Genomic DNA, 70,001 nt, shown 5'->3' with positions numbered 1-70,001 from the left:
CCAAAATGGATAGCAAGAGACCTAAAATCAGTCTCTAACAGAGTACCTGTACGGAAGATCTATTTTGGATTGTCTGAGAGGCACAATTCAAATATGGGCATCCTCTCTCCTAGAAACCATTTATAGAAAGGATTCTCTTTTGGGTCTTGTTGTTGGAGAAGATACCGAATAGGTATCGAACCTTTTGAGTGTAGCGCTATCAAAGAACGAATGAGTCTTTTTTATTTTGGTGTTGTTGTTGGAGATAGTGTAGGGCCTTTCCCTCCTAACCCCAAAACAAACCCTTGTTTCTGCCCTTGTCTCTTATATATAGACCCCACACCACCCTCCCTCTTCTTCCTCCTCCCCCCATTATCTCTCTCTAGCTCATTCTACCATTTCTCTCTCTTCTAGTAGTCTAGAAAAAAGAAAGAAGAAGAAAAGAAAGGAAGCAGCTAGGCAGAGGCAGCTGCACGCACGGCCGCACGCACGTCGCCCGCCCGGCCATGGGGTTCCCGTCGGTGTGCTACTGCGTGATCCTGCCGCAGCCGCTGATCCTGGTGCTGCAGCTGCTGGACTTCCTCCGGCACGCCGTGCTGCTCTGCCTGTCCTCGCTGGGCCTCGCGGCGCCGCCGGCCGCCGACGACCACCCGGCCTACGCGGCCCCGCAGCCGGCGGATCTCTGGGCGCTGCAGCCGTCGTCGTCGTCGTCCCTGCTGCTGCAGGCGGCGCCGCCCACGCCTGCCGCCATCAAGGCCCGCCTCCCCGCCGTCCGGTACGCCGACCTCGTCAGGTCCCGCCGCACCGCGTCCCCGGCCGTCTGCGCGGTGTGCCTGGGCGCGCTCGAGGCGCGGCACCGCGTCCGCGAGCTCGGCAACTGCGCGCACGCCTTCCACAAGGCCTGCATCGACAAGTGGGTCGACAAGGGCCAGGCCACCTGCCCGCTCTGCCGCGCCCTCCTCCTCCCCGACCCCAGCAGCGCCGGCGACGGCGAGCTCGCCTCCTCCCCCTTCTCCTTCTGAACCCGCGCCCGCTCAAACCAACCAAGCAAGTGAAGGCACACGGCCGGGCCGGCGGCCGATTGGGAGGCAGAGCAAGGTCAGTAACTAGCTACCTACCTACAGTACCTGCTAGCTGATGAGATGAGCCCCGTCGTACGGCCGGCCCGGTCCAGTGGTCCATCCATCCAAGCTATTAATTTGTTTCTTGGAAGCAATGAAACGGAGGAGGAGGAGAGAGCGGAGGGAGCCAGGGAGGTGTCAGTGAGCGCGAGGTGGTGCAGTATAATTGGTAGGTGAGGCACTAATTATGAGGAGGACAGGGATGGCTACCTGCATTGGATCTGGTGAATGAACGTCCACCCATCCAGGCCTCGTTTAGATCGTGAAAAGATTTCAACCCGATGAATAGTAGCACTTTCGTCTTATTTGATAAATATTGTCCAATTGTGGACCAACTAAGCTCAAAAGATTCATCTCGTGATTTCCAACTAAACTGTGCAATTAGTTATTTTTTTTACCTACATTTAATGCTCCATACAAACGGCTAAAAATTGATGTGATGGAGAGAGAGTGAAAAAACTTGGAATTTTGAGTGTATCTAAACAAGGCCCCACTCCACTCCACCCTTTTTCTCCTGCAACTCCAATTCGCTCTCTCGGTCTCTCTCTGTCACTCCCTTTTGTTTATTATTATTAGTTTATTTTTCCTTTTTCTTTTATTTTCCCATGGTTCCTCTTATATTATTATTAACTTAATTTGTGAGGGGAACCAAAGAGAGATGTACATTGTACATAGCAGCTAGCAGCTGCCTCCACTTCGACAATATTATTGGAACGGAACAAATAATTTGTCTCTCACATGCATGACTATCCAATTGCCAACAACAAAAGTAATCTCTGTGTGTGTACATATGTGCTTGAGCTGTGCTCCCCTGTTGTGTGATGCCATTAGCATAATGCAATTTGGCTTCTTGTGTGTGTGGCATGATGTATGCTTGGGTGTATCTCTAATTGGGGTTCCCAACGGATATGCCCCTCTCATGTTCGGTGATTAGGGGCCTCTCTGGTCTCTCAAGAGCTGTGTTACGGTGTAGGGGGGACAATCAGGATATGAGCCTTGCTTAACGCAAGGTGCAAGTGCCTAGGTAGTCGCCTCGCCACTAGCCTCCTAGCCTGGGGGTATACGTAGGCATGATGTTACCATAAAAGTGACTCTTGTCTCGCTTGGCAATTGGCATGCATATGAAAACTCACAAAAGGAGAATGGCTCGCTCGCTTAATAAATGGAATGGATTGGGTCATGAATTCATGACATGGTAGTGGGTCATCGTCAAGTTTTTACAATTTGACCTTGGGAAAACCATATATCTCTGCAAATGATCCCTTTTGCATAGCACCGTGCCATTGATATGTGACGTGGTGGTACTGTACCTGGCACGTGCGATCTTGCATGTTAGGACTTTACGACGCGTCCACCGTGCAATACTGCAATGCAGGAGTTCAAATTTTCTTTTTCTTTCTTTTTTTATTCAAAGAGTGGCAATCACGAATTGTGTCTCTACCAGGGGTCGGGTTTTCTAAGAAAACAGAAAGGGTAATTAGTGAAAATGTAAAAGATCCACTTGAGGCGGGACGATCGATTGTACAGTCATCAATGTGTTGGGCCCCGGCCCACCCGGGCCCGTCCACGGACGCCGGGCAATTAACATCTGCATTCTGCAGTCCGGCCGTAGCGCCGCGCGCGCTGCCGTCTCATCAGAACTAGACCGGAGACGCGATGAGACTGTTCGTTTCGCTTATAAGCCGTACTTTTTCTATCTCAGCAAAAGTGAACATGGCAAGTGCTACTAGTGCGGGCTGCTGGCTCGTCGAGATGATGAAGATGAACTGGACCCTGCCTGTTCTGTTCTTTTGCTTGCGCGCGTTGCGTGGTTATTTGCTGCCTGCCTGCTTTTTGCTCGTCATGGTTGTAAAGTCAGGCGAGATGAAACGCTGAGGCGAAAGGCGATGGGAGCCTTTGCATGCAGTGACGCAGGAATACTGGTGTTTTATTTTTGAATTCGAACCTGTGACAAGTGCCTGCCCAACCTTACTGCATCGGTGAAATCCCCCTGAAATTACTGGGTTGAAATCCGACGGTGTTAGAGTGGATTCAGTATTCATGCTGATGATGATAAAATCGCAGTCAAACAATAGAGTGGTCAGACTCCAGTAGTCCAAAGGCAGTGAAGACCTGCACTGCACAGTGGGACAGAGCCTTGCGTTCGCTCCCTTTTGGTAGCACAATGCATGTGCGTGTTCTCGGGCTGGCCTGGCCTGGCCTAGTGGCCTGCCTCTGCCCGCAAGCGGAAAACGAAGCAGGGTGACAGGCCCATCTAGACTTTTGGCCCTCTCTTTTCCGGCAGCAATTCAATACTGGAGTACGTACCTCCTCGAGTCCTCGTACCATCAGTGCATGTTCAGAACTGGATGATGCACAGCGACCACTTGCTAGAGCTTTTGCTGAAACCAGCGAATGCAACCCAGCAGCAGCAGCAGCAGGGGTTTGCAAGACGTTTCTCAACATAATAACAGATCATTCTCTCTCTCTCTCTTTTTTTGGAATTTTTCGACGTCCCTCCGCTCAACTTGATTTCAGTATCTCGCAGATCCTTCCATGAGCAGATAAAGGGGGTGGATGAGGGAGGGGTAAAAAGATGAAGTTGATTTGGACCATCAGTTCCGGATCGCAACAAAATTTGATTTACACAAAATCTAATCCTCTTAAGTTACCTAATATATGGAGATATGCACTATACTTTTAGTATAACAATTTTTTTCTTCAATTCCTCATTAATGATGAAAAGGCAAAAATAAATTAAAATGCCTATATGAGAAGTGTAAAAGACACCTCAAAAGGAGAAACAAAGGAAACAAAAGCTAAGTGTAAAAGACTCAGGGAATATAATCCCACCAAGTAGCGTCTTTGCCACTTTTTGTTGTTAAAATAAAAACAGAAGTGTTAACACTCAACCGAGTGTTTTACCCAGCTTCAACACGTGATTTTTTGCCGCTGCAGCATGCGCCTGCGCCCGACGCCTCCCCCACCCCTCCCTCACTCTCTGTCCCCGACGCTCCTCCCTCTCTATCTCTCTCTCTCCGGCGCCAGCAAGCTCCTCCCGCGCGACCTCCTCCCGGTGAACCCCACCCGCACTCCCGCGACATCCTCCAGGCAAGCACCACCCGCGCGCGTGCTCGCTGGCTATGGCGGATCCGTCGAGGTAGGCCTTCTCCTCCTCCTCCTTCTCTAGATCTGCCTGTTAGGGTTTCGACAAGCTCTCCCCCTCTTTTTTCTCCAACTCCGACGCTATAGAAGGGGCAGGCCAGGGGGAGGCAGGCAGGCCAGATGCTGGGGATGGTGGGCGGGCGGTTTAGGGGGCTAGCGGTGGTAGGGGCGGTCGGACTAGGTCGGGGTGGGGGAGGCTCGTTGGAGTTGGAGAAGATGGTGGCGGACGAGCTTGCCGGAGCCGGAGAAGATGGCGGTAGGCGAGGAGAGGAGAGGAGGGAAAGAGGGCGGCCGCCACAGCCGGATGTGCCAACACCAGTTGTTTGATAGACAACAATTAAAACCCACCACACACATGCAACACATCTCAAGCCGTCGTCACCACTCTTTTATCTGTCCTGCAAGAGGTCATTTTCCTATTAACTTTTATTACATCCCAAATCCCAAAGTACACTAATGCAAATAAATAAATAAATGCTACAAAATCTGAATTGATATCCAAACCCGGGCAAAATTCAGCCAAATTCATTCAAACCTGGACAAAAAAGCCAGGCAGAATCACAGGCTCTCGTGAAATTCCCATCGCCCCTTGCTTCCTCCTGCTCCTCGCCCAATCGCCGAGACGCCGACTACCTCGCGCTCCCGCACGCCGCCGTGTAGATCTGGACATCTGGTAGAATAGGTGCCGGTGGCCTCGGACGCGCAGTGGTAGAGGCTTTTGCGGTGGCGGCGACGGAGGAGGAGACGGGGTAGCGAGCAGTGGCCACGGGCGCGGGGTCTGTGTGCTGGGGCTCGGGTTCCAGGAAACCCTAGCCGCAGCGCGATGGCGTCGTACAGGCCATACGCGCCGCCGCAGCAGCATCCGCCGCCGCCGCCACCACAGGGCGGCTACCCGCCGCAGATGAATCCGTACGCGCCGCCGCCGCAGCAGGCGCCGTACAACAGGATGCCGGCGCCGCCTTACCACGCGGGGCCCCCGCCACCGCCGCCACCCGGGCCGCCACCACCTCACCAACCGCAGTTCAATTTCGGCCCCCGGCCTCCGCAGCAGCCCCCGCCCCCGCCGCAGATGTACTACCAGCCGCCGCCACCGCCCTACGGCGGGACCAGCAACCCGCCTCCTCCTCCCCCTTCGGCTCCACCCCCGCCTCCGTCCCCACCCCCTGCGGCCCCGCCCCCGCCCCCTCCGCCTCCGGCCCAGCCACCGTCTGCCCAGGCCCCGCCGCCCCCAAAGCAGCAGCAGCAGCCTAAGGCAACGCTGCCGAGAGCGGAGACGGAGGAGGAGCGTCGCGCACGGAAGAAGCGCGAGTTCGAGAAGCAGCGGGTGGAGGACCGCAAGCAGCATCAGATGATGCGCCAGACACAGGCCGCCATTCTGCAGAAGACGCAGCAGCGCGCTGCTCAGCAGCAGCCGCAGAGCCGCCACCACCACCAGCAGCCTCCGGGTGTCTCTCGGGCAGCGGCAACTGGCTCTCGGGCAGTGGCAACTGGGTCTCGCCCGACATCAGCGCCTAATGCTGAGAGGTTTGAGAACCGGCTAAAAAAGCCAACAACGTTCCTCTGCAAGCACAAGTAAGTCCAGCCAAGTTTTGGCCCTTTCGGTTGCGTTCGCACCAAAATTTAAATTCCCAGCTTGTGGTTGGGTAACATTTTGATTGATCATACACGTCTTAGGGGTGTAAACCTTGGCAACATATGCTATCCTTAGTTAGAGAGTGACGTAGGCTGCTTACTAGTTTTTTTTTACGTTGTTGTTGAAATGTAAGGGCACCCTATGGAAAGGATCATTGTTTTCTGAATTTGCTTTATAGCTTCTTTAAATTTTGTGCTTCTCTATGTGCTTAGAAAGATTAGTACTTCCGCTTAGTTCTGGAAAACTATTGAGAATATAGTGCTTAATAAAAGGTGCATGAGGTGGTCTACCAACCAATTTCTTTGTTATGAACCTATAAAGGGACCCCTTTCTTGTAACAGGGCAGACACATCAAAACTTAGTAACGGTTTGGAAAACGTTAATCTGCTATTATGAAATGGCAATTTTCTGTTGCCTGTATATTTAAAATAAGTTTCTGGATGTGTACCGTTTTTATGGAGCCTTAATCAGCTACTGATTTGTACCAAGTATTTAGATCTTGGTGATCTATGTCTATTTTTGTAATTATACACTTGAATGATCCTGTTTTGCCTTTTCTTTTTGGTTGACACAGATTTAGGAATGAACTCCCGGATCCAAGTGCTCAGCTGAAATGGCTGCCCCTGAATAAGTATAAGGACCGGTATGCATCACTAGCTGTCTACTCCCCACCCCCTTTGTTTTTTATTTAAGATGGCATCTTTGGAGTAGTACAAGCCATACTTCAGTATTGCTCATCTACTAAGAATGGTCATTTTACTTATAGATCATTTGAACTTACTTATGCTTTTTTTTTAATTTGAAGATCTTTTCTACGATGACAGGAATCCATTGTTTTTGCTTTCTGCTGGCTTCCAATTTATGCCTTGCTTTTGCTGTTGTATAGATAATTTTTTTTGGTAATTTTATACATTATATGTTATGGGTAAAGAACACATTTTGATCGCTGTTGCATTGATGCCTAATCTAATTTTCTGTGGGGGTTATGGTTAGATTGATGTCAAGACTCAGGCCTGGTTTCACTGGGCTAACATGGGTAAGGCATCAGACGGTTGGAGGTTATTTCAGTGTACTGTTAGGACTGATCATTTCACCTTTAACCAAAATTTCAAGTCAGGCCTGTTTGGCTGCAGCGCTGCAAACTAGTGCAGCTGAACAGGCCCATGGTTTCATTATTCCTGCTACTTATGCATAGATTTGATATCATTAGCTTGCTTTGGAGGAGATTAAATAGATTGATATTTTGTAGCTTACATAAAGTCATAAATATATCATAACTGGGTGTCCTGTTCAACTGCCATAATTCCATTCGTTTTGCACTAAAGCAATTCTGTGCTACTCTGCTTTGATACTGTAGAGTTTGTCCATCGCCTTCTGCTCTCTTTTTTCTGCTACCTACAGTATGCTGAACTTAATGTGTCTTGACTCATTATGTTGCTCTCAATTGTGTTTGGCTCTGGCATTTTAAAACCTTCTATATTTTGGAGGCAGCTATGCTTACTATGTTTTGCTGTCTTTTCAGATATACCAAATACAGGATAACTTCATTGGAGAAAAACTACATTCCTAAGATGATTGTCCCTGAGGATCTTGGGATACCTCTTGACCTACTTGACATGAGTGTATACAAGTAAGGATCTGAACCATATGTCTTCATGAGTTTGATTTCTCTGTCTGAGTATTTATTCTAGTGTCCTTAACTCATCTACCAAACATGTCCCAGCCCCCCAGATGTTCAGCTGCGCATGGCTCCTGAAGATGAAGAGCTATTGCGTGATGATGAGGTCCTCACCCCTATTAAACAAGAAGGTATAAGGAAAAGGGAGAGGCCCACTGACAAAGGTGTTTCTTGGCTGGTCAAAACACAATACATATCTCCACTAAGTACTGATGCAGCCAAAATGGTAATTCATACTGAGTTTTGTGTGAATTTAGTTACACAATAATTACTTAATGATATATACTGAATAAAGTTGCTTGGCTTTGCAGTCCCTTACTGAGAAGCAAGCAAAGGAAAGGCGAGAATCAAGGGAGGGTCGCAATGCTTTCCTAGACAATCTTAATGATAGGTTTGGTTCTTCTTTTATTCACACTTGTTGGTCTGTAAAGGTTATCTGTTGCGACTTGCAAAACCTGGTGCAGTCACTGACACCATCTTCATGTTCATGTGTATACCAGAGAGAAACAGATCAAAGCCATTGAAGAATCCTTCAGAGCAGCCAAGTCAAGGCCTGTTCACCAGACTAAACGTGGGATGCAAGCTGAGTGGGTTATGCCTTTGCTACCTGATTTTGATAGGTATTTACTTCTCAGATGTTGCTTTTATGTGCTACAAGTATTCATCCTTGATACCAGATGCTTGCCGTTACTTTACTGAGCTATGCCTTCTTGCCTGTACATTTTCATATCTATAAAACAAAATGCTCTTGATTTATGGTTGAAAAGTTCTCTTCTTTATCAGTAATTTGTGAAATTTCTCCTATTTCAACATTACTTTTTGAGGGGTATAACTGCACAAAAGTCTGCCTTTTGAAGCATATAGGAGGTTTCTAATTTATTCCTCTTATTGACCTTTTATGTTCACCTAAACAGGTACGAGGAGCCGTTTGTTATGGCGAATTTTGATGGCGATCCAACTGCTGATTCTGAGCAGTATAACAAACTTGAGAGATCTGTACGTGATGAATGTGAATCCCGGGTGAGTTCTGTTTCCTCTGCCTTAGGCTTTCTTACTTAATGGCAATGCATGCCCACTGTCTTGTGAATTCTAGATGGAGATCAGCGTTACAGGGACTTGCACCCACTCAACCCCCCCCCCCCTTTTTTATTTTGCCGCAATGTCTTGTATCGCCAGACACGGTGAGACTTATATAGTTATATTGGACACCTCGGAGCAGCATCAAATGCAAAAACTGAAGGTTCAAAGAGATAGGGGAGGGCCAGGGAGTGAGAGAAGAGTGCGAGATAGAGAAGGGAAGGGGAAGGCGGCCAGTCGCCTGGTCCAGGAGGCAAAGAGAACCGTAGCCATTGACAGGGCTATGTGCAGGGCCAGTCAAATCCATTGAGATTCCTCTGGCAAAACTGAGCATTGGACACACAAGGAGAATAAGGGGCATCGATTCTATTTGGGTAGTCTTCATTGTGAGGATGGCAGTGAGGAATTTAGGCTGGCACCAGCACTGTTGCGGAAGAAGAGAGAAGTAGCACAGGGGGATTTGGGTGTGTGTGTGTGTGTAGAAATATGATAGCTGCTGGTTGCATGAGGGTTTAGCGCAAATCATGGTTAGAGGTGGGCTAGTGGGCCAGGAAATGACAGCCCCATAATGAATATCTTCATCTATTCTCAGTTTTTTTTTCTTTCCCTTTTAAAACCTGCGGTGCATCATGTATGTCTGGATTCATCCATTGCATATTTATCAGCCAGGACTCAGGCTCGTGACATGACAGTAAATGTTTGTAGAAATAAAATTGATTCTCTAATTAAATTTATTTAAAATGAAAACTAGATGAATCCCTGAATCCTTTTTTCTAGAGTTTGATGAATAGGACACCTGCACCCTACTTGGACTCTGATGATATTACACCTAGATAATGCCTTTGCTTGTATTTGTAACCATTTCATGTTTTCATGGCAGGCTGTGATGAAAAGTTTTAGTGTCAGTGGTTCAGACCCTGCAAAACAAGAGAAGTTTTTGGCATACATGGCCCCAGCACCTCATGAGGTATGAATTCATCTCTGGTACATTTCTATTAAAAAAAGTGACCTATTACATCAATCTGATGGTGACTATTGTGATTTCATCAGCTTACCAGAGACTTGGATGATGACGATGATATCCAGTATTCCTGGCTAAGAGAATATCACTGGGATGTATGCGTATTTTCCTAATTATTCTCTAATTGTGTCTATGAGCTGGTGGCATCATACTCATCCATTGTACATACACACTTGTTTCATGATTCAGGTAAGAGGAGATGATAAAGATGATCCTACAACATACCTTGTCACATTTGATAAGGAGGGTGCAAAATATTTGGTAATTGGTTTTGTGCATTCTGTATTACATTTGGTTTCTGAGAATGATTTACATTTGGTTTCTGAGAATGATTCATTTGACACTAGTGTAACATATGCCATTAGTCTTTTTGTTTTTCAGCCTCTTCCTACTAAGCTAGTTTTGCAGAAGAAGAAAGCAAAGGAGGGGAGGTCTGGGGATGAAATTGAGCATTTTCCTGTGCCTTCCCGTATTACTGTGAGCAAAACAGCTCATGGTGGTACCATGGAGCGCGGAGAATCTTCTGGCTTGCATGTATGGCTCAGTCTTCCTTATTATTCATTATAAAATCTTTCTTTTAGTTAAAAATTAAACTAAACCAGCTAAGTATTTATGTAAGCATTCTATCTTCTCTCCAAACCTTAGGTCTGCTTGCTTGACTTCTTGCTACTAATTAACATTGTTGCTTTTACAATCACTCGCTTTCTGTGATCACTATGCCCTGTTCGCTTGGCTTATAAGCCGTACTTTTTCAGCCAACGAACAGTATTTTTCTCTCACAACAAATCAGCCTAACAGTACTTTCAGCCATGGCTTATCAGCCAAACGAACAGGGCAATATATTAGGACATTTCATGCTTTCTATTTGTTTTTTGTCATGTTTTTACACGAGAGCACACTACTAAGAAAAACACCTGAACGACCATACACCCCTATTGAATATTGCTCTCTTGCTTCCTCATTAAAATTTGTGTAATAAACTATTCATTGTTAAATAGTGACCTCTGAACAAAGGGTTGGATTCTTAATGTAACACACATTGAATGAGATGGGGCACTTTATGCAAATGTACTTTTGCCTCTCCACAAAATCCTACAATGCCGATAAAAATAGAATGCATTACCACTCAACACATGAAATGAAAAGGAATGAAAACAGTTGTTTTTGCATTACCTGTACCCTTTAACTCAAGGTTTTCTTCCTTGTAGGTGAATTCAAAGCCAAGAAGATCTCATGTTGATGATGATCTTGATGAGCATCCAAAGCGTTCTCGAGTAGAAGATATTGACCAATATAGTGGAGAAGAATTTTCTGAGTGATGAACTGATAAATCATAATTATCTTGCACCAACGAATTTGATCAGTACATGTGAAGCCTTAAAAGGTTTCATGCAATAGGCACAAGTGGTTTTATGGTGCATGGTCATGCAGTGAAAGAAAATGGCTGACAGCGTGAGGACCTCGGGGCTTGGCCAGTTTCTTCAGGGCAGAGTATATGAAGCAAAGCTGAGTGTAACCGGACTTCAAGACTTTGATCTCTGTTGTGATGATAGAAAGTATCACATTGTTGTAAAGAAGTTTTGTCTTTAAAGTCTTGGAGCAGTTCTCAACTGTTTGTTTTGATAATATATAGACCCCCGATTTTGCACCTTTTCCCTCACTTCTCTTCTCCCCAATTGACTGCAAGTACAACAATTTGTTTATATTATTAGGATGGACAGGTCATATTATGCTAGCCACCTCTATTCTGGCAGCCCTGAGGATCTGCTAATCGAAGGTCATATATTTATGCACATGAACATCCAGTGAAAATTAGAGCAGCATGGCGAGGAGCTTCTAGCTGGTCCACATGTTCCAGGATAGTGAAATTATATTCATGGTCGCCTGATAAAATCTGGAATTATATTCATTTTCAGCATGAATTGTTTTATTGACATTCCTTTTTGCCTAAATAATGCAGAAATATATGAGATGATAGAAGGGTAATCATGAAACAGTTCTTTGTTCTCCCGACGTTGCAATTTTATTCCAGCACAAAGTGGCAAATGATATGATGACTATATTGGTCTGGTATTATTAGCTGTGGTAACAGCAAAATACTTAAGTCTTAAACTGACATGCAGGAGATTACACTTCGTTTCCATTGCTGTGTGACTGTATTTGCCTTAGCTTTGACACTTAAATATTACATAGGTTACTGGTGTCAACTTATGTAGCCTGAAGGACCATTTTCTCTGCTGGCAGCCAGGTATTCTTTTATCCACAATCCATTTCCTATTGTATCATCTAGTAGTTTTAATGTCTGATAGTTTTCATCTGCTGTTAGGTTTGGCTGAGTTCTATGGATGCTAAGATATGGTTCCCCTCAAATGACAAGCATTGCATTGTGGTATGTCTGACATCTTGTACACTAATGCCATCAGAAATAATTTGGGGCTTCATGTCCGATGTGTGTTGTTTACATCATAACTCCTGGACTGTTGCAAGGAATAATTTCTTGTTTTGGTTTACATAGGATGTAAGGTGCACGGATGTAAGTCACAAATTTCTTGTTTTGTTTTACATAGGATGTCCATATGCTCTTTAAGAGACTGTTACCAGTTGTTCACTACAGGATTCTTGCAATCTCTGCATTATGCAGTCTTTTGTGATACATGTTGCATCCTGTGTAGTTCTTTAATTTCTTATGGTTTATAGAATATTACAATTTTAGATTCTTAAAGTACTGTTCGTTTGATTTATACTTTACTTGTGGATTTTTTAGAGTCATCCGATATTTTTGTAAACATTCATATTTTTTAACTACCGGTTAGCAGGTCCAACTTATTAAGCAGTTTAATTGTCTGCTGATAGTTATGGCATAGCCAAAGTTGGCAGGCTGCTAACAACATAACTCCAATTTTCATTCTTTTTAGTACTGGCTGATCTATGTTGCATATACTTCTAGTCTTCTATTTCCATTTTGGATTTCATATAGGATTTTTTCAATGCAACTGTCTCACTAGTGCTTATTGACCTTTCTGTTGTTTGATGGAGCTTGTCGCCTATTTCTTAATTTGTATCTGTGACAGGACCCCTGTGAAGCGATATACAGGAGTTTCAAGTCGATCATTGAAAAGATGCAAATGCTATTTTTTTATGTTTTTAAACTGTATCTGGGTTCGCCAAGTTGCGTGTACAAACAACGAGAGTGCACCTTCATTTTAGAGAAGACATCATGATTTTCTATTGTATCACGCGCTTGGTTTGAAGAACGTTCCGTTGTATGAGGAATATTTGTGTAACACCGAACGGTGCCAATTGCTGGAACGAATTCGGGTAAGGTGAGTAGTCACACAACATTTATCATGTGGTTCTATGTTCATCAAGATTTAAGAACATAACAGGAACGGCTGGAAGGTGACGTAGTGAGCTGCTGTCTGTAGTGTGTGGACAACTGCGCTACCATGGTCCATAGGCAGTGACAAGCTCCTACCTACATTTCTTAAGCATACAACCGAAGGAAGATAGATACAACCTAACAAGATGCAGATAAGCTGCCAGCTTTCTCCACTACAAATTATTGATCAAGCATGTTTCATAAATGTCCAATGTTTTCGACGTTAGGGTGTCGCCATTGACAAGCCACGAGATGCGATGATGATGTTGATGATGAGGGGTGGTCACTTATACACTCATCTTGTTGCAATTACCTCCTGCCTTTCGTCCCCATATGGAGCTGATAGACATGCCATCCTGGTTTGCTCGTGTCTACACAGGGAACTATTTAGTGGATTGGGTCAGGGTTGAACTTGAGAGACTCCCTCCAGACGAGCTCCTTGATATCTTCTTCGGTGAGCGATGGCTGCTCGAAGTCGAAGCTGAAAGGCGCTGGGCAGACGGGTTCGTCGTTTATCTCATGAAGGGATGCCAGGTATGGGTGGCATAGAGCCTCATCAACTGCAATTCCACCAAAAGAAAAGCAACAAAAGGTTAGTATATTTCAAGAGATTGGCCCTTTTGCCCTCAGAATGCAAGAATGATAGTTGCATGAAAATAATCTTCAGTTTCAACAATTCATTTGAGGGTCATCATATAGTTCATATGGGACTGAAAGTGCAGAATTTCAAACGATGGGTGGTTCATTCTTTCCCTATATCCCAGCAAAATCAACCGCATCCAGACAGGCATGTCACACATTTTATATGATAATTAATGCAGCAAGTTCATGCAAGGCTGCAAGATTACCAGTAATCCTCTTGCTCGGATCAAACACGAGCATCCTCTCAAGCAAATCCATGGCACCGCTAGACATAGTGGGGAACCGCACACGAAATTGTTGCTTGGGGTGTTGAGGAAGGGACCTCACGTATCTGCGGGCGTGATCGCTTCGGAGGAACCCAAGGCTCGTGTCATCAGGTGACCCTACCAGCTTTTAAATCATAAAGAATGAAGAGGAAGAAGTTATATAAGTAAAGAACAAACAAGACTTGTGAGACATTACCATTCAGGTGTTAGCTTGAGAAACCAAGATAATTATATGCTTCATGTTTTGACCAAATGTTAGCTTTTAAAAACATGTCAAATGAGCAAATTCCAAACTTCACTTAAACCAATTTATAAGACCTTGTTATTTTCACCTGTCTAGACATTATTAATCTGAAATTAGGTTGTCCTTCAGCAAAATGGATCAGGAGATTGCCCGAAGAGTGAGGAGAATGAAAACAAAATCTTGGACTGTGAACTGGCAACTATACCTCAGTTATTAGCAAAAGCTGATGAACATAATCCTTTCCAGGAAACAAAGGCTCTCTTGTGACCATTTCACCGAAGATGCAGCCTACCGACCACATATCGATAGCCTGAGTATATTCTGAGCAGTTGAGCAGGAGCTCAGGCGCTCTGTACCACCGTGTAACGACGTACTCCATCATGAAGTCAGTTTCAGTTGTGGTCCTTGCCAGCCCAAAGTCCCCAATCTTCAGGTCACATTTGGCATTCAGCAGCAGGTTGCTCGGCCTGAGGTCTCTGTGCAAGACGTTTGCTGAGTGTACATACTTGAGTCCTCTGAGCAGCTGGTAGACGAAATACTGCATGAGGGAAGATTAACAGTCAGATTAATTACCATATTCAACTTACATACAGGATTCTGATGTAAAAAATGGAAACAGAAAACAGACGACACAACATTGTACCTGACAATGATCATCAGTTAGTGGCTGGTTTGATCGTAGAAGGTGATGAAGATCAGTGTCCATCAACTCGTAAACGATATAAACATCGTTGAAGTTCTCCCTCCTAGGTGGGCGTATGATGTCCTTTATTGAAATAACCTGCAGAAAAAGGGGTAGATGTGGTGTTGTTACAAGCCGATCATCAGAAGTGGTTTAAGTCTATTGGCTGATGATGCATCAAACCCGAGCGAGTGGCACGAGAAGAACTATATCAAATTGAATATCCATAGGAAAAGGGATATATCATCTAGCTACAAAGATAGTTGTTTTATACGTAGCTAACATTCACAACGATTGAAAATAATTCCTGCCTAGACGAATTAAGGAGAATGGTTTTGCATCGAGAGAGAATCACCAGAAATTTTGGCAGATCTCCTCTGGACGTACGGCTTACCTTTGCAATGAGCTAATGAGCTACAGAGTTATTAGCCATATATATAGTTAAATACATACATTGACAAAAAGTAATTAGTATATATGGAGTATCTTTATCTGAAGATTCACGACCACAGAGATCGTCACGTGGCTAAGGATGAAAACGGTCGAAAAACTCCTAAATTATTTTCTACTTTTACTTTTGAAATACGAAAACGAAAGCAAAAATGGTAAAACCGGACACGAAAACGAACGCGAACTTACGAATTATCGAGAATTTCGAAAACGAACCAATTCGAGCGGATTTATGTCGAACACGGTCGATATACGAAAACTCAATACGGAATACCGACCCGTAGACCAAGTGCATGACTAAGTGCATACATGATCAAGTTCAAGTGCATATAATAATTAACAAGTGCATATTATAGAAACATGAACTCGAACTGAGTCAGAATAATTTTATTAATCTTTTTAGAATAGATGTAGTATTTTATTTTAAAGATTTATTCAGATTTTTCTTTTGAGTAACACAGATTTATTCGGCTGATGCAAAAACTATCAAATGATTGACTTTGCAGGTGGGGGTTAAACCGATGAGCTTGATGGGCTATGGCCCAGGTGGGCTTTCGTGTAGATGATACTGGTTTCCTAACATTTAGCACCATCTCGTGAGGTGAAGAGAGATGAGGCTAGGCGTCGTCTATAAGAGAGGACAGCTGGCCACCAGTAGAAAGAACGCAGCTGCGTGGTCAACAACCTGTAATTGGGTTGTATGACCTGTGCAGTTGGTCAAATTCGGTTTAAACCAAATTTTCAGTTCGGAATATTTCAAATTAAAAGTAGAAAAGTAGAAAACGGTCAAAAAATGTCTAAACCGTTTTCTACTTTTACATTTGAAATACGAAACATCTTTAATGCGAAAACGAAAACGATAAAGTCGGACAAGAAAATGCGAATTCGATCGGATTAAATATAGAAAACGATGCGGTTCGGTTCGGGATATTTCCGTTCCGTTTTCATCCTTACACGTGGCTCATCACAAGGTAGAGAGAAATTAAGGATGACTCACATTTTCATGCTTCATGTGCCTAAGCAACTTAATTTCTCGGAGAGTGCGCTTTGCGTCGGTCTGATTGTCGAACGCGTTGCCGATCTTCTTGATGGCCACCTCCTCACGAGTCTGCGCATTGACAGCAGCACTGCATGCACAAAAGGAATACATACATACACACAAGTAACCATCGACTAACAGTCTAACATATGCATACATTAATCATCAGCCAGTAGTCATCACTACAAACTTGAGATGAAAGAAGTATGTAATTGTACACCCTTTTTATGACAACGATTCAATTTCACAAATAAAAGAATTTAAAAGGGATCCATCTTTTTTCATGTTATTAGGAGAGATTATTTTCCTTTTCGGTAGCTTTAATGAGACGTGATGAAGGTAAAACATTCAGACTTGTGAAAAAAATTTCTGACGATTTTTTTTCTTGCATAGGCGATGCACTGCCACCCGGGTGGTGGTGGGGTCCATTGCAAAGCCTTGACCAAGAAGGCAAGAAGGATTCCATGCAAAGTTTCTGACGAAAAAAAAAGGTGCCGGAGAGAAGCTAGCGAGCGAGAACGAACGCGAGGGGGAGGAAGGTACGCACCAGATGATGCCAAAGGCGCCGCGGCCGACGGGGCGGATGGGCGGGACGTACTTGGCGGAGACCTCGAAGAGGTTGCCGTACACGTTGTACTGCACGTAGCGGCCGCCGTGCGTGTGCGTGCCCTTGATGTGCGCCTCCCCGCCGTGGCCCAGACCCAGGCACCCTCCGACGCCGGCGCCGCCTCCGCCTCCTCCGCCCCCTTCCATGCGCATGTATATATACGGACCACCTCCGATCCGATCCCCAGCCGGCGGCTACCTCTCCCGGCCGATCGATCCCTACTAGCTCCTAGCTCCCTCCTAGCTACTCCCTCTTCTCTCCGACGAGAAACAACACGAGATGACCCAACGAGGACGAACGCCGTACGACGACGCGCATGCAAGCAAGCTCTCTGGTGCCTCGAGCTCTAGCTGAGATAGAGAGAGAGAACAAGGTGGCGCGTGGTTGGTTGCGCGGAGGCGAGGAGGGAGGAGATAAGAGGGAGCGTTGGGGAAAGTGGAAAAGGCGGGAGCTTTTTCTCCGCCGGAAATCGAACTCCCGTGACGCCCAAAGGAAGGAGTTGGTTGCTGTTGCTGTTGCTCCCCTCAGCCTCAGCCTCAGGCCTCCGTCCGTCGTCGATCACTCCTGTCCTGGGAGAGACCTGGCTCCCGTGGACTGTGGCTGGCCTAGCTGCCTCCACACGACAGGTCGATCGATAGAGATGCAGGGACGATCGCCCGGCCTCTTCCAGACCATTCCTCTCCTCCATCTCTTGCGCTCGCGCGGTGCCGGTGCATGCATAAATGGTTCCCTTGGCCTTGCTGCCTGCCTCAGGCTCAGCGGCTAGCTGCTGCCTTTTGCAGCGAGGAAGCTATAATTTGCTCATGTCTGATCAGCTCTGTGTTTTGTGACATCAACGACCTGAGGACATATATATTGGCATATTGCATGCCACATAGATCGAGCAAGAGTAATCTAGAATGGTCAACCTGGGGCAAACATGTCCGCACGTTCCAACCAAATTTACATCACTAGTAGAGAACAGACCTTTCATCCGAAACAAAAATAGGCTCTAGTCCCGGTATTTTTTTGCGCCCAGGACTAGAGAGACCTTTAGTCTCGGTTGATGTCTCCAACCGGAACTAAAGGTCCCTGCCCAACGGCTACTGCGCTCGGCACAGTGGCAGAGGACCTTTAGTCCCGGTTGGTAACACCAACCGGGACTAAAGGTGGACCTTTACTCCCGGTTGGAGCCACCAACCGGGACTAAAAATCCTCCAACCTTTAGTCCCGGTTGGTAACACCAACCGGGACTAAAGGGTGACCTTTTAGTCCGGGTTGATATTACGAACCGGAACTAAAGGTCTCCCACCCGGGACTAAAGGTCCCTCACGGGTCAATTTAAAAGTAGGAGCAGGGAGGATTATGTCACATGTGATGTGCAGTTGAGTTGGTAAGGAATCTACGCGTGATGAGAGAGGTCTTGTGTTCGAATCCCACACAGCGCAAGCGAGGTCTCAAGGAATTCGTTTATTTTTTTAACTGAGGAGGGGGCTTTACTCCCGATTACTGACCCGGGACTAGGGAAGACCCTTTAGTCCCGGATTCTTACTCCCGGTTGGGAAACCGGGATTAAAAGGGGATCCCAACCGGGAGTAGAAGCCTTCTCTCCATCAGTGCATCTTGCGTCATGCGCTATTCTAATAACTCGTATGAGCATGGGTTGAGTTCGGATCATGAGTGGGATAATAAGCCAATTAGGACTAGATCTAAACTCTATTTGATCGCATTAGGACCGGATATCACGTTTAGTGTATGCATGTATGAAAGGTTTCAAGCCTCACCTAAGAAATGTTACTTGACCATGGCTAATAAGGGGATTTGAGGTATTCGAAGCATACACCCAATGTTGGCTTGTGGTACCTTAGAGGAGCACAATAATTTGAGCTAGTTGGTTACTCCGGTTCCGACTATGTGGGGTGCAAGATTGATAGGAAGAGCACTTCCCACACATATCAATTACATGAAAGATCACTTGTGTCATGGTTCTCAAAGAAGCAAAATTCGGTTACATTATCAACAGTCGAGGTGGAGTATATGTCCGCGGGTAGTTCTTATGCATAATTGGTATGGATGAGAATAACTTTGTCAGACTTTAGAAATGATCAAGTGCCATTTCTATGTAATAATGAGAGTACCGTCAAGATATAGCCACGAACCTGGCTCAACATTCTAGAACCAAGCACATTGATATTTGCCACCATAACTTCTTAAGAGATCACCAAACAAAGAGGGATATCAAGATTGAGATTTGAGAGTGTGGGCACCGATGATCAACTAGTGGATATAACTCACCAAGACACTTGATGAAGATATTGCAAGCTAAGAAATGAGTTGAACATTCTTGACTTCTCCAACATGTCTTAAAGAACACCATATATATGATTAACCCCTCCTCCGACCAAAGCAAAGGTAAAATTAGTTGCGCAAGAGCATACATACCTTACTACATGTGGTTAGTGCATACATAACATATTTGTGACATTAAGGACATACAATGCAAATATTGCATGTTTTGAGTTCATGTCCTACAAACTAAACTATTGCTTCTATGTTTGTATGATACTAGTGTGGTAGCTTAAGACTTGTTCAAGAGCATGTGAACCCAAGTGTTTAAATCAAGTTGGTCAGCTAGAAGAGTGACAAATTCAACCTCAACAAGATAACCGCTCATGGGCATGTGAAGAAGCTTGAAGAGGGCTGTGAAGAAGCTTGAAGAGGGTTTAAACCAAGTTTGAAGCTTATGCAAATCAATTAGTTCAAGCCAATGTGAAGGAAGCTCATGGAAACAATCAAGATCCAGTGATCCTCAGCCTTAAGTGATCATCTCCACCAAAGTGTGGTGTCTACATCATGATTTCAAGCATCAATTTCAAGTGGTGTCATCTTTTGTGTGGAAATTGAGGAGAAAGGGGGACAATGTGGACACAAAGATATCATGACGAACAAGACTGGAGAATTGAAGGGGATCAAAAGTTTGAATAAGCACACAAGTAGGGTGATTAAGCTTATGAACCTTATGTTTAATTTGTTGTATTTGAAATCATATTTGTGCTTGCACATGCATTGTTGTTTAATTCGAATAATATGCTTGTTGTGAATTGTTGATTGCTAGACATAAGCTTGACTAATGACTTGTCTATAGTAGTACCTAGTCAGATATGCTTACAAGTGGTTTCTAGAGCTTATAGTTGTTATTTGAAATATTAACTAGAGTTATGCTTTTAATGTTGATCACACGTGGTATCTAGTGTTTTTTATGTCTAGCTAACATGATACTAAGGATGGATTTTTAAAGTGGTATTCATGCTACAAAGATACATTTCTATCACAAATACCTTAGCATCATTTAGTAGTGTTAATTCTACCACAACTTCAATCTAGCATATGTGCAAACTTGAAACCAAACCATTTTAGCACATATGTAGAGTGAGTTAACACTACCAAGCAGGATTTTCTGAAGCTTATCCAATTCTTTTCAAGTGGTCTTATTGCTTGGATAAGTGAAAAAAATCTAAATCAAGTTAGAAATTTACACTTGTGTGAAGCTTGGAATTTCAATTAATTCCATATCTTTGTTAAGGTTGTCATTAATATAATTACCAAAAAGGGAGAGATTGAAAGCCCTAGTTTGGTTTTGGTAATTGAGTGACAACTAGTGGACTAATGCTCTCAATAGAGATGATTGTGCTAGGTCCACTTGAAGGAGTTGATCAAGGCTAGAAGATAGTGGGGATGATGCTCACCACAAGATGCAAGTGCTCAACATTGTTGAAGAAGATGGAGTTGGAAGTAAGCCTAATTAAAGGCAAAGGTATATCAATAGGGCTTTGATTTTACCGGCCTCTGTGCACTAGAGCTTATGTATATCAAAGGTAATATCAATAGCCCTCAGGGGCACTAGAGCTCAGGCCCCTAGCCTTTGTGCACTAACTTGTTTGCACTGACTAGTGGGCCACTTGATTTATCCGGTGATGACCAAGTCAGAGCACCAGGGCTTAGGCTCCACATGGGGGACATGTGGCATTTACCTCTGTATGCAGGATATTTGAATGTTAAAGCCACTTTCTTCGGTGCTAGTATAAGGGAAGCACCAAACTTTTTTAGTGTCACATGAGCTCTCGGGTTAGTTTTGTAGAACCTTACAGGGACCATCGGGTTTCTCGGGTGGGTGCACTGTGTTAGCACTAGAGAAAAGTTTTTTTGACATTTGTACGAAGACCTTAGTAGCATGCCCAAGCTCTTTAGAACCATCGAATTTGTCCGGTGCTAGGGCTAGGGGAGCACTAGAGCTTAGGGGGGGGGGTCTAATGACAAGGTCTAGATTTAGTTTTGACCGTAGGATTTTGACTGTCAGTGGTATGGATCCATGGTTCCTCACCGCCCATAGAAGAGCCCGTTACAACCGGGGTGGGATGAAGACATTGAATTTGAGGCCCAACTAGGACAGGGTACATCATCAAACTTGGTGAACAAGCAACTAGAGGTATGGAGCTTGGAGACCGAGATGTGTAAGGAATAAATCATTTTGGTACGTAGATTTCCTTGTAACAAACTTGGAAAGTTTTCATGTAAACTGATCGGGACTCAAACTATAACCCTACCCCCTAGGCTATATAAGGCGGGGTAGGGAGCTCCAGATCGGTAACTCAATACAAGCTCATAGCAACCATAGGCAACTAGACATCAATGCCCCTGTTAACCATAGGGTTTTGTTTTTTCTTTCTTCTTTTCCAGATGTTGAACACTTGATCATCTTGTGGCCTCCTTCATCACCTCCGTGGATGCCATCTTGCTCAACTCTTGGTGTGAACATCACCTAGCTTAATCAATACTTAAGACAAAGGTTAGTCCACTAGTTGCCACTCAATTACCAAAACCAAACATAAGGCTTTCACCTAAGTCCCTAAAAAATGCACCCTCTCAACTGACTTCTCCAACAATCTTTGACAAGAAGGGCTTCGCCAACATCTACGATGACTACACCAACATCGCCTCCACCAAACACCTTTGCAGGAGGGCTATCGCCAAAACCTTTAGCAAACCAAAATGACTTGTCTCCATCGACACATTGACATGAGGGGCTTCACTAACACCTTCGGCATCCACACCAACATCACCTCTACCAAACACCTTTGTAGGAGGGTCATCGCTAACATCTTCGCAAACCACAATGACACGCCTCCACCAACACTTCAGCAGGTGGGGCTTTGTCAACATCTTTGGCGAACCGCTATGACTCGCCACCACCAACGCTTTGGCAAGAGCGGCTTTGCCATCATATTCGCACAATGACTTGAGAGCCTTCATCAACACCTTTGGCATCAGCGCCTAAGGCAACTTGCCTTCATCATCGAGGTCGAGAGGATATACCACCTCCTTTGCCACCAAGGACTAGTTCACCTTTGTCAATCACTTTGGGATGAGGGGCTCACTAACAACTTTGGTTCAAACATGTGCTTCCGCTACTATGGCTAATACAAATGTGTCGATTACACCAAGCACAACTAAAGATTTGGTCGTGTGAAAGCTCTAGTTTAATTTTGGTGAATTGATGAAACCCTAAGTGCTAACCTAGTTCATCTAAGTGATCATGAGATATGTAGCATTATTCCAAGTGGTGAAGGAACGGTGAAGATCATGATGATGGTGATGCCATGGTGACGATCAAGTGCTTAGACTTGGAAAAGAAGAAAGAGAAAAACAAAAGGCTCAAGGCAAAGATGAAATTGATAGGAGCTTTTCGGTTTAGTGATCGAGACACTTAGCGAGTGTGATCACATTTAGGATCGATAGCCGTACTATTAAGAGGGGTGAAACTCGTATCAAAATGCGGTTATCAAAGTGCCACTAGATGCTCTGACTCATTGCATATGCATTTAGGATCTAGTGGAGTGCTAACACCCTTGAAAACATTTGTGAAAATATGCTAACACAGGCGCACAAGGTGATACACTTGGTGGTTGGCACATTTGAGCAAGGGTAAAGAAGATAGAGTTGAAAAGAGTTAGTTGCGTTGGTCACCGAGTGACCGGACACGTCCGAAATTGGGACCGGACGCGTCTGGTATTTTATCCGGTCTTGGGGTAGTCAGATAGAAGTGACTGGACATGTTCTAAATCAGGACCAGACGCGTCCGATATTTGGACCCGAGGTGAGCGACTAAGTGAAAGTGACTGGACTTTGGCTTAGTGGAGTGACCGGACGCTGACGAGTTACTGTTCAACGTCTGGTCAAAGTGATATAGCCTGAAGCAGAGAGAGCAACCGGACACGTCCGGTGTGAACCAACAAGTCTTGGGTTTTTAGCGCAATAATTCATCGAACGCTGGGAGCGTCTGGTCGGGTGTGATCGGACGTGTCCGGTCGGCCCAGAGCGGCTCTAGGAGCTCTCTAGACTCGACCTGACGCTGCGTCTCCCGGTCTGGTCATTTTCTAATTGTGCGTCCGATCACGTAGTATTATTGTGCGCAGAGATAGACATTGGGTGCCAATGGCTAAACAATTAGAAAGGGACATGTGGCGGTCAGGTTGTGACCGGACGCAGCGACCGGACACGTCCAGTCGTCCCACAGTCAGCCCAATAATTGAGCCAATGGCTCCATTGTTTGGGGGTGTCTATAAATATCTTTTGGCCGGCTCTAGCTCACTCTCTTGGCCATTTTGCATTGACATAACAACCTTGTGAGCTTAGCCAAAGCCCTACCACTCATCTCCATTATTGATTCATCATCTTTGTGAGATTGGGAGTGAATCCAAGTGCATTGCTTGAGTGTTTGCATCTAGAGGCACTTGGTGTTCATATTTTGCTGCAGGGTTTGGCTTGTTACTCTTGGTGGTTGCTGCCACCTAGATGGCTTGGAGTAGCAAGGATCATCGAGCGAAGGTTGGTGATTGTCTTCGGCTCTGATCATGGTGATTATGAGGGGTTCTTGACCTTTCCCCGGTGGAGTGCCAAAAGGTACTCTAGTAAATTGCTCATGGCTTGTGTGATCCTCATCTTATGTTGGTTGTGCGGCACCCAATTGAGGGTTTGGCGTGTGAACCTCGAAGAGAATCGCAACAACGAGGACTAGCTAGCTGGCAAGCAAGTGAACCTCGGTAAAAAATCATTATGTCATCATTTGATTCTGAGGTGATTGGTCTTCATTGGTATTCATTCTTGTGATTGATTGGTTCATTCCTCGACTCGGCGGTATAACCATCTTGCTCTCTCTTTATATTACCGCAAACTAGTTGTCAAGCTCTTTAGTGTAGCTAGTCGTGAGAGCTTGTTAGTTTAGTTAGTGTGGCTCTTTAGTTAGCATTTGAGAGCACACTAACTTAGTGTAGTGACATAGCCATTGTGTGGATAGAGACTATAGAAACTAGAATTATGGTAGGTGGCTTGCATGTTTAGTAGGCTAGCACAACACTCACTTCGCTTCATATTTATCTAACCGGTTTGCTAAGTGTTGTTGTAGAAATTTTTAATAGGCTATTCACCCCCTCTAGCTATTAGGACCTTTCATCGTGAGGGCTAGCCAAGAGGGGCTAGGAGAGAATACTGGAGGACTAGCCACTCTAGTGGGTGAATTCTTTTGCCCGACGCTTGTGAGAGAAGATATGGAGGCTTCACGACAACCTTCAGCAATGACTACTTCGACTACATTGACTACAATGACTGAATGCATCCCCCAAGGGAAGATGTGCCCTTTGAGAGAAGCTCCCAGCGAATAAAGATGTGCCTTTGAGAGAAGCTTCCTAGCGATAATAAGTGTCCCACCAAGAGAAACAAACAGAGGCAACCTTCAATGATCCAATTATGCTTCTCATTCGTAGGGCTTCAGTTCTTGTGTGGATAAGAGTTTAGATATGAAATGTGTAGTGAGTAAAAGGAATGCATCAAACATAATAGACTCCAGTTTCTTTTAATAAAATAAAGAGAGGATTATTATGCTCCGGATCTTGCCTTTGATGTAACTGGTGGGGGCGTGTGATGGGCACTTAGGCAGCTCCTAGACTAGTCCTTCTCCTTCTGAAGCCTCCTACTGGACCTTCAGTGGGTTCTCCTCTCCCACGGTTTAGAACTCTAGCAACGTTACTCCCTCTGGCGATCATATATGTATGAATAGGCATGGCTATATTGTCTAACCCATGGCTTTCACTTTACACAAATTTTAAAAATAAATTTGATTCCAAAGACGATAGATAGTTTTCTCCCTCATTGCACATATGAACACATCCATTTCAATTCAGAAAGTAAATGATGTAGGTTATTCTCTCTTTAGTTTGTTCCTTTTAAATTTCCATGTCAATATATTTAGATAGTGGAGGGTGTATACAATGATCTCTTATTATTTCAAGTTTTAAGTACTATGTAGAAATGTGTTGAAAATACATCATTGTAATGCTATAGAAAATTAGGTTTGCAATATATCAAAAATACATTGTAGCAATGTAGCAAAACAATAGATAATTATTACCATGAATAATATAAAGGAAGCTAGAAGAATATTGGAAGACACAAGACACAATGTGATCTACGGTTTCACACGTAATTAAGTAGTGTTGAATTTGAATAGAAGACAAATGTAGGTTCAATGTTTTGTATTAGCCTATAAAACAAATCAGATTTGGTTAAATAATATTTTCATTTGTGATTATATTTTTAAACACCTTTAGATCAAATGTTTTTAGCACTGTTTTCTCTAAGGTAAATTTTTAGCACCCATCCTTAGCAAATCTGATTTGCATAGTGATGTACCTTAGAAGGATGGTTATTATAAAAGTGGCCAGTGGTGTTAACTTGAGGAAAATTGTTGCGTAAGAAGCAGTTGTGCTCTCAAGTCCATAATAATACAACGACTTAGGAAGTGAATACCTGTATACACAAGAACATATTTATGAGTAAACTAAAAGTACTATCTATCTCCACTCAAAAAAGTACTGTCACAGTTACTAGTCAACTATTTATGCACCCAATGAATGCGTTGAAGAATATCCATCTTGCAGCACGAAAGGTAATTCCAAGGGAAAAACTAGCACAAAATTTGAGTGGCGGCTTGTTACTGATGGAGCTCTACAACTACACAAAAGAAGGCATACTTTCTTTGGAAACCAAGAATTTGAGTGGGGGCACATGCCCTTACTCCTTGTATACTGGGTCCGCCCCTGAATGATGGTCATCCAGGCATTCATCGTGGGGATGGTGCTCTTGTCCAAGGTTTCGCTTGGTGTTGGGCTATTCTTCTTCGCCCTGCTCGCCTACCGTAGTTTATTCGACGCTGTCTTCACCCTCCACTTTGCTCTCCTTCGAGAGGTAAGCACCTCGATATCATGTTTACTGTTTCAAGACCTAGTAGGCAGTAGTTGAGGGGCTACTGTTGGGGGAGCCCATATAATATATGGGCCAAAACCCCCAAAAGTGGTCCAACTAGTGCTAGTGTAGTGGCATGTAAAACCCATCCAACCAAGGGGCCACTTGTAACTAACCATTGCATATATATAATGCCCAAGGGAATAAGGGGAAGGGGCTCTCTCTCACCCACTCTCATTTGTGTGTTATCAAACCCTAGTTTCCATCGCCTCTCATCTCCACTCTCTCCTCTTAACCTGTTTGGGATTGCCTTGTCCCAACAATTGATATGCATGTTTGTGTAATTTCAGTGTATTCTTTTGCCGATCATGCTCTATTTCATGTATGGGTTTACGACAAGATTTTGGCATGTAATATTCTATATCTTTGTGCATATCATACTTGACAAATATGGGCTATGTTAAAAAAAGTATTATGGGCTGTAAGAGGTTGATCAATTAGTGCAAAGTCTAATTAACAAAATAGTTTTACAGATACATCTCATACATGACCCATCACACGTCTCTCACATGTGGCCTATCGAGAACTCAAAGCCCACGATAATCTTTTGGATAAATTGATTAATGTATTGTTGATTAAGCCCACATGATTGTCAGAATACATGCAAAGTTTTTGCATGTATCATGGCTGTATAGTTAATCTGTATGAATAAGATGCATGCATCCTTGGTTCGTCTTGTGTTTATCGGAGACGATGAAAGACCAACAAGTTAGACATGTTTAGATAAGTGGGGCAACGGTCTTGGTGTCTAGGGTTTCCCTAGGTGACTCGAGTGGGTCTCGGTGGTGATGTCTGCTTCATCATCATCTCTGTTGGACCCTGATCATCTCCTAGCGTGCTTTAGCCTAGGGGATTCGAGTCTAGGATCCCTTGTGCACTGATCGCTAGTTTCCTTGGATTAGTGACCATGATCGCTGCTTCCTTGCCTTGTGCGTCCACATAATTACCAAAGCCCTAGTTTCTACTAGTCGTCTACCTCCTGAGTCCACTCAATTTCTAGATCATCACCAACAACTGCTACTTGGGACCTGTGATCTTGGAGGTTTTCCCATGGAGGGGTCGAGGGGATGAAGAAGAAGCTATAACCATCACCGAAGGAAAAGAAGAGCATCAAGATCAGATTAGAGATGAGGAGTGGTGGGAGTGATTGGCCACCTTAGGTAGTTGCGAAGCTATTTTTAGAGAAGGGAGTCAGATCTAATGTCATTGAGCAGTTTGTGGGTTGGATCTGGTGTCCCACAAAGGGGATTACTTGCAAGGATCTTGGGGAAATGTCTTCTTGATTTCCTTTAACTAGGCGGTGGGAAAGAGGAAGGCGCTAGACGATAGGCCTTGGATGATCTCGAAGGAACTCTTGGTGGTGTCGGAGTTTGATGAAGCCAAATCTCTGAATGAGATTGATTTCTCCCTCATTCTAATTTGGATATGAGTGGAGCAACTCCCCTTGGGGCTGATGAATCGAGCCGTGGCTAGAGTGATTGGGGATGAGGTTGGTGAGTTCTTGTAGGTGGAGGCGGATGGGGGTGATTTGGATACTGGTAGAGCCCTTTGACTCAAGATCTACCTAGATATACATAAACCATTGTGATGAGGCATTATTGTGGATCTGGTGGCTGATAAAGGCAAATGGTGGTGCCCGATCACATATTAATACTTGCCTAATTTTTGCTACATTTGTGGGCTCATTGGGCATGTGGATAGAGCTCTAAGAAGCTGGGGAAGGATGAACTTGCACCATATAGTAAGGAGCTACGAGTTGTGCCACCACACAAGGGTCGAGGGCATGGAGGGCAGGAGGCTCAGGGAGTTGGGGTAGTGGAGGCAAGTCTTGAGCTGATGGTCTATCATGGAGGAAGACTCAAAGAAGGGGATTGTGAAGGAATCCCTAGGCAAGAAGGGGGAGGAGGTGACAAGCCCTATGAAATGTATCCAAGCCATTAAACAACAACCAAGTGTAGTGAGGACCCAACTATTCCTAGAGCCTGTTGATAGGTCGGCCCTGGTGACGACGGTCCACGGTGGGGAGTATAGTGAGATGCACGTCATCAGTGCCATGCAAATTAGCAAGGCACACTAGTCATCAAGGAGAATGAAGGGGAGAAGGACATGGCCTTGTGCAAATTTAAGAGGGTGATGCGAGATGAGAAGATGGAGTCGATGGAGAAGGGCCAAGGGAAACAACAAAAGAACAAGAGGGACAGGGATTATGGTGGAGCTTGACGGTTCTCAAGATGCTAAGAGGTCTAAGCAAGGTAGATCAGAGGAGAAGGTGAATGCGAATGAAACTAATGTAGTGGGGCTATCGAAATAGCCCTGCGTGTCGCAATGAAGATAATGGTTTGGAACTACCACGGGTTGGGGAACGACGTGATAGTTCATAGCCTTCTAAATGTTCACAGGAGGAAACCCTGATATTCTCTTCTTGTCTAAGACAAATATGGACAAGAGGAGGATCAAAGGATTATGGTGGAAGTTGGGTTTGATGAATTTGATCATTAAACACTACTACAGATTGATTTATCATTGTCGCCACTTTCATAGCCATAGCGATAGAAGCGACGGTGTCATACTTCCTCCGCCGGTTGGACCGATAGGGAGGCCTCATAGGGAAGGAAACCGGCAGTTGAAACTTCTACCACCCATGGGTTAACAATAGACGCGACAGTGGTATTTTCTCCATCGCATGAAAAGCCAAGCCGACTGGGATAGGTGTTTTGGCCACTGGCCCTACACGACTGTTTGATCTACCGGCGGTAGTAAATTCTGCGTGAGTTATTTCCCCATTTCTCAACTACCCACAACACAGTTGCATCACCAATAATACTCCATAGTACTTCCACTTCTCCATCATCAAGGTTGGTGCATTGTTCCTCTCTCCCAGTTTATGTGAACCTTGCACGCCTCGCGCCGCGCCGCCGCCACCTCCCACACAGCCGACACATTGTTCCTCTCGTAATTTGTGTGAACCATTGCACGCCTCGTGTCGTGCCGCCGCCAGCTCCAAAGACAAGGGTATACTTTCGCACCTCACTGATGGATCTTTGTCGGATTATTTTCCTCATTAGTGATCTCATTACTATGGAAGCTCTTATCCTACTGCACAATGATGATCGCAAGCTCTTCAAAATGGAGGCAGCACCTAACAACAAGAATGCACTAGCCAGCCTCACAGAGGATCTTGTTCTAGAGATCCTCCGTCGCCTCCCTACTCGGCCCTTGTTCTCCTACAAATGTGTCTGTTGCTCCTAGAAGCGCCTCATCTCCGACAACCGTCAGGTGCTGCCCCAGACTATGGCCGTCTTCTTCTATGACAGTGAGAACGACAATCAAAGCTTCACCAGCGTCTCTGGTGTACACCCCCTCCTTCGAATTCTTGCCCTTCAACTCTAACAATATAACTATCTCAGATTGCTGCAATGACCTCATCCTATGCTGGTGCCTTGGGGTTGATGGATACCGCTATATCGTCTGCAATCTAATAACCTTTAATATACTACTACCTAGCACCCATGATGTTGGCCATTCTGTTGGTGAGGCTCGTTTGGGGTTCGATTCGACAGTCTCCTCGCACTTCCATGTGATTGAGTATGTGGATGTCGACAGTTTGTGCACAGGTGTGGAGATCTACTCATCTGAAACTGCAACATGTATCTATAAAGAATCTGAATGGGGCGAGGATACTGATGTGACATTTTATAGACAACCAAGTGTGTTCCTTAATGGTTGTCTGCACATTATGGGGCACTCTAGGGAGTACTCTATGATACTTACTGTGGATATAAAGGGAAACACATGGAGGAAAATTGATAGGCCTAGTCGCCTTCAACACTCCATGCATCAAGCTCAGGGTCACTTGTGTGCATGTACTATTGATGGTCCCAATGATTCCAAGCTTTCAATTTGGATGCTTGAAGACTATGGTACTAATAATTGGACATTAAAGCATACGGTCAGCACGCGGATCCTGTTTGGAATGATTAATATTAGGTTTGGTTTTGTGTATTGGGTTGTCGAGTACACAATAATTACAGTTCACCCAGAATGGAATATGATTTTCTTTTGATATGTTAGACGTAGCGTTAAAAAAGAGTTCAACTGCAGACCATTCTATCTTCCTTATATTCCCTTGTTCTTGGAATCATTGATAGAGCAATAAATAAACTGTATTTGATGTATCTCTCTGTCATGCATTTTAAATGGACTAATGTTGTTTGCTTGTCTATGGACATGTTAATTTCCTTAATAATGGATGTTGTCATTATTTCAGCTAAACTAGTGTGCCATCTTTATTTTGTTTGCAAATTAAATTATTTATTTGGTGCACACATGCGTTACGGTGGTGTTACAATAACATTTCAACATCAATGACTCCTCTGCTTGGCTTTTAATAGAGGGACGTGGTCATGTGTACTGTCTTCTGCTTGCTTTTAATTTAATTCCTCACAAAAAATGTGACGTGAGACTTGATCGAATGAACTCTGTTATGCGATGAATCTAAAATTAGACATCATTTCTCGGTAGTATGACAGCTCCCGTTGCCGTTTCATACGGTGATTCAGCGTTAGTAGCGCGAAGAGTGTTGTAGTAGAACACTTATATTGAATTACGGAGTAGTTTCCTAACTAATTCGTAGTAGAACACTTATATTGAATTATGGAGTACTGTAGTAGAACACTTATATTGAAGAGTACTGTAATAGAACACTTATACAGAAAATCAAAACCTAACTAATTCACTCTCGCATGTAAAGAGTGAATTAGTTTCCTATTCCAATTGCCTTTTCAAACAAAATAATTTCGTGGTGAAGCCTACAGTCCTCGTTGCAAAATAGAGTCCTTCATTCCCATCCTTTTGGAACACCGCAGTCGCCGCCTGCGCATGAAAGATCGCCGCGCACCTATGCCGGTGGCGGTGGCGGCCACATGTTGCGCCACCATGTCGTTTCATGGATCACGTTCGCGGCTATCTCGTGGCACAACCGACACCCCTTGTTGCTTAGCCGCCTACTTGTTGGTCCATCGCCACCGCCTGCCACCGCCGCCCATGATTCTTCCTCGCCCTCGACCCATCATATGTACCGCCTCTCAGTGTTGTCATCGCCGGCACCACCATTGTGCCTATAGAGGAATATGGCGACCACATAGGCCGCCACAATGTGCCCGCCATTGGCGGCGTGGGTGAGATAGTCGAGGCATGGCCGGGGGCTGTGGTTTTCTGTGAATACTGTTTGTATCCCGGTGAGCAAGCAAGTTTCCGAGTTGCCAACTTGGGTCAGCCTAGCAAGGAGGGCGAAGTAGTTGACACGGTCATTCGGCGACCTCGCCTCATGTCTGCACCGATCCACTGCCACGCGTCGACCAATGGCGGGGTCGCCGCAGATGCGGCGCATGGATGAGCACGTCGCCCATAGGCTATGGAGGTCATCCATGGGCCCCTCCGAGGTCACAGCGAGGTGGCCTGCAATCTCAATTTGCACCTCGACAGGGAGCGCCATAAGCGACGTGGGGTGCTGCCTCGCTGCCATTATTGCCGGTGTGGATGGAGGTACGACGTGCAGATGGCGCGACGTACGTTGATTGAGGAGGAGTTTTTTTGGGGGGGGGGGGGGTTGATTGAGAAGGAGTTCACTACACCACAACACCGCATCACCGTCAGACATCTAACGCTAAAAAATATATTTATCGATGGATGATCTGACGCTAAAGATAACTCACTAACGATCTGTCTCTAAATCCTCATTTAACGACTCATTGTCTATCGCTATAGGTAATCATATTTAACGTTAATCTGTCTGTCGCTAAAAACAGATATACCATTGATCTATCTGTCGCTAAAAAAATGGGCACCGCACCTTTAGAACCGGAGACAGTCTTAGCATTTAGCTCGTCTTAGCACAACATGCAACCGTGCATGCCAGCAAACGCTCAACTTGGGCCTGGGTCGGTGAAGGCTATTGAGCCGACTTCTCCCCCGCCGGCCTATGAAGTCCTTGAGCTTTCTTAGCCATCCAGATGCATCGGACGACTCCCCTTCAATTTTAGAGGATCAAAACCAACAGGAAGCCGACTTCTTTTCTTCCTCCTCCACCTTCCACGCTCACGCTAGCCGCCACGCAGCTAGGAGACCGGCGCGACGACGGCCCGAGCAAGCTATGGTAGGAGATGGTGACGCCACCACGGCACACGCGCGCAGCCGAAGCTACACACAGCACCGTCGAACGGCACCGCCATGGCGCCCTTTGCTGGACGCGCGCATGCATTCGAGGAGCCTCACGATGGCGGTGGTGGTTCCTAATGCGCCGGCGGTGAGCTCTCGGACGAGCCCATCGACGCCGTCTTAGGTGAGCACTAGGCCCATTTCTTAATCTTAGGGTTGGGGATTTGGTACGGGATTTGAGGAATTATGATTTAGGGTTTGGATTTTGGTATTTTGTTGAAGAAATGTGGCTTAGAAAATGAAATTGATTTGATTCATGTGTCACTGGAGGGAGGGAGGTGATTGTTTACATTAGTTATAGTTGATCTAAGATTTCAATTTAATCCTTTGCAGTGATTGTTCATTCACTCAGATGCCAATCGTTGGAAAGCTACATAAGGTTCCATTGCTGTCCTGTGCTAAGTGCTTTTAGATACAATTATTAAAGGTATAGTGAGTTGTACAAACTAAGTTTCTTCGTTTATAATTTCATTTACGGGATAGCTTCTAATTTCACTTAATCCATTCGAATAAAACTTTACTGTTCCTATCTTGTTGAGAGGACTGCTGCATGGCCATACAATAAAGTAATAAACTAGACTTGACATAATTTTCATTTTGGTTTGATTTGTGATGTAGTAAATTTGTTTATTTTATCTTATGCTGGAAAGTTTCCCTGATGATTGCTTGTAGAGAATTTGAAGACATGTAGACTATCAAATTAATTTGAATATATTTTAGATGTGTAAGAAATAATTTAGGTCTATTTTTTATTGTTGTTTGTGTGGTCAGAGAATATAACATGTGTGCTGAGAAAAAGGTTGAATATATATTTTCCCTATTGCCCGCAGACCTAAGATGATTATTTGAGTCGACAATCATGATTAAGTCATATGTTTCTATTTTTTCCTATTTTGTGCACTTCTAGAAATAATCTCGAGAATTACATGCACCTATGCTAGCTGAACATTTTGCCCATTGCAACTCACTGTATGTAAATTGTATTCTTCTTAGGTAGATTGGAGAGGAGACGAGCAGACACTCAACTCAGGTGAACACACTCTGTAATTGAGCTGATAGCTTCTCTGTATTACATACAAGTGTAATATATTTAGTGAAATCTACAACCGGATGTTACTGCTTTCATGTGGTGTAATTAGGTTGAGCAAGTAGTGATATATATAACAACCCCAATTGGATCTTTGATTTATTTTTCCAGTTAGATAATCCATCTTGTGGGATGATAATGTGCACAATGAATTGGCCCTTGCAATCATGCATTAAATATAACTCTGCATACTAAGATTAGTGCCATTGTCCTACATCCATTTTTTGCTGCAACTTGTAGTTAACCTTTTTTATAGCTGCTTCTAAAATTTTTAGTTGAAATTTAACAGCTGCATATGTACAGGAAAATTTGATGAAAATTTTAGGTAGGGGCCTCCCCTGCTGTTCCCTAAAAAAAAAGTTAACTGCACATTAATGATCATTCCATATATGTATATGAAGCTGCAGTACCAAGTTCGATGCATGAAAGCTGTAAAGTATTAGCTGAAAGCAATAGTGAATATTTATTTGGGTAGATAAGATTTGATAGGCTAGCATGCTGTTTGACTGCGATTTGTATGTACTAGACTGTACCCTTTGATTTATTTGTGCCTATTACTGCTGTTAGTATGTGACATGTGCATGAAACAAACTATTGGAAAGAATTACCAACATGAACAGTATGTAATGGGCGATCTAGATTTATCTATTGTTGCTGCTGTCATTCATGTGGACACCGAAGCTAGCAGTTTTCGTTTTTGTCCAGACTTAAACCGCATTGTTCAGACTTAAACTGCATAAAGAAACTGTTGCATTGTGGTAAATGAAGGCAGCCAAATTAAAACAAATAAAAATATATTTATGATGTTATGCCTCAGGATTAATTATATTCAAGTTGGAGATATGGCATGACATGATCTTACTTTTTTTTTGGCTGAAGTAGAAAGTTCAACAGTTTCCTTTTATTATTATAGTCATACATGAGTCCCTGATGCTTTCCATTCAATACTTAAACATCTCAGGTGCGTCGAGTTCAGTCCCTTGTCAAGACAACGAGGTGCAGACCAGCTGCATCGCCGTCCTCACATTGCTTGCATCCAACAAATTCAAGCCTTGCAGGTACACACTCAATACTAGTTAGTATTCATGATTGTTGCTTTATGAGTTTACTACAACCTCTATTGCATATTCGAGGTTTTTACTCTGTATTAGCATTAAAGTTTTAGCTTCCTTAACGGTGTCAGATGGATCAAGTCAGCAATGCATCCGGTTGGCTGCTAATATGATGTCATGTACTTTTTGAGCATTGTGCTTGATTGTAGACAAGTTTGTAGTGCAGGGCAGCACCAAAGCACTTTCATTTATCTGATCTTCTGACTTTATTTCAGAATCTATATTGTTCAGACTAGTAGTGAAGAATTGAAAGTTCGGTGAGTCTGCACTTTACATTTCCATAGAAACAGAGTGATATCTGCTTAGTCATTTGCACCCTTTGATCTGGTTACTTTTTTGGGACCTGGTCTCATCCTTAGAAGATGATGCTTTTGCTAGACAGAGGAACATGGTGTTCCATCGTACATTATATCGCAAACAAAAAAATTGTGGTTTCTATGTTCAGAACTAATGCATGCATCTCTATGTTCCTGGTCTATCACACTAGGCCTCCACATTTATTCTTCTGTGAATATCTGCTGTTTTTTATTTCTACTTGTGTTGCTTAGCCAATGTTGAAATGGAAATAACAGCAAAATTTCTGCACCATGATAGTATCCTAAGCGTGTCTCCTTTGCATGCCCAACCATGAATTTTTTTATGTGTTCACATACTCAAATCCATACCATTTGTTTTTTTAAATAGATATTCTCTGGCCAAGTGGCAATAAAATGTAGCTGTTAGTTGATCTCATTTTTAATTGCCATTTGTTATGAAATACTGCAGTGTAAAAATGGGCACCCTCCCAACCCTTTGCCGCCGGTGCTACTCAAAATCTCGCCCACTGTCCCTACGCCATCCTGCTAGCACGTAGAGGCCTGCAGTAGGCGCAATCCTGACCCCAACCATAACGAAAGCAGCGGCCAGAATGGTAGGTGGCTAAAGCTACATGGCAGGCAGCTGAAGCGGCAATGCTCCAACTCCAAGGTACGATCTGCTAAATATTAGGGAGTACAGTGCATGGATGCGCCTTCATTTTGTACCAGTGGGTCAGGCCTTGGCTTTGAAGAATATAGTTGGAGATAAAATTACAAAAGTTGAAGTAAAAATAGAATCTGCAAGCAATGTGAATATAGCACTGACTACCTATGTATCTTGTTCTAGACCAACAATACATACTTGTGCTCATCTTCTGCGAACTGAAGTTTTTTATACTATAACTGCAATAAGGTCAAATTTATGATGTAGATTGATGCATATACTTCTAGCTGGTTGAGTTTTAACTCATTAAGGAACAACAACATCAGTATAACATATGATCTTATGGTTTGTTCAGATAAAAAAGATGATCTGGATATGTCTGCAGTGTGCAGGATGTGGCAAGAGGTGGAGACATCCTTTTTTTTGGGAGGTCTGCAGTACGCATGTTATTGCTGGATGATATATAAACTATTCTGTGATATATAGACTATGTGATACATACTGTTGCAATAGATCCTAGTTTGTTTTCCTTTACATGGGCTGCAATTGCATATTTTTCGGTGAGAAAAAAGCTTCCTAAAAACTTGAGATAGGAGCTGTGATAAGAAACTTGAGATAGGAGCTGGTGACATATGTACAGTTTGTAGGCAACATTAGCTTGAGTAGCACACGTGTTAATTGACTAGTTAGGTTTCTTTGGAGCATCTATTTACTACATGATTTGACTTGCTCGGCACATAAGTAAGCTTCCAAGATACAGAAAACCAAGTCCCAATATGAGGCCTTCAATTTTTCCCTAAGTACCAATCTACATACACATTATTTAAGATCCAATTAATTTAACAAAAAAATGAAGCATAGTAACTTTACCTGATCATGGATCTATGTTAACATGTTACTGATTGCATGTTAGGTTTTGTTTTTAGGGTCTACTATGGTGCTAGTTAGCAAGTTTGTGGATGATTTGCCACTCAAAGCTGATTTAGGTGCTAGCCTATCTCTTTTGGATACTGGTAGCTGATACTATAGACTTATCATTGATGAATCATTGATTCATGTTTGTAATGGCTGACCATATATGTATGTCTTAGTGAGTGTTTGGACTTGATCATGAATGAATCTATTTGTATAAGAAACGTGCACAATGATGTTACTTTTGTATTAATTTGCAACCAAATGGCATTTTATTTTTTTAAATGCATTTAAATGATCTCGTCAAACCATCAGTCGCTAAAAACATTTGTAACTTTAAATTATCTGTCGCTATAGAGTACTGGCAGGCTATCTGTCGCTAAAGAGTAGCAGCAAACTATCTGTCGCTAAAAAAATTCAGGGCAACAGACTATCTATCGCTAAAAGTACTGTCTGTCGCTAAAGATTTTTAGCGACAGGACTTACACCGTCTGCAGAAGTCTATCGCTATAACTTTTTAGCATCAGATTGTCGGTCGTTGTAGCCGCTTTTAGCGTCAGACCATCCATCGCTAATCTTGGTGTTGTGGTTATTGTGATGAAACTTTGTTTTCCGGTTATTTAAAGAGTATTGTCCGGCCATGCAGTGCACTGTGCCATTTGATCTTGGACGTTGAACGCGATCTCGACGACGCATAGCCCACAACATTGCTGTTGGGTATGGCGCGTTTTTATGTGTGAATCGCACTCCTAATTGATGACCATTGTGGTGGTTGCTTTTCCAATGTCTTTGAACGCTTTGGGTACGCTACCGGGCCAAGCGACGTGAAATACGCACCTTGGGAACTCGACGCTGCCATGCGAATGGTCACCATTGAATGGACCGGTCGGGTACATTGCGAGGCGAGGCTACAGAAAATATGCGCCTGGGGAAGTCGATGTTGCCATGCGAATCATCGCCATTGCTTCGTATAAGAAGGGGGTGCGGTGTGTTTCTTTCTCCACTCTGAACTTGTAATATTTTGCAGTTGATCTTTCTCTTTCTTTCTTCCACTTCATGCGCAACCATGGCATGCCACAGTGACTCCGAGAGCAAAAACTCATATTCAGACGAGGCTGAATTCGAAGAAAAGGAGAGCGAGATCCTACTCGGCCTCTCCAATGGAGGCGTCAGGTTTCGTGGTCGTGGCTAGGGCACCTTTGTGTGTCCTTTTTGCCGTGGCAAGAAAGTGCCATCATGAAGTCTTCACGAGTTGCTGCAGCAGGCCAATGGGAAGTCTCGCAAGGCGAGGGGATCTCTGGGCCAGAGCATAGTGCTTTGGCCAAGTATATCCTGAGCAACGACGTCATAGCCCACGACCACGAGCTTGGTGGAGTTGGAGACTGCGGAGGCAATAAGGCAGTGAAGGCTCATAGGGACAAGCGTCACGTGGCCAATAGGGCCGACAAGGAAGCGCGCAAGGAGAAGGTACTGAAGAAATAACTCTGTGTGATGATGTTTTTTGAGATCAACCTTCTTTCAAATTTTTAAGTTACTACGTAGTTTCTGTCACCAATTGAAACTAACTATATTTTAATTAACACAGCGGACCAAGCGTCGCATGGGAAAGGACCCCTACTACAAGCCTGACAGAAGGCCCGATGGAGGGTCATCCGCATCTCGCTGAAGCTAGTCTTGTAGTAGGATTTTTATTTTATGTACTGAATTTTTAGCGTAGAATATGTATGTTTTATTTAGATCAAATATGAAATGTTCTTAACTTATATATTTTTTGGGATCTTCCTTATCTTTCCTGCGATGTTTATTTTGTGTGATGGGGAAGCGGTCTTCTACAACCGGTAGTGTGATGGTATCCCCCGAGCACCTTAGATTTTGCGACCATATGTCACGTCCGTCATTAGGTGATATTTGTAACACGCAACCACCACCGTCGGCAGCCTTCACCACTGCTTCCAGATAGTCAGGAACTCAGGATGGCACCACTATCGTCAATTTCCAAGACCGCCCAAGCCTCCCGCACGTATTTACAAAGTTTCGCTCAAATTTGCATTCCCGCGGCTCCTACTTTAGCTTACAAAGACCACCGCTTCTCCCACCCTGTCTGCCTCCTCCTCAGTTCTACTATTCCCCATCACCGCCACTCACCACCGATAATCTAGTGCTCCGCGCCACGGCGCCGGTATGCCTCACCACCCCACACAGATCCACCGGTGACTAAGGTGGTACTCACCGCTGTGCCCACTCGAGCTCACTGCTGCAAGATGCAAACGTAAAGGTAATGCTTTCGTACTTCCCTTATCCATGTTTCTTGGATTTTTATTCTCCTCTTCACTCATGTAAGTATAAGTAGGAAGCAAGCTTCCATCTGATTAGTGTGTGTCTACCGCTCTAGCAGATCCTTGTCAAGATGGAGGAGGTCCCCAACAAGATGAAGGGAGTGGGCATCCTCACAGACCATGTCTTGGTCTTCATCCTCCGCCGTCTCACCGCTCGCTCCTTGTGCAGCTGCAAGTGTGTCTGCCGCTACTAGAACCACCTCATTTCAGACACCAAGTACCAAAAGGAGCTACCCCAGATTGTTGCCGGATTCTTCTATCGCACCTGGAAAGGCAAATGCCACTTTGCCAGCGTCACCGGTGAACACCCCTCCTTGTCCTTCTTGCCCTTCCCCATTCACAATGTCGTCGTCTCAAATTGCTACAACGGCCTCATCCTCTGATGGTGTTTTGGGTGTCGCTATGTTGTCTACAATCCGACGACTAACAAATGGTTGCTACTACCGAATAACCTCCGTTCTTGTGGCGAGGCTTGTTTGGGGTTTGATCCGACAGTCTCCTCGCACTTCCATGTATTTGAATATGGGAAGATAATGGAGGGTGAGTCCGTAGGTGTGAGCATCTACTCATCTAAGAGTGCAACGTAGATCTTTAAAGAATCTGAATGGGGCGACGATATTATAGTATCCACATATGTGAGAAGTGTGTTTCTTAATGGTTTTATGCACTAGCTCGAGTTCTCCCAGATCGTTGCTGTTGATATGGATAGAAAGACATGGATAAAAATACAGAAGCCACGTGGTGATGCAATCTCCATCCATGAAGCCCAGGGTCAGTTGTGTTTATGTACTACTGATATTTACACTATGACTCAGCTTTCAATATGGATCTTTAAAGACTATGGTAGTAATAGATGGACACTGAAGCATACGGTGACCACACTAGAGATGTTTGGACAGAACAATATTAAATTTGGTTAGAGGTTTGTGATGCGGAGTACAGACTGATTGCAGTTCACCTTGAATGGAATTTGATTTTCCTTGTTAGGGAGGACAGAACACTGCTTGCATATGACATGAACCACAAAAAAGTTCATGTCCTCCCTACACGGATCATCCACTGTTCTAGACCTACCTGGAGTCTATGTATCTACGGACCTTACTATCTTCCTTATGTTCTCTTGTTCATGGAGTCATTAGCAGAGCATGAAAGGTGCATTTGCTGTATTTTGTTTGTTCAGGTAGGTAGTTGTTTTGATTATATATATAGACCAATTTGGGCTTGATAACTAAAGAAATGGTGTGTTCAATATCATTAATTCTGCTGCTTTGTGTAGGTTGAGTCTGAATTCTTTTGAATAATTTTTCTGCATTGGCTAAGGGAGGAAGAAGAGGGGTTTCATGGTGCATTGACTATCAATCCGAAGGATGCACTAATTATATTCATTTTTGCCTAGCAAGCAGGAGTGGCACATAGGAGGAGCATAGCTATGTCGTTTTGTTATGTAAGTCTCTACAGACCAGTACCTTTAGTTTTGCAATCCATGTACCGCTTGCGTTAGGAAATCAGTTGAGAAAGATATTATGGTAAACGGTCATTGTTATTGTAAGAACATTGTTTATGGATGTAATGATTATATCTATATGCTTTGTCTTTAGTAAAATATTTTATTGTTTTGTTATCACCACCGCCCTGCCGTTGGTGGTGCAAACGTCCAACACCGTCGCTATACGTATTATGCGGCAGGGATCAAAAGTGTATCACCGCCGAATCATTTAGTAACCCGACACCAACTAAACGATCATCAAAGACGGATTGTGGTGCAAGGCGACGGTGACCATGACCTTTGTACTGACGGTTCATACGCTGAAGCGACGGTGATGTTCACCACTACAGACGTCTCGGCCATCGAAGCGACAACGAACGTGCACGGTAGACAGTCGGGTCGAAGTACAAGGCGACGGTGTCGTGACCACTACACAGGCGGTTGATGTGCCCACACGATAGTGATGATAGCCTCCACACAGGTAGATTATTTGCCAATGCGGTGGTGTTAGTGCATACCCACACAGGCGGATCGTGCTCCAATGCGACGGAAGTAAGGACCTTAGCATGGACGGATCATAAGCCAATGCGGCGGTGTGTACACCGTAGACGGTCTCAGATAGCGACAGTGAGGGCCATGATCATCACCGCCGACAGCTTACTGTCGAGGCCGAAATTGGACTACGATGAGGGTTACGACGTGACTGTGAAATGTGCGAGTGTAGTAGTGAAAGATTGTGTTAGGAGGAGCGAGGGTTTGTCAATCTTTTGGAAGACGGGAGTGGATGTACATGTTCAAGGGATCTTGCGCATGTATATCGATGCTGATGTTACGAAAGCGGATGGATTCTTGTGGAGGTTCACGGGCTTCTATGGAGAACCGAGTGTGGAGAAGAAAGATTTGTCATGGCGAGCGCTATGCACTCTAAACGCCATGCGTCGACGTCTGTGGCTGTGTATGGGGAGCTTTAATGAAGTCCTCTTGGCGTGTTAGAAGGAGGGTGGTCTCCCGCGGCCCCAATCCTGCATGGATCGTTTTTGTAAGACCCTGGAGGAGTGTGGCTTGGCTGATTTGGGCTTTGAAGGAGATCCTTTCACATGGAGGAACAATAGCCATAGTAGCTCTCGATACATTCGGGAGTGGCTTGACCGGGCCGTGGCTAGATTGGATTGCTTGGTTCCTACTGCAGAGGAACGGGTGATCAGTGGTGAGCATAGACACTTTGACCATCGCGCTGTCATTGTGATGACCGATCCACCTGCAGAGGAGAGGTCTAGGGTGGAGAAGTCTTTTCGCTTTGAGGCTGCGTGAGTGGAGGAGGAACAATGCCTGGTCATTGTAGAGAATGCATGGCGCCTGTCAATGGGTATGTCGAGGGGGGTGCATGATGCAGTAGCGAGGAATGTGGCTCATGACTTTGCTGACTGGAGTAGAAATATATATTCTTGGTGATCTTGAGAAACGCATCAAGCGTGCAAGGGGATTGTTGGAGGCGTGTAGGAAGGGGGCGGTGAATGACAGCTCGGTTCGAAGGGAGGAGCTCTTGAGGTATAAGCTAGAATGGCCGGAGGAACAAAAGAACCTCTATTGACGTTAGAGAGCGAAAGTGCATTGGGTGGAGGAGGGGGACCGAAATACACGCTTCTTCCACCAATACGCTTCTGAACGCAAGAAAAGAAGTAGGATCAAGAAGCTAGTTAAAGAGGATGGGGGTGTTGTGGAGCAAGGAGTGGAGATGAGAAACCTTACTACTAACACATACAAAAGTTTGTTTACTTCTCATGTACGGGGCCGTATATATTAATGAGCTTTTGCCACATGTTCATGCCAAAGTCTCGGATGATATGAATAGAACCCTCATGTGAGAGTTCACGGCCGAAGAGATTAAACAACCTTGGATGCAACAGGAGATCTCAAAGCTCCCGGGGCGGATGGAATGCCTTCATTGTTTTACAAAAAACATTGGGACGGGCGGGGACATTACTAGAGAAGTTTTGCGATTCTTGAATGGTGGAGCTATGCCCGCTAATTGGAATGACACTCTGGTTGTCCTAATGCCGAAGGTTGAGTCCGGAGCGGCTCAAAGACCTTTGTCCTATCAGCTTGTGCAACATTGTCTACAAAATCGTGATTTGTAGAGACAGAAAAGTAGAGGTGGCTGGCATAACCGCCTCTATAGGGTGTGTTTGGTTTTCTGGTCAACTTCTAGTCTGGCTAGAATTCTAGTCTGGGCTGCCTTAGCCTGCTCCCACCAAATCAACCCCTGGTTGTTTATACTATGTTAGCCTGGCTAACCTTAGGGTGTATTTGGTTGCCTAATTTATTTTGATACAGTCATCTTTTCTCTAAATTAATAAGGTTACCATCTTTGAGGCATTTGGATGCAGTCCACTCCAATCCAATCCTATAGGTCGCAGAGGGAACGAAATGCATCCCGACAATAACAAAAATGGCAGGAAAGTCTGATGTCTGAGAATTGTAATCGACGAACTGAAGACGAGATAACTCTAGGTTCAGAATGACCCAAAGAGCCGAACTGCTATACTTGTCCATCAGTCACCTCTTATCTATGTTCAAGTTGACAGAAGGATCCCAATTTCTGGTGAAGGATACCTCAGCCTGGTATATGATGCGGAATTCGGTGCCTTTGATCCTGCATGAGAATGCTCCATTTCAGATTCATTTGGGATTTTTTTTTTCTGAATGATGAATCAGAAGCAAAACGAGATACAGTTTTAACTGTGCCAAGATCCAACTAGCAGCAGCCTCTTAATGAAGTGAAGAACAGAGAACAGTTTTAACTGTGCCAAGATCCAACTAGTAGCAACCTCTTGAACCGAGGCTTTTACCTGTGTGCCATTAAAAAAGCTTCCAATTACGTACAAGCCATTAAAAAAAATTGAGCTCTCACGAGTGCCATCGTTCTTAATTTCTTTGCTCTCCAAGCCATTCCGTCCGCTTTTCTATTTAACGGTGTCAAACAGACAGGTGAAATGACCATTTTACCCTACAGTGGGGTCCGTTTGTCAACCACCCAAACTTTCTCTTTCTCTCTCTTTCTCTTCTCTTTCCTGTGTACACGAAGGGCCGAGGGAGCTCTATGCTGCGGCCTGGTTCTGCGCCCTCGTTGCCGTCCCGAGTGCTCGAGGTGGTGTAGCCGTAGGCTCGAACGCCGGCTTGACGAGGTCGCAGATGGTGGGGTTGGCTCCCGGCTTGGCGTGGCGGCGAGCCTCAGCGGTGCAGGAGGCCAAGGCCGAGGTCGACGGAGACGCGGAGACGCCAATGCCCAGAGCGATGAGCCCCGGCTCGTGTCCCCTCAGCTGGCGATCGCGCGACCCGGTAAGCACGAACACGAGAAGGCATCGCGCTGCTGACCCCGGCGACATCGCGCCGCTGCCAACGCCATTGCCGAAGCACATGTTAACTGCTTCACGCTGCCTTGCATTGATGCGGCCGCTGCCAAGCATCGCATCGTGCCCGACTATGCTACCGCTACCGGCCTAGATGGCCCTCCACAGGCGCAGCTGCCAGCTGTGGTCGAGGCGGCCATCGTCTTGCACGCGTCCCGGTAGAGCTCGCCGCAGCCACCGTCTCGCGCGCCCGGTGGAGATCACCTGCGCGTCGCGGATGCCGCCTCCCCACACCCTCCTCCACTGTGGCTCCTCGACGTAGCTCAAGTGGCTGAAGCCCCTGTACCTGATGCTCCGGCCACGCGCGGTGTACCTAGTGGACTTAGCATGCTTCCGCACCAAACCCAACTGTCGCGTCCCGTTGGCGACGTTCTTGGAGCACTCCTGCGTGTGCCCGGGCTTCGACGAGCGCAGTGTCTGGTTCATGACGTGGCTGCTGGAGCGGTCCGGGCTCCTGGAGGGGACGTGCTTGCCGTACGTGCAGCACTACATCCCGCCGTCGTGTGACCTCGAGTCCTCCAGCGCCGAGGCCGAGCTCGTCATCTTCTCCGCCATCATCGACCTGCTCGCCTAATGGCCGCCGCGAGCGCGCTCAGGGGGAGCTCCACCCCAACTGCCACGGGTGCGCATGGAGGGCAGCTCCGCCCCGGCCGCCCGTGGGCGCGGGGGCAGGCGAGCTCTGCCCGGCCGCCACGGGCGCACGTGGGGAGGAGCTCCGCCCGGCCGCCGTGAGCGCGAGCGCGGGCGAGCGAGCTCCGCCCCGGTGCTGGCGCGGGCAAGCGAGCTCCACCCCGACATCGACGCGGCGCGAGGCTAGCGCGCGGCGAGGAGGAAGGTGGAGCCAGGTCGCTGACAGTTTGGCCCCACTAGACAGAGAGAGAAAGAAGCAAGAGGATAGGACAAGAGAAGGGTATTTTGGATATTTACACTGACCGAGCCCATACGTATGGTCCGCCAAACGGTAAAAAACAGAACACAGACGAAATGACTTGGAGAGTGAATAAGTTCAGAACGATGACACTCGTGGGAGCTCAACTTTTTAATGGCTTATGCGTAATTGTAAACTTTTTTTAATAACACAAAGTTAAAAGCCTCCCTGAACTAACCAAAACGAGAAAGAAAAAAAAAGTCATCATCGTAACGAAGAATGAAGTAACCAGAGGTCAGGACAGAGGAAGCAACCTTGACGTTTCACTTTCATCGTAAGGAAGAATGAAGGCTGAGGTTAGGAATCAGTATTTAGCAATATAGTACTTTCATTTGTATTTGATAATTATTGTTCAATTATGACCTTTAGACTCAAAAGATTCGTCTCGTAATTTACAATCAAACTATATAATTAATTATTTTTTTATCTATATTTAATAGTCTATGAAAGATTTGAGAGCGAAAAAAATCTAAACAAGGCCGAAGTAACCAGAGCACAAGCACACCATCAGTCAGCGGTAACTGACGCAAACTAACAAAATTGATTTCCTCCCCACGCTAGTAATACCAGCACAGCGCAGCAATAGCAGCCGCCGCCGCCGCTGCCTGTATGTACAACTGGACGCGCCACAAGCAGAAGGCCGGACAACTGAATCCACGGAGCAGAGCAACTCCGCTCCGCCTTGCTCGGACCAGACGACATCAGAGCGCGCAGCAGCAGGACGCCAGCCGGCTCCAGGCACTCCGCTCTGGCGCGCTCAACCTCAGGGGGCCACCTCCGCCGCGCCACCTCCACCTCCGGCACCTCTTGAGCGGGAGGAAGCTCAGTACTTCGCCAGCCACGAAAGCCGTCCGCGAGGAGGAGGAGCTCCCGGCGAGCGAGGTCGAGGAGCGCACGCACCGCGCGGAGGAGGAGCGGCGGCGCCGAGGAGGAGTGGCGGCGCGCGAGCGAGGAGGTGAGGAGCGCACCACCGCGCGGAGGTGACGCCAACCGAGAAGAGAGGCTGGCCCAAGCCAGGCTCCATAACAACGGCCGAATCTGGCGTTTAACCCAAGCCAGGCCCCTAGCCCCTTACAGGTACTAAAATTGGTTTCAGAAAACCAAGTGCTGGTCACCTAACTAACACAGCTTTTCTTTGTAGCCTTCTTTCAGTCCACTTATATAGTAGTTAGCTTTTTACAGTTAATACATGGCCCACTTGTCTCTCTCACAGACTTTCTTGGTTCTTGTGTCCAAGCCGGCTGTAAGCTTACAGCCCGCTTTTTCTCTCTCTCCTCCCCCCTCTTCTCCACCTCAGCATTTAGTTGGCTTATAGCCTGCTATTATACTTGCTCTCATAGAAGCTTACCGGCCGCCTGTACTGTGAATTTATGTAATAGTGAAAGAGATTCACCACACAATCAGCTCTAGTGGGAGGGGAAAGGGCATTCCCGGATTTTAATGTGCAAGATCACCACTCACCCTGGGGGAAGGAAAGGGCACGGCGTTCCGTATCTAGAGCTGTCGGGTGTGCGCAAGCTGGGGCTGAGATAACTGAGGGCATGCTTGGTTTCCCGGCAAGGTTATCAGACCTCGCCTAGCTTCACTAGCACAGATAACAAAAAAAACTTGCTAGGCGAAGACAACCATTTTGGCTCTTCTACACCAACAAAGAAAAGCTAGCTAGCATAGAAATCAAGATAAGCTGGCTATACATCCAAACAAGCTGCTAAATCTAATTCCTAGCTTAGCAAGGTGATACAGTCCTTGGTAAAGGATCCAATCCAAGTATGCCCTGAGTGGCCGGCGCGCCTGCTGCAGGTGCTTCTGGACGGAGAGGGAGACGTGTTTCCGTTCCACGCCTGGGACTGGGACACCTTCCTTTCCACGTGGAGGTGTGGGGGCCCATACTACTTCGGGCCCAGATACAGATACTCGGAACACTACTGGACTCTCATTTTTCCGAACTCAGCCCAGCCCATTTGCCAGTGCCCGCAGCACACGACTTGGCGGCTCGCCTCCGCCGCGAACCGCAGCGTCTCCACCGATGGCGGAGGCGAACGTGGCGGCGGCGTCGCTCTTCGGCGCTGACAGCCGTCTCTGCTCCGCTGACATACTCGCGCCGCCTGAGGCTAGCGCTTTCTCCGCCTCACCCATTTCTTCGTCCGCGCCTTTTGTTGTGGTCACTGACGGGTCCTATTTCGTTGTCGATAGGTCCGGGCAAGGATCGAGGTTGCCGCGCTCAACTTCCTCGCCGCGCTCGCCTCCCCCTCCTCGCCGGCCATCTCCGTCCTCCCCCTGGTACGCCAGTTGCCAAACCGACTCCCCCACATTCCTCTCTTACTGCGGTGCGGTGATGGTTCTGCGTGCTTCACCCATGTGTATACGATCCCAGTTCACATGACCATGGCGAAATGTGTTGCGAATTGTATGTACACTGACCAATCCAGTGGGTAACAGTGCAAGTTGCAAAACATTCTGAATGAGTTGCTTTTCCCATGGCAGATTAGCCGGAGCTCTGCCAACTGCAGCCTGCGCAGCGGGTTGCTGAACGACGTTTCATCGGTTTATCTCTCACACACCGTCTGTAAGAGGTCTCTGATGCGCAATCCAAAGGCGTTTGTAAGAGGTTGCTATTTGTTCCTTCAGTACCACCGGACCGAAATTATCCTCAGCCATTTGTTCTGCTGCTAAAATAGCCGTTTATTGTTGGATAGTATGGAAGGTCATGGAGATGTGCTACAAGATCTTGGGGGAGGGGAAGCTGGTCCACCAACGGGAGTTGTTCTACAAGCTCCTGTCGGACTCACCCAAGTACTTCAGCTGTCAACGTCATGTCAACCAAGCCATTCAAGGTGGACAAAATTCCCCCAACCCATTTGATTCTTGTTTGACTAATGTGTAGTTTTGTAGTAATCAGTTTGGTCCCCTCTTCATGTGCAGATGTTGTTTCCTTGCTCCGGTGTACAAGGCAGAGCTTAGGAGTCATGGCATCAAGCAGAGGGGCACTGATTGGGCGCCTTGTGTTGCATGTGTGCTCCATGATATGTCAACATATGTCTTGACTATTGGAATTATCTGTTGAGGAAATACGTGATAAACTCTTGTTTATCTTTTCACAAAGCACCTAAACTGCATGTTTAAACTACCTTAGGAACCAGATGAAGAACAGATTGACTGCTCCATTCTTGGAGCTTCAGGGCATGCAATTACAGGGGACCTGAACCTGTTGAGCAAACTAAATTTGTCTTCAGATGCTCGGTATATCATTGTGGTGGAGAAGGTACCAATCTTACTGCCACAATCTAGTAATGATTTGTCTCTATAGTGTATCCTTCTAGCTTATAGGTTACTTGTTTGAAATAGGATGCCATATTTCAGAGGCTGGCTGAAGATCGCTTGTATAATCAGCTCCCTTGTATCCTGATCACTGCCAAAGGATATCCTGATATTGCGACAAGGTTGTGCCTTTCTTTTTTCTTATGTAGGTTTTACTTGCTTATGTAATGGAGCAAATTTGCATCCAAATTCTTTATGATAATGTTGACAATATTTGGTTATCTGATGTATTTATCCCCTTTGTCTTTTGCTGTTACGATACAGATTTATCTTGCATCGACTGAGCCAGACATTTCCAAATATGCCGATTTTTGCATTAGTGGATTGGTTAAGCCCTCTCCTGTGCTCATCACTATATAGTATACCTGACTGATATCCTTTCAACCATATTAGATAGCATTGATTTGTTTTTTTCAGGAACCCAGCAGGGCTTGCTATAATGTGCACTTACAAATATGGAAGCATATCAATGGGTCTGGAGTCATACAGATATGGTACTTTATTTGAGTGATCATCAGATCCTTATTCTGCGCATGTTGCCGAACCATGTGAATCTTGTTCTCCATTTTCAGCTTGCAACGTGAAATGGCTTGGGATGAGAGGAGATGATCTGCAGCTTATCCCTGAGAGTGCGTTTCAAGTGCTGAAGCCACGTGATTTGCAGATTGCCAAAAGCTTGCTGTCATCAAAGTTCCTACAGGTGTGTATTTGGCTTCTCAACTTTCAAGTAATGCTGTTGTGTCAGAAGCTGCAGTTTTCAAATTAGATAAAATTTTGGGAACATGGAGTCAAAAGTCAGCTATTTGTTTTTACATTTATCTTTGGGACCATGTGCAGTATGAGAACCAACTGCGAGAATCTTGGGCAAAAGTAACCAGAAAAATTTCAACCTAGTGACCAATGAATGTTGCTAGTGCAGATTTTATATGAAACTCTTGCAATAAATCAACATGCATAATTCGCATGGCAAAATGTTAGTGTTGGACATGCAGCATGTATGAATTACCTGCGACCTCAATTTCATCAGGCATGGAAAAGCTTAATTGCCTGGAATCTAGTGTTTGTACCTGACCAATCTGAATATGGAACTAATACGCCCATGGCCAATAATAGAACATGTGTTATACATTAAGGATGACCTGATATCATTTAAATAATTAGTATTGTTCCCGGTAACCCTGATGCTTTTATCATTTGGCCTTGATATCATTTAAATAATTAGTATTGTTCCCGGTAACCCTGATGCTTTTATCATTTGGCCTTGTGACACCATAAAATTTAGATTAAGGCGCCTATATGATTTATGGTGGTTTTCGGCTGTAGGAGAGTCACAGAGCTGAGCTGACACTGATGGTGGAGAGGGGCAAGCGTGCAGACATCGAAGCTCTCTACTCCCATGGGTTCGATTACTTGGGGAAGTACATCGCGAGAAAGATTGTACAGGGCGATTACATCTGACGCTGCCGTGGGTGCTGTCTGTTTCTCTTCTTGTATTGACCGCTGGAATGTTAGCATGGTTGCATACTTGCATGTGCCAATGAGCTGCATGGACTATATAGTAAGCTATGTCCAATGCCTGTAGATTGAAACAATGATTGATACTGGAATGTACAATTGTACATAAATACAAAAGATTTGCTTCTTGTTACTCTAGTCAAATATCGATCTTGATTACGGTTGGGGTCTGCCACCTTGCATGACCAGACCACCAAATAAACAAGCTCATTCTGGTGAAACCGTGGAATCCGAATGAAGAGGCCGCGATGTTCACTCATTGGCCACTGAATCACACGGGTTTTCAGTTCTGATCTGCAGTGCTGGGGCATGGTGCGGCCGATGCATCTGTGGATGGCAGCATGCAGCAGCAGCGATCCATTTGTTGTGAAACGTTGTCTCCAGGCGAAGAGGCACCTACACACAACAGACGCCTCTTCTACTAGTGATCTCATCTATGAGACAGTTAGGATTAGTAGTAGATTAGCAGTTAATTCCGTCACCAAGGGGTCTGTCCTTTGGTGAACGGTTGTCTCTTGAAGACACCCAAGTGTATATAATCCATTTGGCAGATCAATGAAAGGGAGTAGTTTCCAAAAATCTTGTTCATTTTCATTCACTCTTAACACGTTATCAGCACTGCTCTACTGGACAAGACAGAGAACGACGACGCAGAGGCAACGTGGCCTCTGAACACACATCGGTAAGCATGGCGAAGATAGACTTACCGTCTCATGTTGTTCGTCAACTGTTCTTCGCACTTCGCCGCGTCGGTGGAGTTCGCCGTGGCCCGATCCACCACCACGGCCACCATGGACAACGTCGCAGCGTCTTCGAGCGCCTTGGGCCTCGTGTTCGCCGCAACAGTGCCCATGGTCATGGCCATGGTCCTTTCGGCCGCCTCTTCGACTCCGCTGTTCGTGGCCTCCGTTCCAATACGGTTCCTCACCGCCGATGGATTCTTGTTCGTGGCCGCCATGCTTCGCCTCCGCGCGATCTTCGTCTGCAGAGCCAGCCACAATCTCCTCGCCTTGGCTTGGACGGTGCCGGCCCCAGCAACGATGCGTCACCAGTCGTTGAAGCCCCGGCGCCGTCCGTCGATGAAGTGGTTGCCGAGCCCACACCCGTCCCCACGTACATCCCAATGGAGCCAATGTCACCGGCGCCGTCACCGCCTCGCTTCTGGTGCGACTTCTGCAAGGATTTCACGTCGATCCCGCACACGCTCGAGTACTCGTACTCGCTGCCGACGCCCACACCAGCCTCTTCGACTCCAGTGGCGACAGGCAACAGCGTCCCCCCGCTTGATCCGTGGTTTCTGAACACGCGGGCTGCTCCCGCGCTTGACGCCGCGAAGATTGAGGAAGAGGACGACGGCATGGTGTCTGCCCCCGGCGTCGGCAATCTCTTCAACACCGGCTGCATCGGCGACATCTTCAACAGCGCGGCGAGATCGGGCGTCTCGCCGTATTTCTTCCTCGAAAGGGCCGGACCCTCGGCTCCACCTCCGGCGCGCGCGGGCCCCTCGGCTCCTCCTCCGGTGGCGTCTCCACCCACGGCTCCTCCTCCACCCGCGACTCGCGCGGAGGCTGCGGCCCGCATGAGGGAGCAGGCTCTTCCGGCGGCTCCTCCAGCCTCTGCTGAGGGCAGCGCTACCACGCCCCACTCGATTCGCCGCCTCCTCGGTCGCAGGGTGGTCGCCGTGGACAAGCGCCCGGGGATCCGCCGGGGACATGGAACCCGGCCATGCTCGGCCTCCCGTCGGCGGAGGTGCTCGGTAGCGGCTTCTACTCCCCCGACGAGGGAGAGTCCTCCTCCACCTGAACATGGCGAGCATGGGCGGCGCAGTGGACCGGAGCGGCGGTGGCTTGTGACGGCGGCGGTCTCCGAAATCGGCTGCGGCGGCGAGCGGTTAGGGTTTCAACCCTAACTGCCGACCCCCCCCCCTTTATGAGGCTGCTGCGCGGGATGGGCCGGCCCAAGGCCGATGCCGTGGCCTCCCTCCACTCCCTGCGACTGCCCGAATGGGCCACGCTGGGCCGAAAATCAAAAATGGGTTCAATCCCATTTCAATGGCCTGGCTGGCTCCTTTTCTTCTTTTTATTTATTTTCAGCATTAATTCGTCAATGACTATATTAGTCTCTTATAATTATGTGCTGTAAAATTAAGTACTCTTGTGTTTAGTCACTGACTTTAACTATAGTTGTACTTGTGATATTTTATCATTGTAAAATATCCATTTATGATATTATTCAAAGTATTTGTCCCTGTATGTATGGCAAATCCAATAAATAATATCCTTGTAATGACGACCTTGATCTTGCAAATTATTTTGCAATCGATCATTTTATTTAAGCCCCTTTTATGCTTTTATAACTTTAAAGCACTTAGCGCTTAAATAATGGATGCGACATTTTATGTATATTTTCTCATCAATTGTATAACGTGCGTACCCAACATCACAAATGAGAACATTTGGTCTACATCTTTTCACAAAGATGACTACCATTAATTCGCATTCCTATTGGCCATACACAAGGTAGCACCATAGTTGCTACTGTGGGATGTACACTAAGTCCACAACTTAGTGACTATCCTCAACGTGCGTACCCAATTCGTTTGCGAATTGACTAAGGTCTTCATCATTCTTGATGACTACCTTAAGACGTGTTTATACAACTTGCATAATTACCTGGCATCTACTGTTAATATAGACTATGCCCAATTTGAGGTCTACACTTTTATGGTGACTACCTCCATTATTTAATTATGCACATGAGATCTTTACAATATCAATAATACAAGATTTATCTTGTATCCATTTTGCATCCCATAATTACAACACACCACAACATTTTAATAACTTAAAATGTTTTGATGGTTTGCCTCATATAGGATCAATGACCGTCAAAGAGTTTGATTTGCTTGCTCTAGACGGCCACAATTATCCCACATGGGTTGTGGACATAAAGGTTAGTCTTGCGTCCCGTGGACTTTATCGAGCTGTGTCACCACCCGAAGAGGGTGTTGCACCTCTTGATGATCAACATGTATACACGGCCCTATATCTTATTAGGAGCCATATTCATCCTGATCTTAAGGCTGAATACTTGTTGGAAGAGAACCCACGAAATCTATGGAATTCTCTTAAGCAACGCTATGAACAACAAAAGGCACTTGTCCTGCCTGCGGCCAACTATGAGTGGACGCAACTTTGTTTACAGGATTTTAAAACTGTGAGTGATTACAACCATGCTGTTCATAGGATTTGCTCAAAGTTGCAATTCTGCGAGAAAGAACCTACAGATGCGGATAAAATAGAAAAGACTCTGTCTACTATGCTTCCCTCTGAAAGGATTCTTCAACAACAATACCGTGAAAGGCGTTTCCAGGTTTATTCTGAGCTTATTCAAACTTTACTTGAGGCCGAAAAACATTCTGAACTTATGGTTTGGAATAATCAGCAACGCCCCGTAGAATCTGCTCCATTGCCTGAAGTACATGCTTACACTCAGAATAAACCCAAATTTGATGGTGGACTTTCTAAGACCCATCATCAGGAAAATTCTAAGAAAGGTAAAAACAACGCAGACGCAATAAGAAATCCCAAACTCGTGTTCCCAACAAGGGTAAGAACATTTCCAAAAATAGGAATGACAAACCTGTGTGTCAGAAGTGTGGTTGTTATAGCCATACTACAAAGAAATGTCATACCCCAAGTCATCTTGTTGATCTCTATTTAAAGTCAGTGGGTCGCGGACGTGCTGCACCAGGACAGAAGTATGAAGCCCACTTCAACATTCAACCTGACACCACCAGAAATGAGGCTTGTTGTTCGCAACAAGTTCCAATGGAACCAAGCAGCAACAACATACGAGGAGGCGAGGATCTTGCAGATACAGAGAATATGATCGTGGAATATGCATCCAACGACATATTTAGAGACTTTGAATAGGCTCCCAATCCCTTAGATTCTAGTGTCTTTATGTCCTAGTGATTATAATAGTTAAAATAATTTATGTCCTATGTGTTGTAAATATTTATTAATGTCATCACTATTTGGTTTGAATATCCAATAAATGTAATGTACACATTTGATATTCAATAAAGAAAGTATGTATTCTATATATCACCAAAGAGTTTTATATCAAATTCTTTATTCATATATAGTTTCTACGGGGGTCAATCTGATGGAGGAGGAATTATGCCTAGTGGACAGTGGTACCACTAATTCTATACTTAGAGAAACAAAGTATTTCCAAACTCTTACAAAAAGACAAGGAAATGTTTTGACAATCGCTGGGCGCGATGCTACGATAGTTGGCTCTGGTCGTGCCACTATTATACTCCCCATGGGTACCTAAATTACAATTGAGGATGCATTATTGTATCCCGATTCAAAGCGTACCTTGTTAAGTTATAGAGATATCCGTCAAAATGGTTTCCATATAGAAACCCGTGATGACAATAATGAGGAAATTCTCCTTGTTACTAAAAATAGCGGATATGGCAAACGAATTGTTGAGAAAATTCCCTCTTTCCCGTCTGGATTGTACTACACATACATCAAACCCGTACCGCATGTTGCGTACAAGGTAATTTTTCAGAATGTTGACGCATTCAAAATTTGGCATGAACGCCTTGGCCATCCTGGTATAGGGATGATGCGAAAAATTATCAGCAATTCTAAAGGTCATGAGTTAATTACTGCTAAATTCCCGAAATCTTCGGATTTTACGTGCACTTCATGCGCTACAGGGAAATCGATCATACGGCCATCGCCCGTTAAGATCCAAAATGAGCCACTAAAATTTCTTGAACGCATTTAAGGAGATATTTGTGGCCCCATACAACCAAGGTCTGGACCGTTCAGGTACTTCATGGTTCTAATAGATGCATCTACTCGATGGTCTCATGTGTGTCTTTTGTCCACACGTAACCATGCTTTTGCAAAAATTATTGCTCAAGTTATTAGACTTAGGGCACATCATCCTGAACATCAAATTCAATCAATTCGAATGGACAATGCTGCTGAATTTTCCTCAAAGGCTTTTAACGATTATTGTATGGCTTTGGAAATTCAAGTTCAGCACTCTGTCCCATATGTCCATACACAAAATGGTTTAGCAGAATCTCTTATAAAGAGACTTAAACTCATTGCAAGACCCTTATTACAAAATTGCAACCTACCAACTTCATGTTGGGGTCATGCAGTCTTACACGCTGCCGACTTAATTCAACTGCGACCAACTGCATATCACGTAGTCTCCCAGTCTCCCCATTGCAATTAGTACGTGGGAATATGCTAAATATTTCCCATTTGCGAAAATTCGGTTGCACCGTATACGTACCGATCTCACTGCCTAAGCGTACCTCTATGGGTCCACATAGGAAACTTGGTATCTATGTGGGATATCAATCTCCATCAATTATCAAGTACCTCAAGCCTCTTACAGGGGACTTATTCACGGCCCGATACGCTGACTGCATATTTAATGAGGACCATTTCCCGGCATTAGGGGGAGACTTCAAGTACCAAAATGAATGCCAGGAAATCATCTGGAATGCCCAAGGCATTCCCCCCTCAGATCCACGTACTCTAGAGACTGAACAACAAGTTCAGAAAATCATAAACTTGCAACATATTGCAAATAACCTGCCAGAAGCATTTACTGATTATAAGGGTGTCACTAAATCCTCTTATCCTGCTCGAAATGCGCCCGAAAGAGTGGAGGGTACCAATAAAAACCATTCAACTCCCACTTCCAAAGAAGAGGGGGAGAAGTACGGCCGCTCCTAAGGATAAAGCTACAAGTAAGCGTCCGAGGATATCGAGGGCAAGATCCTCCAAATCAGTAAATCCAAGTCAACCTCAAGTTGGTAGACACCCAATAGTGGATAAAAATCCAACATCAGGACCAAATCCACAACCCGGATCAACGGTGCATCCAAATTCTGATCCTGGGATATCGGAACACCCTGACTCCATAGTTTTGGGAAATGTTGAGTCAAATAATGGGGTGAAAGAAATTTCCATCAATTACATAGATTCTGGAGAATCATACGATCGTAAGACTACTGTTGTCGACATGTACTTCTCCGCAGCAATTGCAGAAATCTTTCTCAATGATCCAGATCCCAAGACCATGGCAGAGTGCAAAAAGCGCTCGGACTGGGCTCAATGGAAAGAAGCAATTCAAGCTGAGATAGCTTCGCTCACTAGAAGAGGGGTATTCACATCTGCAATACCTACACCTTTCAAAGTCTTTCCTGTAGGCTTTAAATGGGTTTTCGTCCGAAAACGGAATGAGAACAATGAGGTGGTGAGATATAAAGCGAGGCTAGTAGCACAAGGGTTCACGCAGAGACCTGGCATTGATTACAATAAAACCTATTCTCCAGTAATGAGTGGAATTACTTTCTGATACTTAATATCATTGGCAGTTCAAAATCATCTATCTATGCAGTTGATGGATGTGGTGACAGCATATCTATATGGGTCACTTGATTCGGACATATACATGAAGGTTCCCGATGGAATCCAAATCCCGAATCCAAACGCAAATCGCAACATGTATTGTGTAAAACTACAAAAGTCATTATATGGCTTGAAGCAGTCGGGACGAATGTGGTATAACCGACTGAGGAAATTCCTTCTAAAGAAAGGATTCTCTAACAATGATGATTGTCCATGTGTTTTCATTAAGAAATCTCGAACGGGATTTTGTATTATATCCGTGTATGTTGATGATTTAAATATCATTGGTAGCCCAAAAGATATAGATGAAGCACGCAAACATCTAAAGAGAGAATTCGAGATGAAGGATTTAGGTAAGACTAAGTATTGCCTAGGCTTACAACTTGAGCACCATCCTTTAGGGATTTTAGTGCATCAATCAGCCTATATCCAAAAGATATTGGAGAAATTTAATATGGATAAATCATACCCTAATAAAACTCCGATGGTTGTTCGTTCCTTAGAAATAGGGAAAGATCCATTTAGACCACGGGATATTGGGGAAAAGATGTTGGGACCAGAGATCCCATATCTCAGTGTCATTGGCGCACTTATGTATCTTGCAAATTGCACCAGGCCTGATATCGCATTTGCAGTGAACTTACTAGCTAGGCATAGTGCGGACCCAACTCACCGTCATTGGACGGGAGCGAAGTGTATCCTCAGATACCTTAATGGCACAAAGGATCTTGGTTTATTCTTTAAGAAAAATCATGATCCCAGTATGATTGGTTATACTGATGCTGGTTACTTATCTGATCCTCATAATGAAAAATCCCAAACAGGATTTGTATTCCTACATGGAGGTACAGCTATTTCATGAAAGTCTTCTAAGCAGACTCTGACAGCAACCTCTACTAATCATTCTGAAATTATTGCTCTATACGAGGCATCACGAGAATGTGTATGGCTTCGCAGAATGATTAACCACATACAACAGTCATGTGGTATTGGTTCAATCGAATCACCTACAATTATCTATGAAGATAATTCTGCTTGTGTTACACAGATGCAATCAGGTTACATAAAGAGCAATATCACTAAGCATATTGTTCCTAAACTGTTTTATCCCCATGAATTACAACAAAACGGGGAAATAAACATCTTGCAAATCAAGTCATGTGATAATCTCGCTGACCTATTTACTAAGTCCTTACCAACTTCTGTGTTTCAAAAATTAGTACGTGGAATTGGTATGCGGCGACTTCGAGATTTGCCAGAATCAGGGGGAGACATCTCCTAAATGTTGACCTGTACCAGCATCATATTATACTCTTTTCTTTCACAAGTTTTACTTATAAGGTTTCTTGTTAAAGTTTTTAATAAGGTAATATTAACATAAGCATGTGTCATGTTTCCTATTTTCCCCACCGGGGTTTTTGTGGGAAATATCAAAGACACATATTGCCCTCACAACTCATACATGGTTTTTCCCTAGAAAGGTTTTTCATGTGAGTTATCCAAGAGGCAATACCAATAATATATCGTCATATTTTCTCCTAATTTTCCCACTGGGTTTTTACAGGAGTTTTAGCGACATATCACTTTATATTGCTTCTCATATTTTTCCTGAAAAAGGTTTTTGGGGAAGTAATCTATATGTCGTATCTCCAATATTTTCCCCACTGGGGTTTTTAATGGGATACCAATGACATAGTGATTTATTTAAGTCACACTCATATATGTTATTTTCTCCTTTTTTTTCCTATAAGGTTTAAAGGAGTTTTTATAGCATATCTATACATAGATATTCCTCAGATTTTCCCCACAGGGTTTTTCGAGGAATCTAAGCTTACGGCTGCATTGATCTCAAGAAAGATTCAATCAAGGGGGAGTGTTGTGAAACGTTGTCTCCAGGCGAAGAGGCACCTGCACACAACAAACGCCTCTTCTACTAGTGATCTCATCTATGAGACAGTTAGGATTAGTAGTAGATTAGCAGTTAATTCCATCACCAAGGGGTCTGTCCTTTGGTGAACGGTTGTCTCTTGAAGACACCCCTTCAAATGTATATAATCCATTTGGCAGAAGAAAGGGAGTAGTTACCAAAAATCTTTTTCATTTTCATTCACTCTTAACACCATTCATCGTTCTCCAGAAAGGTGCCGGTCCCAGGAAAGGAGTGGGCAGAATGGACCATGGTCCGTGGGGCCACCCTCGCGGCGCCACGTTTGGTGCCACGTCGGCGCTTCTCGCATGCACACATGCACATGTGTCGGAGCACCTGAGGCCGCCGACTCCGCCGCCCGCCACCAATGACGCGGACGACCCAGCAGCATTTCCGAGCATTCTGACATCCAAATCCAAGTTTTCATCCGGCCTCTGCTGCTGACATTTCTTATCCTGCCTCGCTCACTCGAGAATGAGCTAGCGTATCATCGATCGTGCCTGCTGTTACGTTACATACATACATATATATATATACTTGTCCGAGCACTGAACATACTCACTGACACACGCGCGTATACTGATGAGGCTGAGAGTTGTATACGTACTAGAGTCCTAATAAGTAGTATAGTATCATGGATCGATCAAGGAGGATGCTGTGCTGCGGCGGCGTTTCGATGTCCATGTCGTGCCCCGACGTGGTCACCATATGCGGCCTCTTCGCCGTGCAGTGCATCTACGGCCTCTACATGATGTTCCTCAGCGCCCTGCTCGCCGCCGGCGTCCCTTCCCTCTTCATCATCGTCGTCGCATGCGCCGCTTCCTCCATCGTGGTCCTCCCCTTCGCCCTCGCCCTCGAGAGGTATGTACGTCGTATGTGGGTGGATGCGTGCGTCTCTCTCTATGGCAGTGGCACGCGAACGTTTGGTTCATCAGCTCCTAGTTCTTTTAAATAAAAAATAAAAATAATTTCTCGTTAGCCGGAGCTTTATTAAACGGGACTTTAAATTGTTGCTTGTTAATTAAGATTTAGCTGATTTAGTCCCTTCATGCATCGCCTTGACTACAGGAAGAAATGGCCCAAAGTGTGGAGCCCCATGTTGGTTGTTCAGCTCATCATCATTTCACTAGGAGGGTGAGAGATCAATTTCCTCTGAAGTATATTTTTTATTTTTATTTTTTCAATACTTTTGTGCATGCCATGCTTGATTTCCCCAAAATAGCTTATACTGATTTGGCTTAGCCCTGTTCGTTTCATTGAAATTTGGTTTATGCTAATGCTTATGCTTTTTTTTTGCTGTGAGAGGAAAATACCATTCGTTCGTTGAAAATCATAATTAAAAGAGATATATATCCAGAAGTTATCTTTAGTCCTTGAAAGAGAGAAACTCAAATGAACGCTTGCAGTACTAGTGGCATTTATCTGCTGTAAGGATGTTCGATTTGGTGCATCGATCTAGACTCAGCATCCACAATTCATGGCTTCTTCTTGGTACCTTGTACATTATTAATCCCTCGGTGTGTATTACACTACTTGGTGGCCGATTCCAACATTATTGTGTAGGGTGTCAATATACCAAGTCATCATGATGCTCGGTGTCGCACGCACCTCGCCAGCGATCGCCTCCGCCATGCCTAATCTTTGCCCTGGCTTCATCTTCGTCATCGCAGCCTACCTGGGGTCAGTGTTGTACAGACTGAACTTTACTGAAACATGAACGTCAGTTCACAAAATTAAACATGTATACATGTGCAGTCCTAAGTCCTAACTGTTGATGTGTTATTAGGTTTGAGAGGTTCGACTGGAAGTGCAAGTACACCAGAGCGAAGATCTTGGGCACTCTGGTGTGCCTCAGCGGGGCAATGTGCGTCAGCTTCCTGAAGAACCCTACTCCCAGCGTATCCGTTCCCGGCGATGATGAAGAGCTCTCAGATGGCAAAGGCAGGCACGATTGGATACTTGGATGTTTCTGTCTTCTGACTGGGGTCATAATCTTCGCCTGCAACACTGTTCTGCAGGTAATTAAGCAATAGTCACTGTCAGGGGTCTGTAGAGTAAGCAATTCTTCTATGCGTCTGAATTATATTTCTAGCTGAATGTGGTGCTGCTGGTCTAGGCTGCAGCTCTGAAGAGATTCCCTGCACCGTTGTCTATCTGTTCCATCACCGCCATGATGGGGTCGATCTTCAGTGCTATCGTCCAGGTCTTGATGGAGGGGAAGCTCACTGCAGGGACCGCTGACAACCTCAGCAGGATCATTGGCGAAATTGTGCTTGTGGTACACATACACATCTATCTATATCTACTGAATTCAGACTTTCAGCACATGATATGCTACGTTCTTGTAACTTGAAGAACTGCAATGAAAGACTGAAGAAAGTGAAACGACTACTTCTGCTACTGTAGGGAGGCGTGGTGATCGGCCTGTGCACGGCATTCCAGGTATCAAGCATTGGGCGCAAGGGGCCTGTACTCGTGTCCATGTTCAACCCATTTCAGACGGTCTTCTCGGCGTTCATCTGCTTCATTTTCTTCGGACAATGGATCGGCTTGGGATGGTAATGCACGCCAATTACAGGGATGCAATGCTGCTGCATGCTCTGAATTCTGAGCCGAGTCCAGCTAACCAGCACACTTATTTACACCTAATGATGTTCATATCGTTTCCTTGCTGCAGCTTTGTGGGGATTGTGCTCATGTTTGTTGGACTGTACGTGGTGCTGTGGGCGAAGAATAGGGAGGACAACATGTTTGACGATCTGACAGCACCGTCTGAAACCGGATGTGAGATAGAGAGTTCACTGCTGCAATGATAAGTCAGGCAAAATCGTCTGACCGCGCTACCCCGGTGCAATCGTTTAGTGTAATTAAATTGCATCTGGATGTACATCTGATTTTGTTTGTGCTTGGAATCAAATATGCTTGAAATTTCTTCTTTTTCGTTCTCTTTGCTGAACAGATCAAGGATCGTTGACAGTCTTGTCGGATTTGCTACAGTTCTTCCGTTTACCTGGTATAACTATCAAGTTGACCCGGACAGTTTTGGGACGAAGTTAACACGCGCAACATATCATGTGTATGAGGAGCGCGCGTCCTCGCCGGCGTCGTCCCCGCCCCCCGCCCCTGCTTCCACCACCCACAGCTGGTGGCTCCCACCGCCTCCCGTGCCTTGCCCCGTCCTCCCCTAATTAGTAGCATCGTGACTCCTTAGTCACCCCCGTTCCGACCACCATCTCCCGCTGCCCGGCTGCTGTCTTGCCCGTCACCACCGTAAGTCACGACGTCCCCAAAGCCTCTTCTACAGTTGCCAGTGAGTGGATTCTCTAACCCCAAAACCCCCAACCCTTTCTTCTTCCCCCCGGCGAGCGTCGGCGGATGGGTCGCGCGGCTTTGTCGACCTTATTTCATATTTTTTTCCCACTTTCTTTCTACTGCCACCATGTGCTCGCCAAACACTGGAGAACGTCATGTGTACAGCGCATTTGGCAAAACCAGATGACCCAAACAGGATGACCCTATCTTAGTATATTTCAGCATCAAACAGGAGCACTCGGCCGGGAGCCAGGGACCTTATGGGAAAAATGCACCTGGGGTTGGTCTAGCATCGTTTGGCCAGCTAGAGCGCATTCGATCGCTGCTGAGGTTAAGGAAGAACAATAATTTAGGGCTTGAAGAGAAAATTACGATATTGAATACCCTCAATTAGCCATGATCCTTTATATTTATATATAGGGTAAGAGGTTTATTTCTGAGCTAGAGTTCAGTACATCCTGATTTGCAATCTTAACCAACTCAAATGCAATTTGGACAGTTAAGGGTCACCCGGTTTTCACCCGTTTTATGAGGGGAGGTTCTCCCAAAGATCGTAATTCTATTATTTGGGCTCTAAATTAAACGTTCCATGCATATATTTCGACCATCTCGACGAGACCTATATAACGGTGGAGTCCGATCACTAATTTCAAGCTTACCAAAACCGGACCACCTGGTTTGGAAAATCAGGTCACCTGTTTTTTTCCAGCTTACACAAAACTGCCAATTTTGGTCGCAAAAACTTTCGGCACAGCTGCAAGTTGAATCGACTCTCTGAGAGTTACTGAAACAGGAAGTGAGTAAAACATAATCAACTCCTATGCGAATCCTTGCAGGAAATGCTAATAATTAATGAACCAAAAGACAATATGGTATGTATTTGCACCACAAGATCGTACTTTATATATGACTCTTGTCTACAATATGGTATGTATTTGCACACGTTGAGATGACCATAGAAGTGTGGCTGGCACAGAGATTCACCAAAAGACACTCACGGAGCAAGCATTGAGGTGACCTCAGTGATCTCCACTATCGATTTGATATATCAGACGTTGATTTAGAATGCTACCTCTATTGAGGATGTTGTTTTGGTAGAGAATGCTTCTAATGATTAGCAAGTTGATACACATGTGACAATTAAGGAACCCATCATTCTTATAATCATCGACGATTGCCCTACCCATTCCACGACCGAGGTCAACATAGAAGAGTCTCAGTTGATACGGGATCCAATGATAGAGGCAACTTCTCTTCTGACCACTCCATCTAGCTCACTACTGGAATCCACTAGTTTCGCCCTAGAGTGGAAATCCTAGGGAAAGGCACAAAAAATGGTAGGGAAACATGTCCCTAGGATTTTTGTGGGGAAAGCTTTCTAGGCAAAGATCTCGCATGCCCTCTTCCTATACATCCCACTTCTGCATTGACCACAACAACAAGACACAATGTAAGTCCTATGATAGATAAATGCTTCATCAGAGTGACCTCTTGCACAATGTAATGTGTTAAAAGATTTGAGCAATGCTGGTAATGATGGGAAGCTCAATGAGGATGCAATGTAAGGCTATGCAGAATGCCTGAGACATGATGGTTGTGGTTTCTTTGTCCTTTCTTTAGGGGTTTGACTTTGTTGTGATTGTTTGGTTTGATCACGCGTTGAGAGAAAGTTGTTATTAGTATATTTGTATTAGTTAGTTGTTATGGCGCTGTTGCTACTAGTGTTGTTTTCTGTTGTATCCCCTTTGAGACCGTTGTTTGTCCAGTCTAGGCCGTCTTCTTTATTAATATAATTGGCAGCTCCCCTGCTTGATTTGTTAAAAAAACAATATGGCATGAGAAATGATTGAGTAAAGTATTGTATGAAGTGCTAGAAAGGAACATATAGTGAATTGGTGATAACAGACAAGTTAACAAACCATGTGCTCCTGCTTGACCCACAGAGAAAGTGCATCATGAGAAGGTCGTATCACATTCATAATATACTTGTTGACATCAAGAGTTCCCCCAAGCACTTCACAATGCATCAAATTATGCTTTCTCCAAGACAAAAAATGCTCCATGTGAAGTGCTTGAAGGGAACTCCTGGAGACACCAAGTGTGACTCTACTAACCTCTACCTTCCAATTCATTATTGACTTGGTGTGCAAATTGTCTAAGTGCTACCTAGAGTTCACCCAAACACTTCACTAGCCGCCTAAAGTAGGTCCACGTTGTGCATGGCCTAGCTGATGAAGTGTTTGGGAGGAACTCCGGGAAGCAACCGGCTACAAACTACGAAACCAACTATTTGGGCAAAAATGTTTGTTGGCATCAAGAGTTCCTCCAAACACTTCACATTGGTCTCAAGACTACATCCGCCAATGTGAAGTGCTTGAAGGGAACTCTTGATAACACCAAGCGTAATCCTCCTTATCAAGACATTTTACCGATCCACACACCTGTGAAATATTGCTGGGTAACACCTAGAGTTCCCCCAAACACTTCACATTGGTCTCAAGACTACATCTGCCAATGCAAAGCTCCATGTGAAGTGTTTGAAGGGAACTCCTGGTAACACCAAGCGTGACTCTCCTTATTCTCAATACATTTTACTGTTCCACACACCTATGAGATATTGTTGGGTAACACCTAGAGTTCCCCCAAACACTTCACTAGCTAGCTAGGTAATCAGATACCACATTGTGCAAGGGCATACTATGGTCTAGCTTGTGAAGTGTTTGCAGGGAACTCCAGGGGACAACCAACCAAGAACTCCAAACCCTAAAACATGCGTTGGACTTCACCTATCTTGGACGATGAACATAGAGAGGTGGTGCCTGGTATTTATAAGATGGAAGAGCTGGCTTCTGGTCTCTGCATGCTCTCCAATTCTTCCTCGTTCGTGTACACGCCTGAAGGCACATGCATGCATTCGTTCTACGAGGAGGTAGTTTGAATGGATGCACCTGGCCGTGATTGCTGCAGGATTAATTCCGGAGGGAGGCCTAATAAGGAATCTCTGGTGGGCACGTGTGATATAGTGCTGTGAGAGCTTGATCGAATCCTAGAAAATTCAATAGCTCATGGAGGGAACGTTGCTCCTGTTGTAACCATGCACAGTTCTTGCATATCCAAATGCACAAATAGATAGGAGATCCAAGAATTCATGTATCATTTCAATGCATCTGTGTCTTTCTCGAGTTTTATAATTCCGTTTTTTTTTACCCTTTCTTCGATCAGTTGAGTTTCCCATCACCTGAAGGCTCGCTCAGGCCTTAGAAATTGAATGTGACTGCAGTACTGGAAAACAATTCTTTTATTTAAATTGCGGTGGTCAGGATTTGGGCTCGAGGCCTTTGATTCTAATGCCATATTAAGTTGTATGGGTCAACTAGTTTAACCTAAAAACTTACACTTACAAAAAAGATGGACAATTCACCTATATACACGCATGAGCTTACAAGCACAAACAAATTGGCCCTGCACCAAACCCCTTATTTACTTGGATGCAGCAAGTTTTTTGCAGCATTTTGCTATTCAGCAGGCTTTGATCACAAGTGAATACTAGGGGAATGTTCGTGCCCTTTATTCCCAAGTTAATTTGGGGTGTAGTGGTCAAGATAGTTACGTGCAAGGCATGAGGTACATGAGACTTCTAATGGTGCATTTGTGGATTAAATGTTTTTGGCGGTTTTTTGGCCCGATTTGTGATTTCTGGAGATGGCTCCTTTTTTCAGCCACCCCTAAAAATCTATTTGTAGTGTTGGCTCAAGTTCTTAGCCATCTCTACGGATTGTTGATTTGTAGAAATAGAAACGTAGAAGCAGCTGGACCAGCCACCTTTATAAAGGCTTCCTAGCCTGCAAGCACACAAAAATCGCCTGACATGAGACTTCTAATGGCACCTTTATGGATTAAAACTTGCTATTTTTGGCCCGATTTGTAATTTTTTCTAGAGACGGTTCCTGTTTTCAACCACCCCTAGAAATCCATTTGTAGTGACGTCTCATGTTTTTAGCCGTCTCTATAAATTGTTGATGTGTAGAAATAAAAAAAGTAAGACGGCTACACCGCCGCCTTTATAAAGGCTTTCTAGCCGCCTATAAATACTTTCTGTGGTAGTGCCAAGTTGTTTGGCTAATTATTAATTATGCAAGTAGTGATGGGTCTAACAAAATTTCACAATGTATCACAAATGTTTGGGAGATGGCTAAGGGGTTTTAGCAAGGTTTTGAATCCACTAATTTTGCTAGGAGCAGCTGCAACTCGTCGGTCACTACGGTGTAGCGGGAATGATATTGTTTCCAAAAAGAAAAAAAAAATAGTTCAACTTTTGGTTAAGCACTGGCTAGATATCTAGGCTATTAAGTTGAAGCCGGCTTCACCGGATATGGTTATAGAAGTCTCACAATAGTTGGCGCATGTGGGTAAGGAGATGTCTTCTCTAAGACACATGGTGACTTTCTAGTTTACGAACTGATAGCCACTAGAATGTATCAGATGTTTTGTATCAACTTGAAGTAATGTTTTGTATCAACTGATAGACACATGGTGACTCCGATGTTTTGTATCAACTTGAAGTAATGTTTTTAAAATTTAATAAAAAGCTTCCTGTAACATTAGAAAAACCTGTCCAGGTTCAGTGTATATAATAATAAGTGACAAAGGAGATAAAGGTGTATACTATCTCGAATATATAGCTGATCTGAAGAAAAGTTCCCAAACTCCATTGACAAACAAGGCGTCCAGGTTCAACGCCTGGTGATGTTTTCCAACGTTACATATACAACAGCTAGCGTTCACCATCAAATCAGGCATCAAGGCATCGGGATCGGGTAGAGAGAGAGAGCGCATGCATGGATATCCCAAACACTGTTATGTTCTAGCTGATTTGTTATGAGACAAAACACTGTTCCGGAAAAACAAGCTGAAAAAGACGACTAATTTGTTGTAAGAGAAAAACACTATTCCGGTTAAAAAAATAAACTGAAAAAGATAGATTATTATAAGAAAAGCGAACAGGGCCGTAAGAAGAAGAGAGAAGAGAGCTCTTCATCAAGATTTCAAGAATGTAATCAACCCCGCATCTAGCCCGGGAGAACATTATCAGAGGATTCATTCCGATCCGCGCCCCCTATTTCACTTCTCGTTTTTTTATTCTGGATTATGATCTTAGCATTTTTCAACACTTAATCAGTGGCGCTTGAGATCACCTTTTTTCTGTTTAAAAGATCAGTATTGTGACTAGCAATGATATCGTCACACGTGACAGTAACTGAACGAAAAGCGCTGAAGGGGTGAATGTATCCGGCCTAATCACAGTGTTGCATGCCATTTTTATACGGAAGTGTCGGACGGACGCACGAGTCCAGAGGCCTGCAGCGCCTGCTGCACGTCCACACGAACGCCTACTGTACATACAGGTAGGGACCGCCCACGCCGCTCTCGTAGGCTTTTCTGCTTCCCGCGCCCCTCTCCGACCTACTGCTCCTTGCGCTTCCCAGCTGCGCCGCTCGCCTGCTTCCCGCGCGCACGCAGGGATCACCTGCGTCCCTGCCGCCATCCCCGTCCACTTATATGGTTTTCTCCCTACAACACGGCGCCTTAGCAGCTGCAGCAGATAGTCGTGGCAGGTGGATTATATCGTAACATATGCAACATTAGATCTACTTTTGTAACATCGATATGAAACACTTGCAACATATCTCGGAAATAGCCGAAACACTTGCAATCACTAGTGCAGGATTGGGTGACAGTCCCAGTTAGAAAACCCCCTCTAATCCCGCCAATCCGAGACTAACGGCCCGTCCTTTAGTCCCGGGCCTCACAACCAGGATTGAATGGAGCCATTTAGTCTCGGTTGGTTATACCAACCGGAACTAAAGGGGCTCCAGGCCGGCGCCTGAGGGCGAGCATCTCCAGTCCCGGTTGGTATAACCAAACGGGACTGAATATCACTTTTCTTTTCTTTTCTTTTACGGTTTCTTTCTATTTAATTTGTTTTCATTTCAAATAGTTTTCATACACGCATTATATGTATATGTTGTAATATTGTACGTCGTCCATAAATAAGAATAAAATTAATGAAATAAGAGTTTATATATTACAATGATCATCCCCATTCATCAAGTTCATACAAATCATAATAATTTAAACCAAGTCAATACAAACTAGCTAGCTAGATGTTCAATTTACACACCAAAGTTGATGCAAGCGCAAGTAGATCACCGCCGACTACGTCGTATTATGTACTCGGTGAAGTGTAGGTCACCGATTTTGTATCCACAAATATCATTGACGTAGAGCAACGTATTAAGTAGTGCACTCTCCCTTGCTTCAAAAGTATGAGCATAGGGTCTACTAACGACGGAAAGCAGTAGTCGAGAAGCCAGTGGGTCAGATGATCCCCTCTTAGTCATAACCAGCTTTTCCTGAAATCCTTCCGTAGTGAGTGTTGGCCATTCATTGGCATATTTCCAATCAAAACCCAATGCATACATTGTCTGGTTTAGAATGGCTTCAAAGCTACAATCTACATAGGTTAAGTCATAGTCCTCAACAATGTTGGTAGAAAAAATGGATATAAGAACAAAGTTTTCCAATAAAAATAAATCTAGAAATAAGCTATGAGTTTGACTTCGATTTTACCACATCATTTCGGTTGGTTCGAGCAATTCTTGCACAGAAACCCACACCATCATGATACAAGCCCGCATCTATTGCTTGTATCGTCAAGGAGGATAGTGTAGGTAGGGTGTACTCAATATTTGTAAGCTTATTCAAACATGCATTGACAACATATTTTTATGCAATAGATTTCTCAGGTGCCTTTATTTCTATCTCTGAGATTTGTACAACACCTGTACCTCTCCTAGCGGCGATGAAAAAGCCAATTCGATATTGGACCAATCGACCATTATCTACATCAAAGCTCTCAGTATCCACTCCCTCAACCCAAAATATGAAAGTGTCTCTTCAAGCCAAATAATTGGGTCAATTACCTACGGTATATTTAAGAAATACATATATATACATATCAGAAAAATATATTGTGTACAAGCATATTTAAAACATATTAATGTATTAAAACATATATCGTTGCTTACTATGCTAGGATGATTAAACGGTACAGTCGACAACCTTGGTTCGAATTTCCAAGTAATACAATAGCCTCAACTCGGGACAATCGGTTCAGGGAGACATCCAGCCATCTCTTCTCACTAAAGTTAATATATAAAAATTCATATTACTGGAGTCAATATATGAATTCATACATCAAAATTCATATATTCATATATATGTATATACAAAATATCAAAATTCATATATATCACTGAAGTAAATATTTTTCATATACCAAAATATCAGGCACTAAAGTCTATATATCAAAATTAACATGTAAACCCTATATATCAAAATTCATATAACAGGACCCCACAATATGCATACCATATATATACAATATATCACACTAAAGTTAATATATCAAAATTTATATCACCAAAGTCAGTATCTTTCCGCATATATATACATATCAATTTGTATCAAAATATATCACTAAAGCAAATACAAGTCCGATCGAATACAAATAGCTAGCCAATTAGCTTAAGTTATTAGGGGTGAGTGCTCGATTTCACACGGTAGGAAGGGATATGATGAGACGGGGTTGACACACCTGACAGCGTAGCAGCGAGGCGAGGTCGGAGACGATCGAGGTCGAGGACGGAGACGAAGGCGCCGACGGAAATGACGTGGAGGCCGGAGACGAAGGCGCTGGCGGAGAGGAGGATAAGGACGAGGCTGGCCGGAGACTAGGACGAGGATGCCGCCGTGCGCGTCGGGGAGACAAGGATGAGGGCGAGGCTGGCACGACCGGAAACAAGGACGAGGGCGCAGCTGCGCGCGGCGTGAGGATGAGGGGGAGGCCGACCAATTCGAGTCGACGGCGAGGGAACCGCCGCCCGCACCGGAGCCAAGGATGAGGACGAGCCACGCACCCCTGAGCCGAGGACGAGGGTGAGCCACGCGCTCTAGAGCCAAGGACGAGAGGTCGAGGCCGACCGACCGCCGGTGGACGAGGATGAGGACGAGGGCGCCGCCGCGTGCGCTGGAGACAAGGACGAGCCGCGCGCGCCGGAGCCGAGGACGAGGGCTAGCCGCACGCGTCGGAGCCGAGGATGAGAGGTCGAGGTCGGCCGGCCACCGGTGGTCGAGGACGAGGGCACCGCTGCTCGGGCCGGGGAAACGAGAACGAGGGCTCGTCGCGTGAGCTGGAGAAGAGGGCGAGGTCGGACAGGTGCACTGCGCGGGTGGCGAGCGGTGGGGTGGTGGATCGATCCGGTTTTCTAGGTGGCGGCGATTGTAAGGTGGAAGAAGAAGAGCAGAGACGAGTAAATATAGGCCCACAACCTTTAGTCCCAGGTTGGACCAGTAACCGGGACTAAAGGCCTTTAGTCCCAGTTTTTGGCCCAACCCGGTACTAAAGCATTCTTTTGGCGCGCGGCGAAACTGCTGCCTACCCGGCAGTTTCGTTTCCCGCCCATGCAACAATGTTTAACATTTTCTTTAACATAAATAGGCTAAAAATTAGCAATTGCGTAATAAAAAATATAGCTCAAAAATTGCAATACAAAAATGCTTTCATATACATTTTATAATGCTTTTGTTTCATTACATGTTTAATAACATATGCTATAAATTATAATTACATTTTAAAAATTCAAATTTCAAATTTAAGAAATTCA

The 70,001-nt window shown here is 44.9% G+C and overlaps 6 protein-coding genes across 8 annotated transcripts; 5 read left to right on the top strand and 1 right to left on the bottom strand.

Moving 5' to 3' along the window:
* Positions 1–344: 344 nt before the first annotated feature.
* On the top strand, positions 345–1,473 carry LOC136476447 (brassinosteroid-responsive RING protein 1-like). Its single transcript, XM_066474276.1, has one exon. The coding sequence runs from the start codon at positions 486–488 to the stop codon at positions 999–1,001; it is 516 nt and encodes a 171-aa protein (XP_066330373.1). The 5' UTR covers positions 345–485; the 3' UTR covers positions 1,002–1,473.
* Positions 1,474–4,451: 2,978 nt separating this feature from the next.
* Positions 4,452–11,301, top strand: LOC136476445 (protein PAF1 homolog). 2 transcript variants are annotated; one of them, XM_066474274.1, is made up of 13 exons: positions 4,452–5,816; positions 6,452–6,520; positions 7,400–7,507; positions 7,601–7,781; positions 7,867–7,946; positions 8,056–8,175; positions 8,470–8,575; positions 9,513–9,599; positions 9,683–9,748; positions 9,843–9,914; positions 10,035–10,187; positions 10,862–10,979; positions 11,085–11,301. In XM_066474274.1, exons 1-12 carry the CDS (start codon positions 5,068–5,070, stop codon positions 10,970–10,972), a joined length of 1,902 nt encoding a protein of 633 aa, XP_066330371.1. In that variant the 5' UTR covers positions 4,452–5,067; the 3' UTR covers positions 10,973–10,979; positions 11,085–11,301. The 2 variants fall into 2 exon arrangements, with proteins under 2 accessions (XP_066330371.1, XP_066330370.1); XM_066474273.1 differs by having other exon boundaries at positions 4,464–5,816; positions 10,862–11,301.
* Positions 11,302–13,105: 1,804 nt separating this feature from the next.
* Positions 13,106–17,364, bottom strand: LOC136476446 (mitogen-activated protein kinase 2). Its single transcript, XM_066474275.1, has 6 exons — positions 16,903–17,364; positions 16,314–16,443; positions 14,828–14,965; positions 14,390–14,722; positions 13,881–14,064; positions 13,106–13,592 (listed from the first exon to the last, which is right to left on the bottom strand). The coding sequence occupies exons 1-6, from the start codon at positions 17,112–17,114 to the stop codon at positions 13,420–13,422; spliced, it is 1,170 nt and encodes a 389-aa protein (XP_066330372.1). The 5' UTR covers positions 17,115–17,364; the 3' UTR covers positions 13,106–13,419.
* A 29,357-nt stretch (positions 17,365–46,721) lies between these two features.
* On the top strand, positions 46,722–49,716 carry LOC136472176 (meiotic recombination protein SPO11-2-like). Of its 2 annotated transcripts, none has more exons than XM_066469912.1 (11): positions 46,722–46,855; positions 46,939–47,025; positions 47,230–47,353; positions 47,442–47,579; positions 47,668–47,756; positions 47,879–48,007; positions 48,106–48,185; positions 48,328–48,390; positions 48,481–48,557; positions 48,636–48,763; positions 49,387–49,716. In XM_066469912.1, the coding sequence occupies exons 1-11, from the start codon at positions 46,772–46,774 to the stop codon at positions 49,519–49,521; spliced, it is 1,134 nt and encodes a 377-aa protein (XP_066326009.1). In that variant the 5' UTR covers positions 46,722–46,771; the 3' UTR covers positions 49,522–49,716. The 2 variants fall into 2 exon arrangements, with proteins under 2 accessions (XP_066326009.1, XP_066326008.1); XM_066469911.1 differs by having other exon boundaries at positions 48,091–48,185.
* A 2,742-nt stretch (positions 49,717–52,458) lies between these two features.
* LOC136469128 (uncharacterized) lies at positions 52,459–53,469 on the top strand. The gene is made up of 2 exons (XM_066467445.1): positions 52,459–53,187; positions 53,308–53,469. Exons 1-2 carry the CDS (start codon positions 52,459–52,461, stop codon positions 53,467–53,469), a joined length of 891 nt encoding a protein of 296 aa, XP_066323542.1.
* A 5,128-nt stretch (positions 53,470–58,597) lies between these two features.
* LOC136472175 (WAT1-related protein At5g47470-like) lies at positions 58,598–60,776 on the top strand. The gene is made up of 7 exons (XM_066469910.1): positions 58,598–58,824; positions 59,032–59,097; positions 59,527–59,643; positions 59,750–59,981; positions 60,080–60,241; positions 60,370–60,521; positions 60,641–60,776. Exons 1-7 carry the CDS (start codon positions 58,598–58,600, stop codon positions 60,774–60,776), a joined length of 1,092 nt encoding a protein of 363 aa, XP_066326007.1.
* Positions 60,777–70,001: the final 9,225 nt, after the last annotated feature.

This window comes from Miscanthus floridulus, chromosome 8 (genome assembly GCF_019320115.1).
Source record: "Miscanthus floridulus cultivar M001 chromosome 8, ASM1932011v1, whole genome shotgun sequence".
In the NCBI taxonomy this organism is placed as follows: domain Eukaryota; kingdom Viridiplantae; phylum Streptophyta; class Magnoliopsida; order Poales; family Poaceae; genus Miscanthus; species Miscanthus floridulus.
The sequence above is the reverse complement of the archived record's forward strand: the minus strand, read 5'-3'. Positions and strand labels throughout refer to the sequence as shown.

What these genes read in the sequence shown, in the direction of transcription:
- LOC136472175 (XM_066469910.1), top strand. Translation starts at nt 58,598, where the DNA reads ATGGATCGATCAAGGAGGATGCTGTGCTGCGGCGGCGTTTCGATGTCC. An exon ending in GTCATCGCAGCCTACCTGGG is followed by an intron (nt 59,644 to 59,749) that starts GTCAGTGTTGTA and finishes ATGTGTTATTAG; the next exon opens with GTTTGAGAGGTTCGACTGGA. An exon ending in CAATGGATCGGCTTGGGATG is followed by an intron (nt 60,522 to 60,640) that starts GTAATGCACGCC and finishes TCCTTGCTGCAG; the next exon opens with CTTTGTGGGGATTGTGCTCA.
- LOC136472176 (XM_066469911.1), top strand. Translation starts at nt 46,772, where the DNA reads ATGGCGGAGGCGAACGTGGCGGCGGCGTCGCTCTTCGGCGCTGACAGC. An exon ending in TTGGGCGCCTTGTGTTGCAT is followed by an intron (nt 47,757 to 47,878) that starts GTGTGCTCCATG and finishes AAACTACCTTAG; the next exon opens with GAACCAGATGAAGAACAGAT. An exon ending in TATCCTGATATTGCGACAAG is followed by an intron (nt 48,186 to 48,327) that starts GTTGTGCCTTTC and finishes GTTACGATACAG; the next exon opens with ATTTATCTTGCATCGACTGA.
- LOC136476446 (XM_066474275.1), bottom strand. Translation starts at nt 17,114, where the DNA reads ATGCGCATGGAAGGGGGCGGAGGAGGCGGAGGCGGCGCCGGCGTCGGA. An exon ending in GGCGCCTTTGGCATCATCTG is followed by an intron (nt 16,444 to 16,902) that starts GTGCGTACCTTC and finishes TTGTGCATGCAG; the next exon opens with TGCTGCTGTCAATGCGCAGA. An exon ending in TAACTGATGATCATTGTCAG is followed by an intron (nt 14,723 to 14,827) that starts GTACAATGTTGT and finishes TCCCTCATGCAG; the next exon opens with TATTTCGTCTACCAGCTGCT.
- LOC136476445 (XM_066474274.1), top strand. Translation starts at nt 5,068, where the DNA reads ATGGCGTCGTACAGGCCATACGCGCCGCCGCAGCAGCATCCGCCGCCG. An exon ending in CTTGACATGAGTGTATACAA is followed by an intron (nt 7,508 to 7,600) that starts GTAAGGATCTGA and finishes AACATGTCCCAG; the next exon opens with CCCCCCAGATGTTCAGCTGC. An exon ending in TGGCCCCAGCACCTCATGAG is followed by an intron (nt 9,600 to 9,682) that starts GTATGAATTCAT and finishes TGATTTCATCAG; the next exon opens with CTTACCAGAGACTTGGATGA.
- LOC136476447 (XM_066474276.1), top strand. Translation starts at nt 486, where the DNA reads ATGGGGTTCCCGTCGGTGTGCTACTGCGTGATCCTGCCGCAGCCGCTG.
- LOC136469128 (XM_066467445.1), top strand. Translation starts at nt 52,459, where the DNA reads ATGACCGTCAAAGAGTTTGATTTGCTTGCTCTAGACGGCCACAATTAT. An exon ending in AACTCGTGTTCCCAACAAGG is followed by an intron (nt 53,188 to 53,307) that starts GTAAGAACATTT and finishes ATTTAAAGTCAG; the next exon opens with TGGGTCGCGGACGTGCTGCA.